The sequence below is a fragment of the Pseudorca crassidens genome, chromosome 9 (genome assembly GCF_039906515.1).
Source record: "Pseudorca crassidens isolate mPseCra1 chromosome 9, mPseCra1.hap1, whole genome shotgun sequence".
NCBI classification, from domain to species: Eukaryota; Metazoa; Chordata; class Mammalia; order Artiodactyla; family Delphinidae; genus Pseudorca; species Pseudorca crassidens.
The window spans coordinates 1527345-1596674 of record NC_090304.1 but is presented as its reverse complement, the minus strand read 5'-3'; the positions used below and the strand labels follow the sequence as shown (position 1 = coordinate 1596674).

General features: G+C 54.9%; 2 protein-coding genes and 3 long non-coding RNA genes across 6 annotated transcripts; 3 read left to right on the top strand and 2 right to left on the bottom strand.

Moving 5' to 3' along the window:
- Window positions 1-12757: 12757 nt before the first annotated feature.
- On the bottom strand, window positions 12758-17643 carry LOC137229827 (uncharacterized). Of its 2 annotated transcripts, none has more exons than XR_010945874.1 (2): window positions 14835-17643; window positions 12758-14291 (listed from the first exon to the last, which is right to left on the bottom strand). It is a non-coding gene; the product is annotated as an uncharacterized lncRNA (long non-coding RNA). The 2 variants fall into 2 exon arrangements; XR_010945873.1 differs by having other exon boundaries at window positions 16564-17643.
- Window positions 17644-17686: 43 nt separating this feature from the next.
- Window positions 17687-27963, top strand: CTSD (cathepsin D). The gene is made up of 9 exons (XM_067747891.1): window positions 17687-17848; window positions 19909-20068; window positions 22203-22326; window positions 22792-22910; window positions 24297-24523; window positions 26165-26287; window positions 26659-26803; window positions 26898-26996; window positions 27076-27963. The coding sequence occupies exons 1-9, from the start codon at window positions 17778-17780 to the stop codon at window positions 27241-27243; spliced, it is 1236 nt and encodes a 411-aa protein (XP_067603992.1). The 5' UTR covers window positions 17687-17777; the 3' UTR covers window positions 27244-27963.
- Window positions 27443-32540, bottom strand: LOC137229828 (uncharacterized). Its single transcript, XR_010945875.1, has 2 exons — window positions 32194-32540; window positions 27443-29476 (listed from the first exon to the last, which is right to left on the bottom strand). It is a non-coding gene; the product is annotated as an uncharacterized lncRNA (long non-coding RNA).
- IFITM10 (interferon induced transmembrane protein 10) lies at window positions 31900-45960 on the top strand. Its single transcript, XM_067747892.1, has 3 exons — window positions 31900-32165; window positions 32669-33121; window positions 45350-45960. Exons 1-3 carry the CDS (start codon window positions 32088-32090, stop codon window positions 45497-45499), a joined length of 681 nt encoding a protein of 226 aa, XP_067603993.1. The 5' UTR covers window positions 31900-32087; the 3' UTR covers window positions 45500-45960.
- LOC137229829 (uncharacterized) lies at window positions 34390-45015 on the top strand. The gene is made up of 2 exons (XR_010945876.1): window positions 34390-34506; window positions 34539-45015. It is a non-coding gene; the product is annotated as an uncharacterized lncRNA (long non-coding RNA).
- Window positions 45961-69330: the final 23370 nt, after the last annotated feature.

The following is a 69330-nucleotide window of genomic DNA, read 5'->3' as shown; positions in this document are numbered from 1 at the left end:
TGGAAACCAAAGTTTTTAAAACACCATTTACAAGGGAATAAAAATGGGAATTATTTAGATATAATTTGACAAAAGATGCCTAAGACTTGAACTCTGAAACTGTAAAATATTACTAAGAGAAAGTACAAAATGAACAAATGGAGAGATATACAGTGTTCATGGATAGAAAAAAAAATCTATGTTGTTCCCCAAGTGGCCTATAGATTCAACACAATCTGAGTCAAAACTCCAGGAGAATTTTTTTGTAGAAAATGACAAGCCGATTCCAAAATTTAGATGAAAATGCAAAGGACCAAAGATAACTAAAATAACTCTGAAAAAGAAGAATGTTGATGAACAGCTTACCCCACCTGACTTACTATAAAGCTGCAGTAAAGACCAAGCTTGTGTGGTATTGGTGTAAAAATAGACAGATAGATGGATCAGAATAATGTCCAGAACCAAACCCAAACACACATGGCCAACAAGGCAATTCGATGGAGAATGGATTCTCTTGTAAACAAAAGGTATTGGAACAACTGAATAACCCTAAAGATGGACATCGACCTTACCTCACATCGTAAACAAAAATTAATCCAAAAGGGGTCACAGACCTAAAATAAGAGAGAAAATGGTAAAACTTGTAGGAAAAAAGCATAGGTGAAAACCTTACTGACCTTGAGGTTAGCAAAGGTTTATTAAATAGAGCTTTTAAAAAACAGAAAACCAATAAATTTGACTTCATCAATGTTTTTTAAACTTCTCTTTGAAAGACATTGTCCAAAAATGAAAAGACAAGCCACAGGCAGGGAAAAAATATTTGCAAAGCATGTGTTTTTTGCAAAAACACAAAGGACTTGTATCTAGAATATATAAAGAAGTCTTTCCACTCAGTAATAAGACAACCTAATAGAGAAAAGGGGAAAAGATTTTTTTTTTTTTTTTTTTTTGCGTTATGTGGGCCTCTCACTGTCGTGGCCTCTCTCGTTGCGGAGCACAGGCTCCGGACGTGCTGGCTCAGCGGCCATGGCTTATGGGCCTAGCCGCTCCGCGGCATGTGGGATCTTCCCGGACTGGGGCACGAACCCGTGTCCCCTGCATCGGCAGGTGGACTCTCAACCACTGCGCCACCAGGGAAGCCCGTAGGGAAAAGATTTGAATGAATACCTCACAGAGAAGAAATGGTCAATGAGCACATGAAAAGATGCCCTAGTTCCTAAGTCATCAGGGAAATGCAAATTAGAACCACGTGAGAAAACACAAACACCTATTTGAATGGCTAAAATGAAGACTGCCAACCATAGTAAGTGCTGGTGAGGGCATGGAGCCATGGGACTCCTCAGGCACTGCCAGTGGGAGTGGAAAATGAAACAAGCACTTTGCAAACACCGTTTGGATACATCCTTAAAACATACCCACCCCTCTACCATATGACCCAGCAATCCCACTCCTAGATATTTACACAGGAGGATCAAAAGTGCACATCCCCACAAAGACTTGCACACGAACATTCCAGCCGGCTGTAGGCGGAATGGCTCAAAGCTGGAGCCCACCCAAATGTCCATCAACATGCAAATGAATAGACAAGTAGTGGCACACGTGCATTATGGGACAGTACACGTCAATAAAAACTAGGAACCCTCCTACACGGTTGGTGGGAATGTAACTTTGTGCAGCCACTGTGGAGAACAGTATGGAGGTTCCTTTAAAAACTATAAATAGAGTTACCATATGATCCAGCAATCCCACTCCTGGGCATATATCTGGACAAAACTCTAATTTGAAAAGATATATGCACCCCAATTTTAATAGCAGCACTATTTACAACAGTCAAGACATGGAAGCAAACTAAGTGTCCATCGGGAGATGAGTGGATAAAGAAGATGTGGTACATATACACAATGGAATACTACTCAGCCATAAAAAAGAGTGAAATAATGCCATTTGCAGCAACATGGATGGACCTAGAGATTATTATACTAAGTGAAGTAAGTCAGACAAAGACAAATATACGATATCTCTTATATGTGGAATCTAAAAAAATGAAACAAGTGAACTTATTTACCAAACAGAAACAGACTCACAGTCATGGAAAACAAACTTATGGTTACCAAAGGGGAAAGGATGGGGGAGAGATTAATTAGGGTTTGGTATTAAAATATAGACACTGGGCTTCCCTGGTGGTGCAGTGGTTAAGAATCCACCTGCCAATGCAGGGGATATGGGTTCCCGCCCTGGTCTGGGAAGATCCCACATGCTGCGGAGCAACTAAGCCCGTGCGCCACAACTACTGAAGCCTGCGCTCTAGAGCCCGTGAGCCACAACTACTGAGCCCGTGTGCCACAACCACTGAAGCCCGCGCGACTAGAGCCCGTGCTCCGCGACAAGAGAAGACACGGCAATGAGAAGCCCGCGCACCGCAACGAAGAGTAGCCCCTGCTCGCCACAACTAGAGAAAGCCCGCGCGCAGCAGTGAAGACCCAACACAGCCAAAAATAAATGTTTATTAATTAATTTAAAAAAATATTCACACCACTATATATAAAATAGATAACCAACAAAGACCTGCTGTACAGCACAAGGAACTATTCTCAATATCTTGTAATAACCTATAATGGAAAAGGATTTGTATAACGGAATCACTTTGCTGTACACTTGAAACTAACACAACACTGTAAGTCAACTATGTTTCAATAAACATTAATAAAATCAATAAAAATTTAAAAATAATCAATAAAAATTCAATAAAAATCAATAAAAAATTTTTAAAAACTAATGAGATCAATTGTGGGGGGCAGAACAATGCTCCCTAAAGACGCACACGTGCTACCCCCGGAACCCGTGATTAGGTTCGGTTACAAAGGGGAATTAGGTTCACTGGGCAGCTGACCTTAAAACGGGGGGATTATCTGGATTACCCGAGGGAGCAAGGTCATCACGAGGTGTTTCAAAGGGGGAGAGGGAGGGAAGAGGAGAGTCTGGGGGGCGTGTGATGCCCCTGAAGGGCGGGGGACTGACCACCGCTGTCGGTGGCTTTGGCTCTGCAGGTGGGCCACGAGCCAAGGAATGGGGGTCTCTGGCAGCCGCTAAGTGTCAGGACCCGGGTGTTCCCCGGGAGTCCCCGGAGGGAGCGAGGTCCCTCGACACCTGGATTCGGGCCCAGTGAAAGCCGTTTCAGGCCTCTGACCTCCAGAATTATAAAATGCTAGATCTGGGTTGTTTCAAGCCACTAAGCGTGCGGGACTCTTACAGCAGCAGCAGGAACGTCACGCCTTGATTAAGGCAGGAGCGTGGCTAACTCTCCAAGTGACGATGCCGTGTGACAGAGACCCGACGAAGACAGGCACCTGCTGATTCCAGCCCTGCCAGCCTCTAGGGACGTGAGCTCGGCTGCAGGGCCAGGAAGCCGGTCCAGGGATGCCTGGCACTGGCGGGGGTGGAGGAACAGGGGGACACTGGGCAATGGAACCTTTGCGCTGGGTAAGCTTGCCTGTGACCCCGAGATGTGTCCACGGGGCAGCCATGGATAGAAACATTCAGGTGTGCACTTTAAAGACGTGTGGTTCATTGCAGGTCACGTGTGCACCAAATAAAATGGTGAAAAAATGGTGCAGCCTGTTGAAAGGTCACGGAGCAGGGGCAGTGGAGGTGTGTCCGATGGTTCCAAAGAAATGAGGGCGGTAGATTTGGGCTGAGGGTAAACCAACCTCATTAAGGGTTAGGAGAGCAGCACACTGGAGGTAGGACCTGAGGACAGGAGACCGGGGCGGGAGGCAGGGTGTCAGCACCCACAGGGCCCAAGGGGAAGGCACAGGGGCTTCTTGGGGAAGGGTCCCTGGGGTGGGCGGGGTCAGCAGGGATGGGCCGCGTGGGGCCTTAAGGCCTGGGGAGAACGAAGTGGAACTTGGTCCTGTTTCCAAGTGCACCGGGAGTCATTGGGGAGTCTCCGGCGGAGACCAAAGGGGTTAGATGCACCCTTGACAAGCCCCTGGGTCTGGGGGCTCCAGGGAGCAAAGGAGACGGCACCGGCCGCCCAGGGTGGGCCTCGGAGAAGGGGTTTGGGAGAAAGGGGGCTGGGAAGGGATGAACGCTGGGCTGAGGAAGCACGTGCCGTCTCCGTCTTCCGTACTGGGAAGTCAGCAGATGTCAGAGACAGGAATAGCACGGAGCAGCGCGCTACTTAGAAAGAGCTGCTATGAGAAATAAGGCATTTATTTAGAAATAGGGAGGTGAGCGTAGGAAGAAGCTGCGGAAAGACAGAAGGGGGTGTCGAGGGATGGGAAAACGGAGGGAGAGCAGAGGGGTGCTGCCTACAACCGGCTGAACTGTGTCCCCCAAATTCACACTTTGAAGTCCTGACCCCCAGCACCTCAGAATGTGGCTGTATGAGAGCTGGGCCTTTAACGAGGTGATGACGGTAAAATGAGGTCACTGGGGTGGGTCCTAACCCCACAGGACTGGGGTCCTTATAAGAAGAGGAGGTCACGACACAGACACACACGGAGGGACGACCCCGTGAGGACACAAGGAGGAGACGGCCGTCTACACGCCGAGGAGAGAGGCCTCAGGAGGACCAGCCCTGCCCACACCTGGGTCTCAGATTCCAGCCTCCGGGACGGGGGACATACACGTCTGCTGTTTAAGCCGCCCGGGCTGTGGTTTTGTTACAGTGACCTCGGCTGACCCACACTCTGCTTTTCTGAACAAACCTCTGAGTGTTCTTGGCCTCCATCACCGAGGGGTGTAAGGCTGATAGAACAAAAACGTGGGTCTGTCCAGTAAGGCGTGGGAAGGGCCCGCCGACCCTGGGAGGCTGCTTCTGATGCGGGACGGTGGCAGGAGGGGGATGGTGCCCCCCCTTTGTCCCTGGCCTGCAGCGGGAGGGGAGGGCGGGGAGGCCAGGCAGACTGCTGGGGCCATCCTGCCTGTACCCCTCGGGTGGTGGGTGGAAGCTCAGTCTTGGGAGCCAGACCCTGGCGTTAAAAGCCTGACTCCACTTCTTAATAGCTGCTCGCTCGACCTGTCCAAGCCGCTGTCTTGTCTCCTGGAGTGCGGTCAGGCCACCCAAGGTGGCTGCTCTCTGTACATCCCTGCTGGACCGGTCCCCGCCTCACCTGCACCCCACTCAGCTGACTCACCTTCCCTCTTAGTCATAGAGCCTAATCTATGCCTACATACTTGCCCCCTGGCCCCAGCTAGTGATGACTGTTACAATCTTCAGGTCAGAGGTATCTCCACTATGACAGTTTATCTGAGGGGCAGTGAGGGGCACGCCCCTCTGTTGGTTTCCCTGTAATCCATGAGCCAAACAGACGTCAGTCTCCCCCACAGCCAGTAACCTCCCCACCACGTCCTGCCCGCCGTCTGCCACGCACGGTGGGGTGTCGCTCCAGGACCCCGCTTCGGATGTGGAAGATCCCCCGTCCATTAAACCGTCGCTGTCTCTGTCGCTGACTCCGGGCTCTTTCTTGGGTCTCGAGGCCGTGCAAGTACAGGGCTTGCAGGCCTGCGGGGTGAAATTTCTAACACCTGTGAAATGGAATCGCAGCTCCGCCTCTCGGAGCGAGGTGAGAGGATGCCCCTCTTCAGAGGTGGCAGCGTCGAGCCTTCCAGACTCTCTCGGACTCTGGCCGTCTTGCCTGCCTCTTGTCAGGACCCTCGTGACCACATTTGGGGGCCACCTCAAAAATCCAGGGGAATCGTCCCAGCTTGAGATCCTTCCCTTAATTATATCCGCAAAGTCCCTTTGCCACGTGAAGTCACATATCCACACGTTCTGGGAGCTCTCCAGAGAAACAGGACGAACAGGATGTCTAGCTACCTTACCCCACCTTCCTGTCTTATGAGGTGTTGATCCCGTGATTATGGAGGCTAAGTCCCAGTCCCCTTGATTAAGGCAGGAGCGTGGCTAACTCTCCAAGTGATGATGATGTCCGAGTCCGCCAATTCGGACGTTCATCTCATCCAGAAACACCCTCCCAGACACACCCAGACTCGTGTTTGACCGAACATCTGGGACCCCCATGGCCCAGTCAGGTTGACACATGAAATTAACCCTCACAGACGTGGATCTCCCTGGGGGATACTATTCAACCTAGCACGAGGATAAAGGGGTTCAGTGGCAGGAGGGGGTGGAGGAAGGTGGGAGAGAGGTGGGGCAGAGCCCCCAGAGCCGGGACGGGGCACAGCGGCCGTCTCGCTGGAGCTCGAGGCCTGGGCTCTGCTCACCACCTGGCAGGTCTGTCCGGGGCTTGGGGTAACGCTTCCTCTCCTGGGGGGCGGCGGGAGGGTCAGTAGTGTGTAGCTGGGGGCTCCATGGTGTGCTCGGGTTTCTGCTGCCTCAGACCTGGAAGCCGAGGGAGGGGTCTTCGCCGGCCCAGATGTGAGCCATTGGCCGGTTGAGAGTGGGGGTGAAGGGGGTGGAGGGTGGGCTGGAAGAGTATCCTGCCATCGAGAAGCTCGGAGTGGGCACCCAAGCCCTCTGCCCGTCAGGGACTCTGTCCAGGCCACAGAGGAGGGGGCTCTTTCCCCGTGGACACGGGAAGGAGGGGCTACAGTTTCTGGGGGGCGACCCAGACTGTCACCCCGACGGGGTGAGGAAGGCCTTGTGGGTGAAGCCAGGTGCAGCGATGTGCGGGCTGCTGGTGCTGGACACCAGTCTGCAGGCAGATGCTTCTGGGACCCCCGCACCTCCCCCCCATGTGCTGGGACCCCATTCTCAGCTTGGTCTCCTGACGGCCCTCCCTCGTGCCCCCAGGCTTCCCGTGTTGTCAGCAGGAGTCCCACCCCCTGGAAACCACCGGCCTGCTGCCCCCCCCCGCCCCCCAGGGTAATAACAGCTCCCGTGTCTGGGCGCCCACGTGTTGTCTGCACCCCAGGAGAGGGACGCCCCAGGCCGAGGTGCTGCCCCTGACGTGGTCTAAGCCGGGGGAGGAGGGGCACCACATGCAGGGCAGGGGTCCTGGCAGGAGCTGCAGGACCCGCGGGAAGTGGCCGCTTTGGAAGGGCCTCCGAGAGCCTCTGTCCACCCGAGAGACCGGGCCTGTGTGCTGGGTGGGCAGCTGCACTGAGAAGCGGGGCGGCCTCCCCTGGGGATGGAGTGGACGGAACCTGAGGCCAAGGCAGCTTCCCGCGGCTCCTGACACAGACAGCAAGAACCCCAGCCAGAAAGGGAAGGAAGCTGCCGGCGGGGCCGATCCTCGTGCAAAAAGCCTCCCGCCACTGTCATGTGCCCTGGGTTAGCAGGCCTGGGGCCCCGAGGGCACTCGGTGCAGGCTCTGGGGGGGAGTGGCCTCCAGCTGCCTGTGGCCAAGCCGGTAGAGAGGCCGTCGTCCCTGAAAGGCTCTCCCAGAGGACACTTCCTGGCCATTGCCCCCTCCCCTCCCTTGTAGCCACTCTCCCCGGGATGGACCACAACCTCAGCATCTCCTCTCCCCACCGGACCACTCAAGCTGCCCCCGGCAAGTCCCCAGGGCCACAAGGGCTGCCTCTGGTGGAGGGTCCCAGCCTCACCCTCTGGAGGCATCAGAGCATCGCTCAGGCCACCGGCCGGCTCCATGGTGGCCACCTCCTGCTCTCGGCTTCCAGACCCTGTACCTGCTGCCCTTCAGCCCCCGCTGGGGTCCCAGCAGCGTCTCAGCCTGCCCCTCGGACGTGCTCCTCTTGTGGCCGCGTCTTCTTGGAGGTGTCCTTGGCCCCTTCTTTCTTCCCCTCGGCCAGCCCATCCACTGCCTCCCAGCCCCATGCCAGCCTCTGCCCTCCTCTCCCCCCTGACCCCACCGGGCTGCACCCAGTCCCCTCTGCTTCTCGGCCCTGCGGAGTCCCCACGACACTGGAGCCCTGCCTCGGAGGCCCTGAGCACTCCAGCCCAGGCCCCACGCCCCTCCCGCCTCTGCGGTCCTTCCTTCAGCCTGGGGGTCTGTGACCAGAGAAGGCAAAGCCCCTGGGGCTTCTGCAGCGGGGACAGAGAGGGGGCGGGCTGCACCTGAGCACTGGCTGCCCTGCCCCACACACCTGCCCCTGTGCTCTCTCCCTGCAGGAGAGATCCCACAGCACGACCCCATCTTACAGACAAGAGACTGAGGCATGGGGCAGCTGAAGAACCCACCCCAGAGGGCTGAGGGCTCGCCACTGGGGAGAAGTCTGCTCCAGGGCTATGCTCCCTGCTGGCAGGGAATGGGGGAAGTGCAGGGGACAGCCCTGGGTCACTCACAGAGTCGGGGGGGGGAGGGGCGGGGGGTGTCTGAGTCCGTGGCTCCCGATCCCTCCAGGATTGAAAGTCGAGGCCTCAGTATTTGCCTCCAGGTGGGCCGAGGCCCATCCCTCCCGCCCCTCAGCTCGTGCACTGGCTACGACAGAATCCAAGCTGGGTCTCAGAAGAATCAGGGCATTGTTCACGGGACACAGGCCTCCCCCCACCCCACCTCCCCTGCTCTGCTGAGTCACTGCTCCAAAGACAGTGGGTGTTGCAGCCCCAGACGCGTCTGTCAGGCTGCCTGGGAGGGGCTGGGTGCCGCAGAGAAGCTGGTGTCCCGAGAGCAGGCGGGCGTTGACCGCCAGCCACCTGCCCACCCCTGGGAACCGGCCCTGCACTGCCGGCTGTGGGCGGAGGGTGGGTGGGAGCTGCGGGAAGAGCGATCAGTCTGTTCCGGAAGAAGGACCGGCCCTGGGACTGGCTGGTGAGCCGATGCCTGGGCTCCACTGCAATGGGCTCCCACCCACCTGTGCACCCACACCTGGGAGGTCATGACGGGGTCACCGTGGCCCTGCCCTCAGGAGGACAGCCATGTGGGCACGCCCCTTGCTCTGCTCTAAGGACATCTTGGGGTGGATTGGGGCGCATCGAGGCAAGACAGCCTGGGCCCCCTTCTTGTCGGGAAGTGCGCCTTCCCTGGGAGCAGCTGGCCCAGCACGTGGCTGTAGATGGAGGTCAGCTGCCTGGCGCGGGTCCCTGGCCACATCTGGGGGTGGATGTGAACGCAGCTTTGGGTGGCGCGCCTCTGCTCCATCGGCCTCCAGCCGCCAAGGCACAAGTCACACCTTCGTTCTGCAGGCACGTGGAGGACCCGAGACTGCTCCGGGGAAGCCGCAGACAGTTCTTCCCGACACTCACAAAGCCGGCGCCGAAAAACAAGCAAGCCGGCCGGCCCAGCCCAGCCCAGCAGACCTGGGCAGAGCAGCGCGACCACCACCCCAGCTGCACCAACCCGCCCCACAGTCCTGCAAGCCTCCCAGGTCCAGCCACCCGCCCATCCCACTTAGCCTCTCCGGGGCATCCGTCCCGCACCCCCTCACCTGCCCGCTTACTCTCACTATCCTGCTCCACCAGCCCCCCCGCCGGCTGACCGCCGCAGCTCCACGCCTCTCCTGGCCTTGCTCTGAACTTGCCCCACATGTCCACGAGCCTTGGGGACGCCTGTCCTTGCAGGACCAGCCCACCGGCACCGCACACCCTCTGGGCCCCAAACTGAACTCCTCGTCACCACTTTAACGTTCCCGTTTTCTTTCTTTCTTCCTTCCTTCCTTCCTCTCTTCCTTTCTTTCTTTTTTTTTTTTTTTCGGCCACCACGTGGCATGTGGAATCTTGGTTCACAGACCAGGGATCAAACCCTCACCCCCTGCATTGGGAGTGCAGAGTCTTAACCACTGGACCACCAGGGAAGCCCGATGTTCCTCTTTTCAACAAATGACAGTGTGGGGGGTAGAATAACGCCCCCTCCCAGTCCCCCAAACCCGTGAATGCGTGACCTTCCACGGCAAAGGGGACTCCGCAGGTTGTGAGCGAGCGGAAGATCTTGAGATGCGACATGGTCCTGGGGTCTCCAGGTGGGCCCAATGTCATCACGGGGGTCTTTATAAGAGAGAGAAGGGAGAGGCTGCACCAGTGTCTCTGAGGATGGAGGAAGGACCACGAGTCCAGGATGCGGCGTCTCCAGAAGCTGGAAGAGGCAGGAACAGATTCTCCCCTGGATTCTCCAGAAGGAACCAGCCCTGCAACACTCTGACTTTCACCCATCGTGGCTGAGTTCAGACGTCAGGTCTTGCGAGCGGTGGGGAATGACTGTGCTGTCTGTGCGGCTGTCACGGCAGCCACCGGACACTGACAGGGAACACTTCCCCAGGGCCTCTCGCCAGAACCAGGGGTGCCCTTATTTTCAGGAGGAGCAGACAGGGCAACAGTCCGTGCAGCCTGCCCCCTCTTCCTCACCCTCCTGCGTCCACCACTCCCGGTATCTGTTGTCAGTCCCTTTGTCCCATTCCTAAGGCCACCATCCTAGTCAGGTCCATCCCCTCCGCCTGGAGAACCCCCAGGCCACTGTCACATGCAGGAGCTGGTGGTCAGGTCACTCCCGGGCCCTCTGCTCTTTGCACGTCCTCACTGCTCTCACGGCTTCAGGCCCGTCCCGGGAGCCGGCCTCATGGGGTCTGCACGGCAGATTCCCACTGTTCCATGGGTGCTCGTTGCCCCGTGAGTGAAGGCAAGGCTCTTGCTCCGGGGCCTCCCACAGTCTGGCCGAGCTCCCACTGGGAACACCGCCTGACCAGACAGCCCATCATCCCTCTGCCCACACCCCCACTCTCCCCGCCTCCCATCGGGGGCTTCTCTGCATCCCTGGAGCTCACTGCTCTCCATCCCACCCAGGCTTCCCCCCCCCCCCCCCGCTATGTTGGGTCTTTGCTGCTGCGTGCGGGCTTTTCTCTAGTTGTGGCGAGCGGGGGCTACTCTTAGTTGCGGTGCGTGGGCTTCTCACTGTGGAGGCTTCTCTTGTTGTGGAGCACGGGCTCTAGGCACACGGGCTTCAGTAGTTGTGGCTCACGGGCTCAGTAGCTGTGGCTCGTGGGCTCAGTAGTTGTGGCTCGTGGGCTTAGTTGCTCCGCGGCATGTGGGATCCTCCTGGACCAGGGCTCGAGCCCATGTCCCGTGCACTGGCAGGTGGATTCTTAACCACTGCGCCACCAGGGAAGCCCCCCACCCAGGCTCCTTGCACATGCTGCTCCCCAAGCTCCAAAGGCCCTCTTCCCCCCCAACCCGCGGCCCACATCGTCCCGGTCCAGCTCCCATTCACCGTTCAGGAGGGCATATGGTGGTCGCCACCTTACCGCAGCCATCCCCTCAGTATCAGCCATAGCCTGTGACCAGGCCATGCACTGCTTGAGGACTTGGTTTGGGTCTAGCTGCCCCAGGAAGGCAGGTCTGCTTCTGTCTTGTTTGTCCCCAGCGTGCAGCTCAGAGGCTGGCACCTCGGAGTGAGGTGGGTTCTGTTAGAGAACGAGGGGAGGGGTCCCTGACCAAACGGGGTCGGGGGGCCACGGGGGAGGTGAGTCAGCATGCCGCCACTCCAGACGCCGGCCACAGCAGGCTCTGCACTCTGCCCAGGCAGGTCCCTAACATGTTGGCTCCTGGGGTCCCAAGGGCCCCATGTGGCTACCAGCCCCCGCCCCATCCCCCCTCCCCAGAGAAACCATGATGGAGGAAGGCCATGGCTCAGGGCTCAACCCTTGGGGCTGGGATGCCTGCTCCAGAGGGCTTGTGAGCCACTGGGACCCCGGTCTCCTTTTCACCAGTGCCTGGACTGAGGCCCTGAGAGACCACTGGGTACTGTCTCCATCTCAGAATCTGGGACTTCGCAAAGCTCAGCACAGTCAACCAGCTAGCGTTCATGCACACACGATCCTTGGTAGCACGGGCCCATCTGGACACCCCAAGACACCTGCCCATGCAGCCAGGCCTCACCCACAGCTCCTTGCTGGTCTAGAACCAGGCCCCGTGCTGGGCTCAGAACTGGGGGATGCTCATGGCTGGGGTGCGGGCCGTAGCAGGAGCCCACTGGGAGGGGACTCCCAGGGTAACGTTTAGCCACTGTGGGCCCTGGAAGCTGTTTCTCTCCATCGTGCGGAGAACTGGACTAAGGTGCAGGGGGCAGAGGCCAGGGAAGGAGGCACTGAATGACCCTGTCCGGGCATCAGGGTGGACGAGAGCACTTCAGCCATGCCAGGTCCCTGCCCTTCAGGGCACCCAGGGTTCCTAGGCCCTGGACCAGGGGTAAATGTGAGTACCTGTGCCCAAGCCTGTACCCCCCCATCCTCCACCTGTGCCTGGGCCCCCCCACATCCTCCACCTGTGCCTCCGGGCCTGTAGCTGTGCCTGGCCTCCGGGCCTGTAGCTGTGCCATGGAGTGCCCACCCCCTCCAGTCTCAGGGACGAAGCTTCCACGGGCCGTGGGGCTTTCCTCGTGGGGCTATGGTGTCACGTTCCCCACCTGCCTCGATAGCCAGGATGTGCACCGCTGACCAGGACAGCTGGGGACCAGCTCCAGTGGACGGGACTACATGGCCCTCCAAGGGCCAGTCCCCGTTCCCTGGCACGTCCGTCTGCCCCATGTCTCAGCCACGCTTAGCTAATCCGGTGTTTCCACTGGAGCCACTCTGGGGGGTGTGTAAGGTCCCTACCTGGGATCTGACTGGCACCTTCCTGATGACAAAGGAAGATAAGCACTTTTCCCGTCTCTTGGGCACCTGGTTCCCTGTGCCTGTGTGCAAAGCGTCTAGCAAATCATTCTCCTGGTTTGCTTTGCTCTGTTAGGTTTTGCCTTTTTATGGGTTTGCTGCTCCTTTTATATTTCAGATGCTAGTTGCTCGTCAGATTTGTGTAATGAAAACGGTTTTTCCCTCTCTGTGGCTTTGCCTCTTCACTCTCTTAACACGGTGTTTTTTGAGAAACAGAAGTTATCAATCTTGATATAGACTAATTTATCACTTTTCCCCTGAGAGAGATTGATGCCCTTTTTTCTATTAATACTTTATTTTTTAGAACAGTTTTACATACACAGAAAAATTGCAGAGAGTACAGAGTTCCCATAAACTCACCTCCCCCACACACACGCACACACACACACACACACACGTGTCCACTATTATTAACATCTTGCATTAGTGATACATTTGCTAAAATCAATGAGCCAATATTGATACATTATTATTATACATTATTGATACTGATACATTGTTATTAACATTAATGTCACAAGGAGTCACAAGGAGTGACGTTAACATTAATGTCACAAGGAGTCACAAGGAGTAACATTAACATTAATGTCACAAGGAGTCACAAGGAGTGACGTTAACATTAATGTCACAAGGAGGGACATTAAGGTTCACTCCTTGCGTTGTACATTCTATGGGTTTTGAGAAACCCATAATGTCCTGTATCTACACTTGAAGCATCGTACGCAGAGTCTCTTAACTGCTGTAATAATGGCTCTACTGAGTCTGCCCGTTGACCCTCCTCCCCTCCTCCCCTCCTCCAACCCCCGGTTCTTTTACTACTGATTCTTTTACTGTCTCCATGATTTTGCCTTTTCCAGAATGTCATACAGCTGGAATCCCAGAGCGTGTGGCCTTTTCAGATTACCTCCTTTCACTTACAGATATGCCTCTATGTTTCCTCTGCGTCTTTTCATGGCTTGATAGCTCATTTCTCTTTAGCACTGAACAATATTCCATTGTCTGGATGGACCACAGTGTATCGATCCATCCACCTACTGAAGGGCATTTTGGTTGTTTCCAGATTTGGCAATTACGCAAAAAGCTGCTATAAACATCTGTGTGCGGGGTTTTGTGTGGACAGAAGTTTTTAGCTCCTCTGTGTAAATACCAAGGAGCGCAGCTGCTGGATCATATAGTAAGAGCAGGTTTAGTTTTTTAAGAAACCACCAAACCGTCTTCCTTTAAAATGACGGCACCATCTGCGTTCCCACCAGTGATGGGTGCGGGTTCCCGCTGTTTCACACCCTCACCGGTACCTGGTGCCGTCAGTGTCCAGGTTTTGGCCGCTCTGATGGTGTGTAGAGGTATCTGGTTGACGGCTTTCTGTTCGGTTTTTTTAAATTAATTAATTTATTTGGCTGCATCGGGTCTTAGCGGCAGCGCATGGGTTTCTCTCTAGTTGTGGCGCGTGGGCTCTAGCGCACATGGGCTTAGTCGCAGCGTGTGAGATCTTAGTTCCCGGACCAGAGATTGAACCTGACCCCTGCATCTGAAGGCGGATTCTTAACCACTGGACCACCAGGGAAGCCCCTCCGGTTGCCATTTTAACGTGCGTTTCCCGCTGACGTGAATGTCTCTCCACGGGCTTCTCTGTCCTCTGGACGGACGCCTCCTTTGCTGGGGCGTCTGATCCTGCGCACTTGCCGACTGTTGGGTTTCAAGAGTTTCCACGTATTTTGGATGCCTTCTGTCCTCATTCTCCTTCTCTTCTCATTCGCCTAATCCTGTCTGTCTTTTTCACAGATTTGATGGGTTTTGTGCATTTCCTATTTAAAACACAAATCTTTGTTGGTTTCAAGATCATGAAGGCGGCCTCCTTTGTCGTTTTCCCCCTGATGCATTTACCGTGGATCTAACTGACCTAAGGAATTGACCATCTTCCTAACCCACCTGGGATTCTGACAGCTGTGTGTGGTGTGAGGGAGGGATCGAGGCCCTCCCATCCCGCTGCACGTCCATTGAGAAGAGAGCCTTCCCCGCTGCAGGAGTGCAGGGCTCTCCTTCGTTCAGCTCCCCCATCTATTTGCCTGTCTTTGCATCAACACCACACTGTCTCGATCACCGGGTCTACAAGAGCTGCTCTCTCTTAAACATCACTGCTGCCACTTCAGTGAAACTGCTCTCCTCCAGGCCAAGTCACTAAGTCCCGTGGTCGGTGCAGAGTCCCATCCTGCCCCCGGCCCATAGGCGGGCCACAACCCTCCTTGGGCACTCCTCCTGTCCCCAGCGGCTCCTGCTGTCTCCTTTGCTGGTTCCCCCTCAATTCTCTAACCACATAAAGCTGGGAGCCCTCAGGCATCTGATCTCACCCTTTAGAAAGTGCTGAGTACTGATGACGCTCAAGTTTCTGTCTCAGCTTGGATCTCTCGCCTCAACTCCCAAGCCCAGTAGCTGCAGCCACTCAGCAGTGCCACTGCATGTCCCCCGGGCATCTTGCCAATGTCACAAACATCTGAAACGGAGCTCCCCGTCTCCCTCCCCGTCCCTCCTCCCGCCTCCGTCCCCACCTTGGCCGCTAACATGCCATCCTTCTGGCCATTGTGCACACACCTGCGTCAGTGTTAATCCCTCCACTGCACACCATTTTCCCGATCCATCAGCATAGCCCACAGGCTCTGCCTCAAAAGTGCATCCCTGTGAGAATCTAGCTGCTTCTCACAGCCTCCTTGGCCACCGCCCCAGTACAGGCCACCTCAGCCCCCACGTGGATGGTGGCCCCAGCCTGCAAGCTCGTCTACGGTCGCCCTTCCTCCCTCGCCTTGCTCTGCAGGGCGGCCAGCGTGTGGTGCTCAGAACCCTCAGCTCATCCCACCCGGGGTCCTCTAGGTGACTGGACATCCGAGTGACCTGGCAGGGAAGCTCCGCTCTGACCCCTGATCTCATCTCTTCCGCCCGCTCTGCCTGGGCTCAGCTGACTTAACGTGCTTGCACGAGGCTTCTCCCATTGCAACACCCGCTTCCTGTCACTTGCCGTCCCTCCCCTGCCCCGACTTTCCCTTCATCATCTCCTTACAGTGGCCTGTGTAAGCAGCCTTTTTATCTTCTGTCTCCCCTGCCTGGAGTATAAACTCCACAAAGGCAGGGATCCTGTTTTGTTCCCATGATTTCCACGGCGCCCAGAGCTCGCCTGGCATGCGGCTGGTGCCCCACAGTCACATGTTGGGAGGGGAAAACGGATGCACAGGGTCCCAGAGGGCCTGACCCACGAGATGCCAAGCGGAGGTCAAAGGGAGGTGGAGGTCAAAGGGAGGAGCCCCCAGAAGGGGCTACTCTTCTCGACTCACCTGGGCAGGACACCCCCCCACACACACACACATCTGGGCCTGGGCTCTCCCTCCTGGAGCATCAAGGGTTGGGCTGGGGACCAGCGCAGAGAGCATCTCTGCTCTGTAATAAATGGACAGACGGCCTCCGCAGTGGGTGAGGGCCTCTCCACCCTTTGGGCCAGCAGAGGGTCCCTTCTCGGCAGCCCCCTGCCGCCTTCAGGGAAAACCAAGGATGTCAGCTTGGCTCCCACCAGCTCGGGCCAGACACAACTGGCTGCCGTGTCAAGCTTCTGGCCCCTCCGATCACCCACGCTGCCTCCTGCCCAGACCCCCCAGGGGCCTCAGAAATGCCTCTGAAGAAGAAGCAGGTAGGACACTCTGAACGTGTGTTTTCTCAGACGTCTGTCTCTGAGCACCACAGGTACACGCTATCATGTCCCCACCAGACATCAGGACCAGCACGGTGACCCAGGAGACACCAGCTGGGACCCCTTCCACTGTATGGCAGACTCCAGCCCACCCAGGACTTCGCTGACCTCTCCAAGATACTGGCCTGCCGGGAGGGAGGGGATAACGCCTGGTGCAAGGGCCCCACTTCTGGGCCTGCACGGAGGACAGCCTTGGACCCGAGGGCGCGGGGCCAGATTCCGAGGGCAAGGATGTGTGCCTGCTTTGCTCCCGGCTTCAGTCCTCACATCTAGAACCACAGCAGGGAACCCAGTATTTATGTGATGGCTGGGTACGGAGGTAGGGCGAGGCGGGGGTCACTCACCTGTAGCCATCAGGCTGACCAGCGTGGAGGCGGTGATGGTGGCCGAGGTCAGGGTTCTGGTTTATTCAGTGGTTACAGAAAAGACGGGAATTCTAACCCTGCCTCTGTGAGCCACAGAACCTGTTTGCCCCCCTTTAAGTGGGGGAGCTGGGAGGACCACTCACGAAAAAGTGCCCTGGGCAAGTCCCCTTGTGAAGGTTCCTCACTGTTCACATCCTGCACAAATGTCACCTCCTCAGGGAGGCCCGCCCTCCACAGCGGTCACTTCCTAGCACATTCTCCTGCTTAATTTCCTTCTTGACATGACGTTCTCTGAAATGACCTGTCCAAATTCTTTCCTCCTCTGGCTGGGACTGAGGATGGAGGGATGGAGTGGCCCTCTCCTTGGGGAGCAGGCTGGGCAGGAAGGAATGGTTGCTGACCGGGTCACTGTGGCTTCAGTCAGGGCTGAGCACTGGCCAGAGCAAGGGGCTCTCCTACCCCTGAGGCCCGTAAAAACTGATCGGGAGTACCTGCGGCCGAGACCTCCCTCCCTTCCCGCCCCCTCCCCCCGCCACAGCATCCTTTGAGATTTGGGGCCTGGTGGGGACGGTGCGGTGCCGGGTTACACAGGAAGGAGGGCCCAGGGTGACCCGGGCAGGGCCAGGCCAGGTGCTGCTCTGGGGAGGGGTACTGGGGGGTGGGAGGGCTGTGGACACCTGGAGAGGGAGGATGAGGGTGGCTGGAGCTTCCAGAGGGGGTACCTGGGAGATTCCCAGGGTGAAGGAAGAGTGGGAGGGACAGGGGCGCCCCTGGAGGGAGCAGGGGGAGGGGGAGGATGGAGCAGGGCGCCCTGCACAACCGCGCGCCTGGGGCGGGGAAGGAGCCGCGGCTCCGGGGACGTCGCCCGGCTAAGGTGTCCAGGGGGTGGTCCCAGGCCCCGTCCCCTTCTGCCCCGGCCGGGTCTCGGTAATTCTCGGGGGGTCAGGGCAGGGCCCGACTGGGACGGGCGGCGAGCGCATCCCCGCCCGCCGTGCGCGGGCCCGAGCCGGAGAGTCTGTTCCGGGCCCGGGGTCGCCCCGCCCCGGCCCCGCCCCCGCGCCGCCGCCGGCGGCCCACGTGATCAGCCGGGGTGCAAACAAGCCGGTCAGCTGACCCGTCCCGACTTGCGCCGTCATCCTGGCTATAAGCGCGCGACCTCTCGGACTGTCCGCTCCGACCGGGTCGCCGCCGCCATGCAGACCCCCTGCCTGCTGCTGCTGCTCGCCCTCGGCCTGCTGGCCGCGCCTGCCGCCGCGCTCGTCAGGTGAGCCCCGCAGCTCGCGCGCCCCGGTGACTCCCGGGCACCGCCTGAGCGCCCCGCGCGGCATGCGGCTCTGCCGCCCCCGCGGACTACTGCAGGGTCCACCCTCGGGCGGGGCGGGGGGACCTCTGCAGGTGCGGGGCTCGCCCAGAGCCCCCGTCAGCCCCGCGACCCTTCCTCTACCACCATGGGGTCGGCCTTGGGGGGACCGGAGGAAGCAGGAGGGAGGGCGGCTGTGACTGGGAGCCGACCCAGCGTCCCCAGGACAGGTAGGGTGGGAGCCTGTACTCAGGGCCCGCTCTCGGGTGGAAGTCGGGAAACCGAGGGGTAGGCCCAGGAGCCCGCTGAGCCTGGGCAAGTCATTTTCCTGCCTGGGGTCCCCTTTACTAGATGTGAACTGGTTGTGGTCCCACCTGGTGTGTCCCATGAGATCTTACCATAGGTCCTGGGCCGGCTGGGAGACCCTCTGGACACCAGAAGACCCACACGTCCCGGAGTCCAGAGGGAGTCGGCCTAAGGAGTGGGTCTGGGAGAACGGCCCAGCCGGCACCAGGCTGTGGGCGGCTCCCCCCACCCTGGGGCTGGGGCTTTGTCGCAGCAACACCAGCCGCCCCCAGTGAGGACCATGCCCTCCTCAGGCCTGGGGGCTCCACTGGGCCCAGTGACTCCACGGACTATCAGGCCTGGGCCAGGCTGTGCCGTGCTGTGTGAGCTAGGCGGAGGGTCCCCCACCCTCCCGGCCTCGCAAGGCAGCCTGCTCGCCCAGCAGGGGAGGGGTGCGGTGCGCCCACCCCTTCCTGCCCCCACCCTTGCCCCCCCCACCCCCCGCGGGGCCTTTGTGCTCGGCTGGGGCAGGCATGCTTCCACCTCTGTTGTGGGCCTTTGCCTGTGGGCAGGTGGGTGAGGTCTCAGGGCTGCAGGAGCTGGCTGGGGCCAGAGCCGACCGAGCCTTGCTGAAGGGCTGGCTTGTGTGGGCGCCTGTGTGCGCTGTGGCCTGGGGGCGAGTAGTCCCAGCTGGAGCAGTTGTGGCGGAGCTCCTGCAGGCTTGAGCCTGCTCTGGCCTCAGCCCCAGGCCCTACCCTGGGGGTGGACGGCAGTGGGGAAGGAAGCCTGGGGCCTCTTGGGGCAGCTGAACCCCAGCCCTTCACATCTCGCAATCCTATGGGACCGCAGGCACCTGTTTCCTTAGTTGCTGGAGGGCGTGTCCCTCCCTCCCCCCAGGCAAGAACCTCAGGCTTTTCCAGCCTCTCTGGTCTTGGGCAAGAGGTGAAAGGCCCATCTTCCTGGAGCACGCCCTTGGCCTGCGAGGAAGAGCCAGCTGTGACCTTGAACTCGAAGGTCCCCAGAGCTGGGAAGACATTTCATCCAGTAGCTCTGTTTGGTCTGGTGGCTCTCCTCTCCCACCTCCTGGGGTGGGTTCAGACCCCTGGGGAGCTGGGGATGGAGAAGGGCCCCTCACTGTGCTCCCTCCTGCTGGGTGGGCCACCCAGGCTGGCGTGTGTGCTGGGAAGGGTGCTCCAGGCGGGGCACTGGGGCTTGCGTGGAGGAAGGCAGGCCTGGAAGCCCCCGCCTCCAGGGTCCAGGCGCCAACCTTGCCCCTCTTCGGCCTGTGTGGGGAGAGAGCCGCTGGGCTCAGTGTGGCCTGGGGTGAGGACTGCAAGGAAACGGGGTCATGTGAGGGGGACTGGGGGGTGGGCAAGGAGGGCTTCTCGGAGGGGGTGACCTGGAAGTCCCATCTGACAGGCAGGAGGTGGCCACCCCATAACTCAGATGGGTAAACTGGGACCATCTCAACGTGGGGTCTGCGTGGAGAGTGGCGGGTTTGGCCAGAGGGCCAGGCAAATGGGACTCCACGGAGGGCTTTGGGCAGACGTGACAGGTGACCACCGACACCCTCATAGCCCGCACTGGTCAGAAGAGACCAGAACGGGCCCAGAGTAGGGACAGTGGGGTGCAGGTGTCTGGGGGGGCGGTTGGGCCTCCAGCTTGGATGTGGGTGTGGGAGCCTCCAGGTGGGGTGGCAGCCAGCCAGCCCTGACGAGCCCGGACCCCTGTCTTGACAGGATTCCACTGCACAAGTTCACATCCATCCGCCGGACCATGTCGGAAATGGGGGGCCCCATGGAAGACCTGATCGCCAAGGGCCCCATTTCAAAATACTCCCAGGGGGTGCCCACTGTGACCCAGGGGCCCATTCCTGAGATTCTCAAGAACTACATGGATGTGAGTTTTGGTGGGGGCGGGGGGTTGCGGCCAGGGGCTGGGGGAGCGGGTTGACTACGGACACAGTGGTAGACAGGGGCTGGCTCTTAAGACAAGTTCTGTGAGCCAGCGCGGATTTGGGTGAAATACTCGTGTTCTCAGCCCCAGTGGTTTTGGGGGCTCAGCTGCATGGTATGGGGGAGGGGCTTCTGAGCCACGCCCTTCGCCATGGCCGTTGCCCGCAATCCCCTCCAGACTGAGGGCTCTGACCTCCCGCATCCTCCCCAGCTCCCCTGCCCGCCCTGGTCCTCGTCCCGGGGGGCTGAGAGGGTTGACTTGCGCGGCCCTGGCACCTCCCTGGCGTCTCCCCCACGTACCGCCCCCGTCAGCTCAGAGCTGGGCCGGCGTCTTCATCCTGGCGGTCAGCCTGGGGGGAGCTGTGTCAGCCCCTACGGATGAGGGCGCTGGGCACGGCACGGAGGAGCCCAGGATCGGGCCCAGGCCTGCCCGAGAGTCTGTGGGTGGGGGCCTGGGGGTCCCTGAGCTTGGATCGCCTGTGTGCCCAGGCGGCACTGACTGCCCTGGAGCTTCTGTGCTCTTGCCCATTCTGCTGGAAGGCCTGGGGCAACCTGTGGCCCAGTCCCTGGGCCCTACCTTCCTCTTCGGTCAGCGGCCAGCCCTTATGCCCACTGCCCGTTGAGGGGGAAACAGGCTCAGACGTGGAACATTCTGGAAGCCAAACAGCAAGCTGGGGCCAGGTCCTGGGCCCCAGCCTGGTACCTCTGGGGCTGCCCAGGTGACATCCTCTTTGCACCCCCCGCCCCCGGGGTCTTGGGGAGCCAGCTCCTTGCTGCCATCCATCCTCTGGTCCACTTAAGGTTGGGACGGGTGGCCTTGCCCTCTGTCCTGCCTGGTTGGAGCCCCAGCCGTGCCAGGAAGCTGTGGCCTCACAGGCATGTGATCAGGCTGGTCAGAGGGGCCGTCTGCCTGGGGCCTGACGGACCAGTTCCTGGTTCCTGTCCCCCCAGCGCGCATGCACGCGCATATGCACGCGCACATGCACACACACACATACTCACATTCACACACATACATACACGCGTGCACACACATACGCGCACACACACACACATACATTCACACACACGTGCACATATATGCACACGCGCACACACGCATACACATACACACACATACACATACTCACATTCTCTCACACACACACACACACACAGACACACACACACACACACACACACACACACACACACACACACACGACGGAGATTTGCTGAGTCATTCTCTGACCCCCGTCCCCCCCCTCCCCCAAGTCTGGCCACTTCTGTCGGGTCATGAGTCAGCGGCTGCCGAAGTGGCTGGCAAGAGGTGACTGGAGGGGTTGGAGCCAGAATCCTGCAGCAACTGGTGGCCCAGCCTCCCTCCTCCCTGGGGAAGGGAGTGCCGGGGAGGCAAGGCCCAGATGACTCCAGACAAAAACGCCCACATCCTCTGACCTGCGAGAGGGCCAAAGACGGGGTTTCCCTGGCAGGCTCCAAGGGCCACGTGCCCCCTTCATGCTCACCTGAGCCCTTGGTCAGCACCTGGGCCTCCCCCGGGGCAGCCTCTGCTGCCCTGTGTGCAGGTGGGAACGCTGAGGCCCAGAGCAGTGAAGGCAGCATGGCTGGCAGTGAGGGATTCAGCCTGCGGCCTCGGCCACCTAGATCCCTCTGCCTGGGGGCCCTCTAGGCTTGGCCCCGTGGAACCTGAGGCCCCAGAGTCAGGCCCTGACTTGACCCCCACGCTGGGAGGAGGTCTTCCCTCCTGGGGCCCTGGACCTGTGAATCACAGAGGGTCTTCAGGCAGGCGTTTCAACCCTCTCGCGACACTGACTCCACTGCTGGCTTTGGGGCTTTCACATGGGGTGGTCGTCCCCCAGCTCACATGCAGGCAGGGGCGGGGTGGTCCCCAGGGGCCCTGGAACCCGAAGTGCCCATGGGTACCAGGACCGAGGGCTCGGGAGGGGCAGGTGGGGGTGGGCAGCCAAGGCAGCAGATCTGACCCTGGGGCCCTCCCCTGGCCCGGGCCTTCTCTGGGCCCCGTGGGGAGGTGAGGGTGCCCCTTGCCCTAGCCCTGACAGACCCTACCTCCCACCCAGGCCCAGTACTATGGGGAGATCGGCATCGGGACGCCCCCGCAGTGCTTCACGGTGGTCTTCGACACCGGCTCTTCCAATCTGTGGGTCCCGTCTATCCACTGCAAACTGCTGGACATCGCCTGCTGTAAGTCAGCCTGTCCCACGCCTCTCCCTGGTGGCCAGAGGGAGACCGAGGGCCGGGCCCAGCCCCTGCCTGCCATGGACGCAGGAGGGTAGCGGCCCTGGGGAGGGGCATGCAGCCCTCCATCCCTCTCCCGCATGCGCTTTCGCCGCGGGCGCTAGGGCTCAGCTGTCCAGCCTCAGCCCACCTCCTCCAGTCCTGGGGCGTAACGGTGGGCAGGCACAGACCTCTGGTGGCCCTGTCCTGGCACCTTGTGGGCAGCTCGCAGCTCCCACCTCTCAGCCACACCAGACAGGCTTCCCTCCCTGGGGTCTCCACCCTTGCTCGCATCTGGGCTGGGACCGTGGGAGCCAAGGATGGAGCGAGTTGGGAGGGTGGTTGGTGGACGGGCTGCAGCAGGCGGCGGGGGTGCCCAGCGGGTCTGGTCGTGGCCCGGCGGGCAGCCTGACGGGCTCCCGGCCGGTGCAGGGACCCACCACAAGTACAACAGTGGCAAGTCCAGCACGTACGTGAAGAACGGCACATCCTTCGACATCCACTACGGCTCAGGCAGCCTGTCCGGGTACCTGAGCCAGGACACCGTGTCGGTGAGTCCGTCTCTGGGCCACTCCCCATGGAGGGGGTTTGCCCTCTGAACCCCAGGGCAGGGGTCTGTGCTAGCTCCCCAGAGGGGCTCTTTAGTTCGGGAGGCGAGCAGTGGTCAGCTGAGCGAGGGGCCTGGGGGTTCAGCTTGAGCAAAGACCCAGAGGTGGGGAGCTCAGTGTGCTTGGTGGCGAGGAAGTGGTAATGGGACGGGGACGGGGACGGGGTGGACGACTGCTGGGAGATCGGAAGGGGAAGTGGGCAGAGAGCCATTGAGGCACAGGTGTAAGAGTGCCGGGCAGGGCTCTGGGACCAGGACCCCCGTGGGTGGTTAGTGGTGAGGCCCCTGGCCACAGAGCCGGGTGGAAGAGCCAGTGGGAAGATGGGGTCCCGTGCTGACGTGTTGGCTTTGAGATGCCGTTGGGTGATGGGGTCAGGCATGGCCGGGGTTCCTGCAGCTGGAGCTGCTGGCAGAGGGGCACCTGCAGAGGATGCTGGGCGGGAGTGGGCAGCAGCCGGGGTGGCTGGGGGGCAGGGGGCGCCTGCAGGATGTGCCCACCTGCCCCGGGGAGGGCTGAGGGGCCCTTGTGGGCTCTGCCCGTGCCCCTGCGCCTCTCACGAGCTCTGGGGTGGAGCTGCTGGGGCCAGGCCGCAGGAGGGACCCGGGTTGGGACTTGTAGAGGAAGAGGAGCAAAGCAGAAGATGGTCCCCTCGCAGCCCCCAGCCCCGGGAAGGCCGCGTACTGCAGTACTTGGATGGGGGAATGGCAGAGGCGTGGGGGGAGGGGCAGGGGCACTGTGGTTCCCTGTGGGCCACCCCTCCCCCTCCTCATCTGCCTGCCCAGGTTTATCTGCAGGGGCCCCTCCGCCACGTTCTCTCTGGGCCTGAGATGGGATGTCACCCAGCACGTTCCCCTCCTAGGTTCAGCCCCAAACAGCCATTTCTTCCCACATCCTGTGCTGTCTTTATCTGCAGCTCCTGGTGGCGGGGGGGGGGGGGGCTGTGTGGCCTTGAGTCCTGGGTCGGGTCACGGGTTCCCCAAGGGCAGGAACAGGCCAGAAGGGAGAGCTGTGGGTGGGAAAGCCTGAGCTCACAACCCCACCCTCCCTCCTCCCTCCGTTTGCATCTGTCCTTGAAATATTCCTGGCAGAGTGTGGGCCCCGCACCCCTGTTGTCCCCACCTGTGTCCGGCCGGGGTTGCCAGCCCTTTTTTCTGGGTCCTCTGCCCTTCTTGAGTCTCCTGTGGGCTACCTGACAGGCACCGACTGAGCTGGGCTTTGTAGCCGTGGCTGCCCTCGCAGGGACGGGAGGTGATGGGCTGCCCAGGGTCCAGCGTTGGGCTTGGCGGGCCACGTGGCCCACTGACTCCTCCCCGCCGCCGTGGCCCTCAGGTGCCCTGCAAATCAGGGCTGTCGAGCCTGGGCAGCATCAAGGTGGAGAGGCAGACCTTCGGGGAGGCCACCAAGCAGCCGGGCATCACCTTCATCGCAGCCAAGTTTGACGGCATCCTGGGCATGGCCTACCCCCGCATCTCCGTGAACAGCGTGGTGCCTGTCTTTGACAACCTGATGCAGCAGAAGCTGGTGGACAAGAACATCTTCTCCTTCTACCTGAACAGGTGGGTTAGGGCGAGTCTCTGTCATGCTGGCCCTTCCCGTGGCCCCCGGCCAGGCGCTGGGTCACAGCTCCTGACCTCCGACTGCAGGATGGGTTGGCGCCCTCTCACAGACGGACAGGCAGCCCCTCCAGAAGGCTGTGTCTCACCGGGGTCTGGGATCTTGGAGAGCCAGAGCTGGGCCGGGGTCTTGGCAGGGTTCCCCCCCACGTCAGTCTGCCCACCATTCCCGGGCCTGGTGATGGGCAGATGTGGTCTTAGCCCCCGGGTCATTTTCGGCCCACAGGGGACCAGGCCACGAGCCTCAATCTGTGACAGGAGTTCTGGAGGCAAGAGGGCCAGGGTTTTCCTGCGGGGGTGGCCTCGGGGAGGGCTTGGGGCGATGTCATGTGGGAGGCCTCCCCGGGGGTGCTGCTGGGGAGGGGGTCCTTGGGGAGAGGTCTCACTCTTCCAGTTCCCGGCCTCTTCCCAGGACGACAGTGCTGCGGGCCTCGAGAGGGAGCCCAGACGGGAGGGGGATGCAGCTGTGTTGAGGGTGAGGCTGCGGCAGGGCGTGGGCCGGGTGGCCGCTGCCCTGAGCTCTGCTCATGGTCACCGAGCCCTACGTGCCCCCCCCCGGGGTCTGAACCCGGGCATTACTGGCGGAATTCCAGCCCAGAGCCCTCGGCCTGGCCTCTGTGGGAACTGCCTTCTGTCCTTTGCTAGGTCAGTGGCAAATACTCAGCAGCTACTTGGGGCCAGGCCACCTGCTAGATGCTGGGGTGCAGGTGAACAGTAGGGCCGTTCCCCCTGAGTTCTTGGGTCCAGGGGAGGCAGACGAGGTGCAGTGGACCCGGGAGATTGGCCAGGCCTGGGACTGGGGACGGGTGGCCCAGCGCTATGACTCCCCGGGTGATGGGCTGAGGCAGGAAGTGGGCTTGCAAGGGCAGGGCTGAGGGTGCGGAGGGGCACTGGAGGTGAGATCTGCTTTCCACACAATGGGTTTTGGAGGTGACGGAGGTGGAGGCCACAGTGGTGGCGGAAGGACAAGCTCAGCAAGGCGTTTCTGAGTGCTGGGGACAGCCGGGCAGACGTGCTGAGCTCAGAGTATTAATATAAGCGTAAATGAGAGGTGGGGAGAGTCAAAAGCTGAGATCCGAAGGGGGAGCGAGTCATGGAAGGATCTGGATGGAGGTCATCCTCGGGAGCAGCAGGTGCAAAGGGCCTGGGGCAGGAACAGCTGGCTCAGCTTCTCTCAGGGTTGCCGGCACCTACTGGAAGCCCTTGGTTTTTCTTCCAGGCAGGTAAGGTCCCTGCTCCTGGAGCTGTTAGCATTCATGTTCTCGTCTGCCTGCTGGCCTGACCCTGGCCGTCCTCAGCTGGCAGACCAGGAGCCCAGAGGCCCAAGCAGGATCTCTTCTGCTCAGGATGGGGCTTGGCCTGCGGTCCACACTGGTTGTAGGATCAGAGCCCCTCCCCCCTTCTGGATACTTCCACCCCTGCCCGCCCAGGAAGAGTCCTGCTCTGGGGCACCTGCTGAGATCGCTCCTCCCATTCCTGATTTCTGACCTGGTCCCAGCCTGTGCCTGTCCACCCAGTCCTCGGGCTGGACGCCTGGTGCAGGGGTGGGCAGGGCAGCAGACTCCCTCCCTCCTTCCCCCCCAGGGACCCAAATGCACAGCCCGGGGGTGAGCTGATGCTGGGCGGCACCGACCCCAAGTACTACAAGGGCTCGCTGATCTACCACAACGTCACACGCATGGCCTACTGGCAGGTCCACATGGACCAGTGAGTACTAGGTCGGGCCCCTCCCTTGGCTCCCCAGGGGGCGTGGTTTGTGGGGACCCCGCCCCCGGCCTCGCACTCAGCAGGGCCTTGTTGCGGTGGAGGGTGGCCGGGCAGGGTGGGCCTGGACCCTGTGTCCCGCCAGCCCTAGGTGCTCTGGCCACCTTCTGGTGCCCAGCCGAGCTCTCGTACCCAGGCTCCAGCCAGTGTCCCCTCGTCCACAGGCTGCCTAGGGGACTGTTAACCCTGCTCTTGACTTCTCCAGCCGCCTCCCCTCCCCTCCCCTCCCACCCAACTCTGCTTGGGCTGAGTCCTGCAGTGGGGGCGGGGTCTCCAGGTGGCCCTGGGAGGGGACTCACACCACCTCGCTGCAGGGTAGACGTGGGCAGCAGCCTGACCTTGTGTAAGGGGGGCTGTGAGGCCATCGTGGACACGGGCACCTCCCTCATCGTGGGCCCCGTGGAGGAGGTGCGGGAGCTGCAGAAAGCCATCGGGGCCGTGCCGCTGATCCAGGGCGAGGTGAGCAGGCGGCGGGGCCGGGTGGGGAGGACGGGCACCCCGGGCCGCCGTGCCCCTCCCCCTGCACATGCAGCGTCTCCTCGTCCCCCCTTAGTACATGATCCCCTGCGAGAAGGTGTCCAGCCTGCCCAAGGTCACCGTGAAGCTGGGGGCTAAAGACTACACGCTGTCCCCAGAGGACTACACGCTCAAGGTGAGCTGGGGGCTGGGGGCGTGGGGCGGAGCACACCCAAGGGCGCGGCCTGGGTGCTGACCTCCGTTGGCCGTCACAGGTGTCGCAGGCTGGGAGGACCATGTGCCTAAGCGGCTTCATGGGCATGGACATCCCCCCGCCCGGCGGGCCGCTCTGGATCCTGGGCGACGTGTTCATCGGCCGCTACTATGCCGTGTTCGACCGCGACCAGAACCGGGTGGGCCTGGCCGAGGCTGCCAGGCCATAGCTGGCTCCCCGCCCGCTGGCAGAGTCCGGAGGAGGGTCGAGGAGGAGAAGGCCTCACCCCTGCCCTCCCGGCCACCCCACCCCGCCACACACTCACACTCACACTCGCACTCACAGCACAGCTCTCTGGAGGCTGCCCGGGTTCCCTTCTGTGGTTTCCCCCTCCCTGGTTTCGGAAAAGCTGCCTGCTTGTCTGTCTGTCTGCTGGAGGGGCGGGTGGGGGGCGGAGCCGGTGGGTGGCTGTGGTGCACAGTCTCCGTTCTCTAACCTGGAAGACCCAGCTCACTGGGCGCTGTGCATCCTAGGACCCCCAGCCCCGGGGTAGTTCCCTCCCCAGCCTGCACCTCGGGGGCCTGGCCACCCGGTACCGCCCAGCGCCAGGCTGCACTCTCAGTCGCGCCTCCGTGCAGCTGGGGCCCGGCGCCCTGCACTGCGGCCCCCACCCGTCTGCCCTAGACCCGGCAAGGAAGGGGCCAGCTGAGGCCTGAGGATGAGCTGGAAGGAGCTGGCAGGGGTGGCAGGGGACAAAAGCTAGTCCTGTGAGGCCTCGGTGGGGTCATCCTGGGCCTTGACTCCGTTGTGGAGGACATTGAGGGTGTTCTCTGGCCTGGGGATGGGGTAGGAGGGGAGGGGGCTGGTACCGGCCTTGCCTGCGGCTGCCCCCTTCTTGAGTTGCCGGGAGCAAAGTTGGCATGAAAATAAAATCCGTCTAGGCCTCTTACTGTGTGTCGGCGTGTTTTGTGCTTGGTGGGGAGGGTGGTGGGGAAGGAGCTGGTGTGGCAGATGCCCTGCTGTCACTTCAGAGGGAGGGCTGACCCAGCTACCCTGGGGTGCACCTCTGGGGTTGCCCCGGGCCTGGCTCACAGACCCAGACCCCAAGACTTTCGCCTCCTGCCCAGCCTCGTGGCCAAGACGCCACTGGTGGGGGACTGGCTTGTATGGGGGCCTGGAGCAGTGATCAGCAGGGTGGGGCACAGCACAGGGCTTCTTATGTGAGTACCTTCATGAAGGCATGGTTTTCAGGTCCAGGTGAGTGTCCTCCATGTTTCCTTGGAAAATGTTCCACCAGCAGTGGGGCCCGGCAGTGTTCCCTGATCCCCCTGCACACATGATTCCGGCCTAGGAAAGAGGCCTGATGGGGCTGGTGCCACCTGGGCAGCCCACCTCTCATCTGGGCCTCCTCACCAGCCCCTGGAAGCCGTATCTGTGTGTGAACCATGCCGATGCTGGAGCAGGCCAGCCTGGAGTCCTGGGGTTGCAGGGATTGAAGTTAGGAATCCCCTCAGGCCACAGTGACTTCCTGGCTGGTCTGGCCTGTTTGGTGGGGGTAGGCGGGAGTGGTCAGAAGCAGCTGCACAGCCAGGGGGGTTTGAGGGATGAATAGGAGTTTGTGAACACTTGGTGGTGGGCAGATTCTTCAGGAATGGGTAACTCTGGACGACTCCTTGGAACCCACCCCCTGCAGGTGTAGGGGTCTGGCTGATGTGACATTTGTCGCTATCCTGGTGCCTTCTCAGCCAGCAGGGCTGTGGCTGTCACTGACCTGGCCCCAGGGGGCCCGGGGGCCGCACCCCAGAGCTGAGCCCTTAGCAAGCGCCTTCCAGAATTACGAGAGTCGTGAACACGTGCCCGGTGTTCTCTGCACCTGAAACTCGCTCTGCAGGGCTGTAGGACAGGGCTGCCAGGGAGGACGCACCCCTCCCCTCACCCCCTGCCCGTTGACCATCCCGGGCCTGCTCTCCACTCTGTCCCCCTCAGCCTCCCACCACCCGAGGCCAGCAGGGGCTCACCGACTCACGGGCCCCTGCTCCACCCGCCCTGCTCACCGCGACCCTCGGCTGGAGGGTCCTCCCTTCTGGAACACGGGGACGAGCGTGGCGGGACGCCCCAGACCCCTGGACGCTGTGTGGGTTAGTGCAGGCCGAGCCCCCAGCCCCTAGCCCAGACCATCAGGGCGTTGATGTCCTGCCCAGAGTCGGGCCAGTGCAGCCGCCCTGCGCTGCCCCCCGAGGACCCATTCAGCCGGCCGGGATTCTCCGGACCCAGCAGTTTGACTCTGGGCTCAGACCCAGCTTCTGTGACCCGATCCTGAGCCTGGAGTCTCTGTCTAGGGAAGGAGGGTGACAACAGGGACCTCTTCGCGCTGGGCCTGATGGACACGATGAGGACCCCAGCACAGGGCCTGGCGTTCGGACGCTCCAAACACTGGCTCTCGTCCGGTGGGCGCTTCCCGCCTGGAGGACACCCAGCCTCGGGCTGAGCTCTCCGGAGCCCACCTGAGTCCGGCCCCTTCCCAGCGGCCTGCAGCAGGCTCCTGTGGGCCAGGCGCCCTCTCCTGCTGCCTGAGGGCCAGCTGGACGCGGGGGCAGACCAGCCCGTGGGCCGCTTACAGCAGCCTGTACAGCCCTGGGCAGCGCCTGGCCCAGGGGACACCAGGTGGCCTAGTTCACAGGCCACTCACAAGCCTGGGAGGGCCCCTTAGGTCAGACTCAGCCCGACCGAGGTCTGGTGCCCGCAGGCCAGGCCCTTGGGAAAGGGGCAGTGGGGTTTGGATGAGGGAGACTGAGCCCCGGTTCCCCGCAGTCCCCATCTGCCCTGAGAGACCTGTGGGCCCTGGGCCTGGGCCCCGCTGCGGGTGTGGTCAGGGCGGGGCCGGCTTTGCTTGGGAACACCGCCTGCTTGAAGACGGTTTTATCCACATCCTTAAAGCCAGCTCTTGCGCTGCGGGGTTCCTGACCAGCCCCGAAAGAGGCTGTACCAGGGTCAGCCAGGGGGTGGGGGCGGGGCAGGGGAGGGGCCTGGAGCGGGGGTGGGACGTGTCCAGGGACCGGGGTGCAGAGAAGGGCTCAGGCTCAGAGCGCACAGAGACTGGTGAGAGAAGTGTTCAGAGAGGGCCCGGCACAGGCAGGCGAGCACTCCGAGGAGAAGGGGTCCCTGAGAAGGACCCAGGCTGGGAGGAGAGAGGGTCGTGGAGGGAAGGGAGGCCGGTTGAGAGGGTCAGAGCAGAGCCGGGCTTCACGGGAGGAAGGGCTCAGAGCACAGCCTGGGGGGAGGACAGGGGTTCAAGGGAGGAGAGGGAGGGAACAGGCTGCCACACAGAAGGGCAGCTTCAGGGGTGGCGGGGTTGGAGGTTCTGGGCTCCATGGGGGCCGGCAGATGGGTGAAGAGGACCCAACTCAGAGAGGGCCACTGCGCAGTGAGGTGGGGACTCAGGGCGCAGCAGGGGAGCTGGGGTTTCTACTTCGCAGAGGGTATCCTTGGGACTCTTGCAGGAAGGGGAAGCCACTTGGGGGCAAGTGTCAAAGAGATAATGAAAGCAAGGTGGGGTAGACAGGGGCTAGCAGGCTGAGGCCGGGGGTGGGGGAGGGACTTGGGGGACAGATCCACAGGGTGAGACGGGCCGGGCTTGCAGAGAGGCGTGGGCAGGTGAGCGGCCTGGACTCCAAGGAGACCGGTGTCACAGGGGCTTGGAGAGGGACACCTGGTCCCAGGGGCAAAGGGTTCCAACAGGTGACGGGTCACAGTCTTCAAGACTGGCCTTTGGCGGGCAGTCACGTTATCGAGCGTGGAGCTCAGGGGCTCTGAGCTGGGCGCCCGTGAGTCCGATCTGGGGAAAATATGGGGGCAGGAACTCCAACGGGGGTGGGCTCAGGAAGGACAGGGCTGTGAGGGCGGCCTGGGGGCGGGGCCTCAGCCAGGGATGGGATTGCGCAGAGCTGGGCACTCCGGTGGGGGCCTGGGGAGGTGCGCCCTGCTCAGGGAGAGACTGCAGCTGGGGGCTGGGGGCTGGGAGGGGCCAGAGACTCAAGGACGACAGAGGCCCTGGAGGGGGCTTGGATAGGGTCTAGGGTCGTGCGGGGACAGGAGAGCAGACAGGGGCCGGGCTAGGCATGAGGACCCGCTTGGTGAGGACAGGCTGGAGGCACCTGGGCTCTGTGGGTGGAGGGGCTTGGGGAGGCCCAGACACCCACCGGGCCTGGCACTGCGGAGTGGGTGGAGGGCCAGGACTGAGGTGCGGACAGAGCCGGGGGGAGCAGGAAACCCAACAGGCGGAGAAGGGGCAGCACCCAAGGGGGAAGGGGCTCTGACACGGTCCTGGGAGCTGCGGGGGGAGCGGAGGGGGAGCACAGAAGGAGGAAGGGGCTCTCCCCTGGGGAGACAGATGCGAAGACTCAGCGAGGGGCTGGGGGCTCAGCAAGAGGGAGGGCGCAGGGGGCGGTGTCCAGGAGACGCGGGTGGCGCGGGCACCGGGGTCTGGCGCTGCAGCGGAACCCGTGCCTGGTCGGCTCTGCCACCCCGAGGGTCGCCGCTTCCGGCCGGCGCCCGCTGCCCCCACCCAGCCGGCGGGAGGGGGCGGGGAGGTGGCTGCGCCCGCCGCCGCCGCCGCCAACGTGAGTCAGGCTTGGGCTGCAGCCGGCGGCCGGCCTGGCGCTGCGGAGGCAGCGCCGCCACCCCGCGCCCCTCCCCACCGCCACCCCGCGCGCTTCCCGCGCCGAGGTCGGGCCGCTGGGACGCGGAGCGGCGGGACAGCCAGACACCCGCGGGACGGCGGAAGGACGCGCGGAGCGCGGCGCTGGGTCAGGCCAGGCCGCCGAGGATTCGCCAGTAGGTGAGGGCGCGCCGTCCGGGAGGCTGCGGCAGACCCGGGTCAGGCTGGGGGCCTGCGGGGCCGCGGGGCCTCGGCTGCGGACCCTCGGGGCGGCGCGGGGCGCAGGTGCCTCGTCGGAGAGTGTTCGTTTCGCAGAGTGTCATTGTGCGTCCGTTCCCGGCACGGGGCGAGTGGCCCGCGGCGAGTGCGCGCTCTTGGGGTCCGGGCGCCGCTCGGGGCCGGGGTGTGAGGGGGCGATGCGCGCGGGTTCGGAGACCCAGCGGCCGCCGTGTTCATCCTCGGGGGATCGTGTCGGGGCCTGTGTCGCGGTGTGTGTGAGTGTCACAGTGCGGGGTTGTTTACCTGGCGGCGTCTCTGAGCGCTCGGCGTGTGCCGGGGTCTGGGGAGCCGGGTGGTGGTGTTGGCGTTTGTGTCCGGTGAGACAGCGGGAGCCAGCGCGCAGGTGCTCCGGGGAGCTCTCCTCCTTCCGCCAAAGAGTGACTGAGGCTGTGTCATTGTGGGTCTGCGTGCCCTGTGTGTGCCGGGCTGTCTGGGGGTGCTGGTTGCTCTGTTTACCGCAAGAGTGTGCCAGTCGGGATGCTGGGGGGAGCGCTGCTGTTGTGTGTCAGTGGGTGACTGTTTGTGCGCAGATGGCGAAGTGACGAAAAGCCCCCGACGTCCCTGCCAAGGCTGCTGTGAGGGCTCCGGCATCTGCGGCGGGTGGGGATTGTCCTGGGGGGCTGTTTATGGGGCCAAAGGGGAGACACCGCAGGGTGCCAGGGTGGGCCCAATAGGGTGGTCCGGACCCGGCTCATCCTTCCTCTCCCCCTCCCTGCAGGCCCAGGGCTCCAGCCAGTGCCCAGCCCCGCTGGGAGCCCCGGCCAGCACCACGGACGGCACCCAGGAAGCCCGAGTTCCCCTGGACGGGGCCTTCTGGATCCCGAGGCCCCCGGCGGGTTCGCCCAAGGGCTGCTTCGCCTGCGTGTCCAAGCCCCCCGCCCTGCAGGCTCCAGTGGCCCCCGGGCCTGAGCCCTCAGCCTCACCCCCCATGGCACCCACCCTGTTCCCCATGGAGTCTAAGAGCAGCAGGACAGACAGTGTGCGGGCCACCAGCGCCCCCCAGGCCTGCAAGCACCTCGCAGAGAAGAAGACCATGACGAACCCCACGGCGGTCATCGAGGTCTATCCCGACACCGCGGAGGTGAACGACTACTACCTGTGGTCCATCTTCAACTTCGTCTACCTCAACTTCTGCTGCCTGGGTTTCATCGCCCTGGCCTACTCCCTCAAAGTGAGCGGGGGGCGGGGATGGAGGAGGGGGGCAGGGGGAGCAGGAGACGTGGGTGCCGGCTGCATCGCTCTGCCCCCTCCCTCGCAGAGAAGCCCATGGGTGCAGCAGGTGCAGCGGAGCGGCTGAGGGATAGAAGGATGGTGGGGGACCCAGCGAGACACGGATGGCAGCCAGCTCGGGGCTGGCAGGGAGAGCCAGCCCATCCTGACCTGAGCTGGGGAACCTTCCAGGGTGTCTTGTCGGGGCTCGGGGTCCTCAGGGCCAGGGTCTGTGCACAGCGAGTTTGGTCTGTGGGGTGGGGACCTGGGACTCGGTGTCCTGTCCCCTGGGCGGGGGACGTGGGAATTAGGCCTGGGTGAAGCTGTCCCTAGGCATAGGGATGGAGCCAGCAGGGAGATGAAGAGGCCTTGGAATCCTTCCCCTGTTGACAGGAGGAGGGGTGACGTCACTGCTGGAGACCTTCTTGTCCAAGCCCCTTGCAGGGAACCTGATGCCAGGCAGGCGCTCCGAGGGAGGCCGTGACAGACAGACGGGGGTGCTGACCCCCAGCCACTGCTCTGTCTCCCCTCACACACGGTTTCTAGATGGTCCGTCCCGGGGGAGGCTCTGTGGGAGCCAGGAGCCCGGGGGAGGGAGGTGTGAGGGTGTCCCATACACCCTGACTCCACGCCCTGAGTGTATACAGCTTCCAGAAGCCCCTTGCTGCTGTGAGAGGAGCTGGCTGGGCGCACAGCAGTGTCCCAGGCAGACAGGACCCCATCCCCCCCGGGGTGGGGGCAAAGTGGAGAGAAGTGGACTGAGATGACAGGAGGGGAGCTGTGATTGACTCGCACTTGGGGTCTTGGGGTCGGGAGATCCACACGGATGTGTAAGGACCCAAGAGCCTGGGGCTGCTGGAGCCCAACCAGGAGGAAGGGAGGGGTAGACTCAGGGCCTCGCTCCCTTCCCGCCACCCCGGAAGGGCCTGGCTCACGTCTCGCCAGATCATCACTTTTCCCGAGCCCTGATCTGAGTGTCCAAGGCCAGGCGCATTTCACTGATTGCAGCTGCCCGGCGGGGCGGGGGCAGAACACGGGGCGGGGTGGGGGGGTTGCTGGAGGCCGAGGAGGGGCTGGGCCCGAGAGGCTAGCCTGGGGGAAGGTGCTGGGACTGCTCTGCCTCTGTGCGTCTCTGAGCACGGAGCCCCCTGCCCTGGCCTCACAAGCTCTGGCCACCTGGTCGTCTTGTCCTCCTGACTCATCATTGGCATCACGGTCACCCACCGCCTTCAAATCCAGGTCTGTGTACCCAGCCCTGAGCTCCACCACATGGACACCGTGTCCGTTGAGTGTGCGTGAGTGTGGGCACATGTGTGAGTGTGCACGAGTGTGTGCCTGCATATAGGTGTGAGCGTGTGTGCGTGTGTGCCTGCATATAGGTGTGAGTGTGTGTGTGTGTGTGTGCATGAGTTGTGTAGGCATGAGAGTGCATTTGTAAGTGTATGAGTGTGTCGGTGTGAGTGTGCACGTGTGTGTAATTATGTGTGTGAGCATGCATGTAGGGGTGTGGGTGTGCCTGTGTATAATTGTGCATATTGTGTGCGCACGCATATAGGTGTCAGCATGCACGTGTGTAATTGTGTGGAGTGTGAATGCATGGGTGTGCATATGAGTGTGTGGCACGTGTGTGCACGAGTGTGTGCCTGCATATAGGTGTGAGCATTTGTGTGTGTGTGCATGAACTGTGTAGGCATAAGAGTGCACTTGTAACTGTGTGAGTGTGTGTGGGTGAGTGTGCATGTGTGTATAATTGTGTGTGTGGGAGTAGGAATGCATGAGTGTGCATATGTGTGTTGCATGTGTGTGCACGAGCATATGCCTGCATATGGGTGTGAGAATGCATTGTGGATGTGTGTGCATGTGTGTAATTGTGTGTATTGTGTGTGCGTGCAGGGGTCCCTGGGAATTGGGGGTGAAGCCCCCGGGCAAGCCTCAGCTCTGCCTCCCTGGGCCCTCTTGCCTGGCCCCACGAGTAGCCTGTGGACCTGGGGCCGGCTGCGTGTGCTCCTGTGGGCAGCTGGCTGGCACAGGGCAGGCCCATCTGCTGCGGGTTGTAGGTAGGTCACAGATTTCTGAATGGTTCAGGATCCGCTCTGCAGTGCGGGGTGGGAGTTGCTGCTTCTAGTGGCAGAAGGGGATTCACTGCGCCTGCACCCGGCTGCTCCCTCACATCCTTCCTGGGCGTTAGCGAGGGCAGAAAGGCTTGGGGCTTCCCTGGGAGGGGTGAGCAAGGCGAGCTGCCTCTGTCCCGGGCAGAGGGGAGGACAGACCTGGCTGGCACAGGCTCCCACGCCTGGGAATTCGTCCATCTGTCCGTCCAGCTGTCCGTCTCCTGGGCTGCTGCATCCTACATCGTTTGCAGCCGTCCCAGGCACTTCCAAGGGCACCTGATGGCCTTGGGGTCAGGAGGCCTTGGCTAACTCCCCGCGTGGCCTCTTAAAAGCAGTGATCTCGCTTCACTGAGCCTATTTCCTCATATGTTCACAAAACACAGCAAAACAAAACAACATTCAAATAAGCACAGAAGCAGGGCGGAGGCTGGCCTTCGGTGGGTGAGAAAGAAGCGCTGTGTCCCTAGCTGTCCCCGTCTGTCCCCGCACGCCCCGCCCCCAGGGGCACCCTCGTGGGCTCGGCCTGGTGTCTGGGGATGGCTCAGACGCAGAAGGCCAGGTCTCCGTCCGTGCAGTCTGTACGGGTGCTCACCATGGCCCCCGGCTCCCCTTTCTCGGCCTGGAGAAGTCCAGCCTCCTCATCTTGGCATTCAAGGCCCCGCATGACCCACTTTTAACCGCTTCCCTAAGCGAGCTCCCCGGGTGCGCCTGGCTGCCCCCAGCCTGGGGCCTTTGTGAGGCCCGGGTTGCCCCCACCCCCAAAGGCTCTGCTGCCTCCCTCTGGCCGAACCTTCCTCCCCATCAGAGAGCCCCACACTGACCACAGCTGCCCACCCCTGACCCAAGGCAGGGCTGACCAAGTTGGGGGGCAAAGGATGCTGGAGGGATGGGTGGATGGACAGAGGGTGCGTGGGAAGATGCATACGCACCAAACGGTTCAGGAGAAGAACACTTCACTCCCAGCTTGGGCGTGAGGTTGGGGTCAGCCCCGGACACTTCTGGGGGAGGCAGCATTTACCCGGGCCTTGAAGCGTGGGTGAGGGGACAGGAGTTCATAAACTAAGACACGAGGGTTGGGCAGTCGGGAGCAGCAGGGCCCCATCCTCTGTGGGGAGCAGAAGGTGGTCCAGGAAAGGCAGACTGAGGCTGTGCAGTGAAAGACTTGGAGTTCCATGGGAAGGGTATGGGGGACACGGAAGGGAAAGGTGATCAGAGCTGTGAACTCTGCAGCCAGGGTGGAGGGAGGGGATGAGACAAGCCCAGAGGCAGGGAGGAGTGAGGGTCCGGTGTGGTGGTCCAGGCGAGAGGGCACATGGCTTGAACCAGGGCGGGGATGGTGGCGGAGAGGAGCAGCAGATTGCAATGAGGACACAGGCTGTGAGACTTCTCGGTGACAGGGCAGTCAGAAAGAATAGATTAGGGGGAAGGATACTGTGTTTCTGTTTATACATACTTGCCCACTCCCTCCTTTCTGAATATCACCCATCCATCCATCCATACATATGTACCTACGTGCATCCATCCATCCATCCATCCATCCATCATCCATCCATCCACCCACCCACCCATCCACTCATCCTCACATCCATCCATCCACCCATCCTTTCATCTATCTGTGCTCACTAAATCCGTTGATTTCATTCATCCATCCACCTACGTGCTAACACACCCATTTCCTCACCATGAATCTATTCATACTTTCACCTATCTTTCCATTCATTTATTCACTTAACTTTTCTCCCACCCTCACTCCTGATCCCCTTTACTTTCTCAGTTCATCCCAGAATACTGTCCAACACACAAAGTCATTCATCCGTACCCAACACGTCCACCTACTCATTCGTCTTTCCACCCTCCCACGGGTCTTTTTATATATATCTTCTTCCTCCCTTCTTCCCTTCTCCCCTCTCCTTCCAATTATTTCCTCTCCAATGGTTCATCCATCTAACTGCCCACCTGCTCTGTTTATCCATTCTTCTATCTTCTCTCCCTCCTACCCACCTCTTCCACCTTCTGTGTGTACCGCATAGCCATACGCCCAGTGTTCATGGTGGCTCTGGTGTACAGCATAGGTTTGAGTCCTGGGACCTTAAGTTGGTATTACATCTATCCGCGCCTTATTTTCCTCCTCGTAAAAATGGTGTTGTACCTACCTCAGAATGTTGTTGAGAGGATTAACTGAGTTAATGCCGTGTAACGCTGTTAGCATAGCGCCGTACCCATAGTCGTTTCTTTTATTATTTTTATTGTTCTTTCCTACATCCATCCTCCATGTCCATCCTTACCTCCCATTACTTCTACGCATCCACCTGCCCTGTGTATGACTTTACCCAGTCATCTGTCCATCAATACACATATCCACCAACTTTATTTAAACATCCATCCTTTTCCCGTTGTACATCTCTCTAACCATCTTCCCACCTTCTATTTCCTGTTCCGTCCTTTCTTCCCTTACTCACTTTAATTACCCATCCATCAATTAATCTAGTGATTCATGAAGATAATTCATCTCCTCTCTCTTCTTCTCAACTTTCTCATTCTTTTTCTCATTTACCCAACTGTCTATCTCCTACTCCATGTACCCCATATACCCTGTTTCCTCCTTGTATCCACTCATTCCTTCTTCCATCACTTTTACCCGTCAATGTACATTACTAATTAGTTCATCCAAGCTTCCATCCATTCATCCATACAGACACATCCTCACCTTTCCTTTTCCCTTTTTTCTTTTCTTCTACCCATTTGCTCACCCCACACATACTTCTAGCCTCCTATCAATTCCTCTATCCACACTGTAACCCAATTCCTTCAGCTATCCCCTCCCACACACCTATTCACTGAATCCATCCATCCATCTCTTTCTATCTAGTTTACCCACACACCTTTGTGGATTTGTTTAATCTCCTCTTTTCTTCCCTCCTGTCTTTCCTCCCCTACATCCATCCATCAGTTTCCCCTCCATCTGTATATTCATTGTCTTCCCTCACTTTGATTATCATGCCTGTCGCCTCTTCCTCTCCTTCCCTCCCTTCCTTGTATGTAACCATCATATCTATTCATTAAACTCTCTAGTCAATGACCTAGTCTTCAGTTCATTCAAACTTCCCAACATCCTTCCACTCTTCACACATTTGTCTCACACGCAATTCTAATGCCTAGTCAGTGACAAGGAACACACGGCCCCTGCCCATGAGGTGCTTACATTCTGGTGGGGTGTCAGACAATAATAAAAGTAACACTTATGCATGTCAGATGGTGACGTCAGCTCTGAAGAGCACATGAAGCATGGTGAGGGAGATGTGCGCTGCTCTTTTATGTAGAGGCAAGGAAGCCCTCTTTGTTGAGATGCTATTTGAGTGTAAACCTGGATTAATTCACGCAGTAGCCATAAGTGCATCTTTTTGAGAAAGCATATTCCAGGAAAAGATCAGATATTGCAAAAGCCCTGCGGCAAAGTCAGGTTCAGGGACCAATGGGGCTAGAATGGGGGTGAGCATAGGAGATGGGTCCAGAGAGGTGGGGGAGGGGCCAGACCACGTACATCTTGTCTGCCACAGTTAGGATTTTGTTCTGCTTTAAGTGAAAACTTTGAGGAATGTTAAACGAAGAGTCAATATTATGTGACTTACTTTTTTTCTTCTTTTTTTTTGGCCATGCCATGTGGCATGCGGGATCTTAGTCCCCCGACCAGGGGTTGAACCCACGCCCGCTGCAGTGGAAGCATGGAGTCCTAACCACTGGACCTCCAGGGAAGTTCCCATGTGACTTACGTTTTAAAAGATTGCTCTTGCTACTAGTGAAGAATCGGCTATAAAGATGCAAGGGGTTGGGGAGTTGGGAGCCAAACCGAAAGCGGTTCACTGAGTCGAGTCTTGGGTCAGAGGGTGGGAGTGGAGAGCTAAAACTGGTCCTAGATTTTGAAAGAAAAGTCAACAGAGTATCCTGATGGATTGGACATAAGGTGAGGGAAAATAGAGAAGATCCAAAGATTACTCCAGGGATACTCATCTGCGCAGTTGAAAGAAGGGAGGTGGCATTTATAGGTGAGGAAGGAGGCTGCAGGAGGGGCGGGTTTGTGAGGAAAAGACCCTCACTCGCCTTGTCCACCCACCAGTGCATGCACTCATGGTTCCACCCTTTCAGCTACCCGCCCATCCACTTTGTCTCCAAAAATTCATCTGTTCATCTTCTTTCTTCCGGAATTTCACTTCCTTACTGTCAGCCGTCCCTTTATTCACTCTTTCACTTATTTACTAAATTCATGTTTCTACTCGTTTCATCATCTGTCTTTTTTTTTTCTTTCTTTCTTTTGCGTTACGCGGGCCTCTCACTGATGTGGCCTCTCCCATTGCGGCGCAGGCTCAGCGACCATGGCTCACGGGCCCAGCCGCTCCGAGGCATGTGGGATCTTCCCAGACCGGGACACGAACCCGTGTCCCCTGCATCGGCAGGTGGACTCTCAACCACTGCGCCACCAGGGAAACCCCTATCTGTCTTTTTTTTTTCTTCCTCTCCTTCCACGGTTTATCCACCAACCTCATCCATTACTCTGTTCATCTATCCATCCACCCAGCTCTCCATCTAGTCTTTTTTTCTCCCTGGATTCATCTGTTTCCCCCCTTTTACTCATTCATAGTAATAGCAATAGTAACAACAAGCCAGCAAATAACAATAAAACAACAATTAATTATTGAGCTCTTAATTAATTAATTATTGAGTATATTCTAGGCACCTTTCTAAGAACTTCTAATTATTTAATTAGATGTAGCATTTTATTTAATGATAACAAAACCCTATGAATAGGTGCAATTAATATCCTGGTTTTACAGATGAGGAAACGGAGGCACAGTGACACAAAGTAACTGCCTTGAGGTCAGCATCAGGTTCCTTTCTCGGACCCTTTTTGAATCACTGCACTCTTCTTCCTGTGGTCATCACCCTCTGTCCATTCATCCTCTCACCTCTTCCTCTCTCTGTCCATTTTCCTGCACTTTCTGTCCATCTCGGTTTATTCATTCATCCACCCAACCATACAGGCTTCCTTTGCACTATTCTCCATTCTTCTGCCAACTCCTATCTATATAGCTAATCAATCATTCATTAAAACTTCTATTCATCAGCCCTTCTCTCTTTCCTTTCTCCTTCTCACAACCATGTATCCACCCATCCACCATCCAGCCAGTCATCCGTCAACCATCAATACATTTCCGTCTCTCCATCTTTTCCTTTCATTTATTCCTGCTTCCCCTTCATTCACCTCTAAATTAAGTTGCCCATTCATCCATGTATATATTATCCCTCCCTTTCTTCCCTCTACCCCATTCTTCCAATTATTTATTATATCCATTCGTGTAATCAGGTGTTGAGCTGGTATCCATTCATCTATACACCCATCGACCCATCCTCCCTCCCTTTCCTTCACACACTATCAATCTATCATCCCATGAAGATACACCTTCATAAAAGAATTGTCCATCCATTGATCCGTCTGCACATCCTCCCATTTTTCTTCCTTTCCTTTCTTTGACTGACTCACCCAACTATCCAACCATCAGTCTGTTCACTCACCTGTCTTCCTCCTTTTCCTTTCTTTCCACCCAACATCACCCATCCACCTCTTCACCCACCTGCCCTGCATCCATTTATCCATTCCATTCCTCCATGTTTACTCCTCCTCCTTTCACGTCATTTCACCCCCACCTACCATCCTTTCCTTCCCTTTGCCTTCCTTCTGCTTTTTAGACTGCCCTTCTCAGCCTCCTTTCCTGGATACCTCTTGCTTCCCAGATCTTTCAACGTTGGGATGCTCTGGGGCTCAGTCCCTGGTCCTCTTCATCTCTTGCCTACACTCTCTCCCTTGGTGCTCTCACCCAGCCTCATGGCTCCAAGTAGCGTCTTTATGCTCATATGCTCATCCAATTTGTATCTCTGCCCTAGACCTCATCCCTGAACTCTAGACTCGCAGAAAACCTACCTGCTCAAAATGTCCAGCTCTACGTCTAGAAGACATTTCTAGCTAAACATGTCAGAAACCCAACTACTGAGCCATGCACAAACTTACTCCCCCTGAAGTCTCCTACAGCTCCCTGATTTCAGTAGATCAAATGAAAAAGCCTTGAAGTCATCTCAAATTCCTTTCTTTTTTTCTCACACTCCACATCTGATCCCAGTAAATACTGTCAGCTCTATCTTCAAAATAGATCCAGAAAAAGGTCAGTTCCTACCACCTTCACGCCCACTGCCCTGATGCAACCCACCCTGACCACTCACCTGGACTGTCAGCCTCTTCTTTACTTTGTCCAGCCTCTGCCCCTTCCACCTATTCTCTACACAGCATCCAGAATTACCAGGTTAAAACACGCCGGAGCCTCTGCCCTTGTATTTTCTGCTAAAAAGCGCCTACAAAGTCCCACGCAACCTGCTTCTTGCCTATTTCCTCTCTGACCGTAAGTCGCACTCCCCTTCCCCTCTGGGTTCTGCTCTCCCCACACTGGCCTCTGGTTATTCCTCAGAACACAGATTCATCCCCACCTCAGAGCTTCGTGCTCTGAGACGTGCTCTCCCTGCAGATAAACACATGACCGAGTCTGTCACACTCTTCCGGGCTTTACTCAAATGTCCGTGCTCCATGTGTTCCTTCCTGAGCACCCAGCTAGAGCCATACCTCCCACCATGCTCTCCGCTCTGTGTCCTCCTCAGCTTTCTTTTTAGCTCATTTAACACCCTATACATTTTACTTACGTATTGCGTTTACTTTCCATGTCCTCTCCCTTAAACGTGTCCTTAAATGTAAGCTCCATGAGGACAGGGGACTTTGTTTTTTTCCCTGCTGTATACTTGGGACCTAGAAGAGCAACTACTCAGAGCAGGCACTGATATTGCTCGACTGGGTTAATGAACCTATTCACCTGCCCTGCATTGGTCTATACTATAATCTACCCAACAACCCTCCCTCCTCCCCAGCTATCTACCCATCCCATTCACCCAGCACACATTCGTATATCCATCTATCCTCCATTCCATCCATTTGACACACTTTTATGCGTCCCTACACGCACCTTTCCCACCGCCTCGGTGCACATTCACGCGTCCATCTTACCCGCCTATCCCAGCGATTCAGCATTTATCTCTAAACCCATCGAGCCACCTGTCCTACCCATCCAACACATACTCATGTATCCATCTAGCCACCTGTCCAGGTTATCCAGCGTGTATTCATAAATTCAGCTACCAGCCTGCCCCGCCCATCCAGTATACCTTCCTGTGACCACCTAGGTACCTGTTCCCATCATGCAATGTAATTTCGTATATCCATCTGTCCACCTGCCCTGCCCGCCTGGCATACCTTCATGTGTCCATCTAGCCTGCTCCATCCACCCGTTCTCAGATATTGACCTACTTGCCTGGCCTGCCTGTGGAGCACGTTTCACGTATCCATCTGTGTACCAGTCCTTCGCTTCTGGCAAACACCCGTGTATCCATCCAACCATCCCTTCCATCCAACATCCACTCCTATGTCCGTATCTCTGTGTGTCCCATGCATCCAGCACGGGACGTTCATATCTCCCTCCTTCTCATCACCCACCTGCCTTCCCATCATCAAATCACCTGTCCAGTTCTCCTCTTCCCTGATCTCCTTTACAACTGAATGGATGGGTTACTCAGCCATCCACTTCCAACATCCATCTCTATCCTTCCTTTCCTCATTCCAATATCCAACAAGGGAGTCATGACCAATTGTTTATTTTTAAATAAATCAGCCTTGTTTCAACATGAGGAAAAAAAATCAATGAATATAATTTACTAGTTAATGAATTAGAGAAAAAATATGTTTATCTCATGGGGATTTTTAAAAATACAGCAACCTACCTCTAATAATACAATGAACATCATTCTCAGTTGTGAGCTTTACAATTAAGACTGAGAGTAGGCTGCCTGTTACATCATCGCTAGTCAGCATCGTTCCGAAGCCTTCGCTTCCATTATATAAGAGCTTGCTTTGGACCAGACACTATGCTAATGCTTTGTGTCCACCAACTCGTTAATTCCTTTCAACAGCCCTATGCCGTAGGTGCTATTGTTATCTCCCTGTTACAGATGAGAATACCTGCTAAGGTTATGCAGTGATGGGCAAAACTGGGATTCAAATCCAGGCATCTGTACTCTTAACCACTGTGCTACAGAGGCTAAGAATAAAGACCTGAAGGAAGAACTAGAACTGTTATTTACAGGAGATGTGGTTCATTACATAGAAAACTTGGTCTGTTATCATAATTAATACGATAGTTTAGCTGGGTACAAAATCAATCTATAGAAGTTGAACTTTTATACACCAGCAAAAATCAGTTAGCAATGCAATCTGAGACGTCACTTACAATATGACAACCAAAATAAACAGACTAAGTCTAATAAAAGATGCAATAGCTCTTTCTTCTGGAGAGAATTATGAAATTTTATTTTAATGACGACGTCCAATAAGACCTAAATAAGTGGGTGATACATCATGTTCTCACAACGGAAGATAAAACTCAGTGAAGATGTGGGCTCTCTCCAAAATCACTAGAATAAAAGTTCCACAAGGGCATAGACTTTTCTTCTTTTCTCCTTCCCTTCCCTAGTTCCTCAAGGCCAGCTTCTTTTCCTCCCTCTACCTCTCCATTCTGTACAATCTGCCTTAAGTCACCCAATCTTCCACCCCTTCCCCAGTCCCTCCAACTTGTCCCCCAGCTCCACTCCACTCCATCTCCTCCTTCCCTTCCTCAGCCCCTCCATCCACTGCCAGACAGTCACTTCTGTCTTCTTTCTTCTCTCCTCTCCCTCTGTTCCTTCCACCATTCGCCTCATCCATCCATCCACCCAGCCACACTCCCGCACCATCTGTGTCCCCACCACGTTAACTACCCATCTATTCTCCCGTCCATCTGCGTAACCCACCCTCCGGGCAGCCAGACATCAGTGTCCTCTATCTGCCCAACCCAGCCCCCTGCCTTTTGTCCACACATCCATCCGTACATCCATTTACCCACCAATCTGCTGATGCAGAGACTTTCTCTCCCCGCCTCTTTCATCTCTCGGCTTCCTCTTTCTCCTCCTCCTCCCAGGCTTTGCTCTCTGCTTGCAGCATGCTCAGACCTGCTCTTCTCTGGACTCTGTGGAGGGAGAGGGGACTCCTCAGACCTAGCCTGGGTGAGGGGACATGCTCCCCAGGGACACCTCTTCACAGCCAGAGGATCTTGGAAATGGGTCCACCGCTGTCCACCATCTCCCCAGGACTTACTGGGCTCCAACCGCTCCCTTCACTTTAATATCCCGTTGCAGGGACCCCAGGGCTGCCTCCCGTCCAAGCACAGTGTGTATTCTCAGGGAATCCCAGGCAATTTTACATGAGGTGGGACCAATCAGATTAGGACACACGTGTATTGCCCCATCGTCCAATCACGTAACTCTCTGAGACCGGCTTCCTCTTTTATTTTATTTATTTATTTTCCCAGCGTTATTGAGATATAATCAACCTACAACATTGTATATGCTTAAGGTGTACCAGAAATGATTTCCACAGTGGGGTTAGTTAATACTCATCATCTTATATAGTTATCTTTTTTTTTTTTTTTTTTGGGTGGTAAGAACACCGAAGATGCACTATCTTAGCAACTTTCAAGTACATAATACAGTATTAACGATCCATTTTACTTTATATAGTTTTAGATTTATAGAAAGTTTGCAAAAAAAAAAAAGATACAAAGAATTCCTATATACCCTTCACCCAGACATCCCCATGTTAACAGTGTGCCATATTCACTCTTCTTCTCTCTCTCTCTAAATACATATTATTTATTTTGTAAACTGTTTGAAAGTACGTTTCCGACCCGATGCCCCATAATCCGGGGCACGTTTCCACCCAGCAGGACATCGTTGTGCAGCAGCCCCGCACGGTTGTCAGGACTCAGGAATCGGCCACTGACACTGGCTTGGGGCTACAGTCTCAGGGGCCCTCTGCCCTCATGCCCTCGCGCCTGGCCCCTGCCTGTGTCCACCCCTCGGCGCCGGCTGCCGGTCTCACCTCCTCCTTCTGGCTTCAGGTTCGGGACAAGAAACTTCTCAACGACCTGAATGGGGCAGTGGAGGACGCCAAGACCGCTCGGCTGTTCAACATCACCAGCTCTGCCCTGGCTGCCTCCTGCATCATCCTCGTCTTCATCTTCCTGCGGTACCCGCTCACCGACTACTGAGGCCCCGACAGGCACCGCCAGCCTGGAGATGAAGCTCTGAGATGGGTTCATTTCGTGGCTGAGGAAAGCCGGATGCCCTGCGGTGGGGGCGGAGCCGGAGCCCCCCTGCAGCTGGGAACCCGGCAGCGAGGCAGGGGGACAGTGAGTTACGTGCCAGCCCATGCTCTCTGCCTCCCGGCCCTCCTCCTGTTTCAGGGGGGCCCATGGGTTTCTTCCTGTGCTGCTGCACCTTGGCTTCCAGTGGCTGCCCTCCCTGCCTGCCTGTGCCCCCGCCCAGGCTCCTGGGGCCCCTCAGACCTGACACCCAGCAAGAAGGGCTTTTGTGGGAGCTTCCCAGGATCCGGTGGCCGCCAGCATCTGGGGACTGACTCTCTCCTCCCTGATGCCACCTCCTCCAAGCCGTGACCCTGCTCAGAGCTCTTGTATCTGTGAACTTCCAATAAAATACCTGCCCAGCTCTGGCCCAGCCTCCTGTCCCCCACTTGGGCAGGGCTCGGGGTGGAGGGCGTGCGGGGGGCGGGACTTGGAGGCTTTGGGAAGCCCACTCAAACCCTGCCTGGGGATCCTGGGCCCCGAGTGCTGCATCCAGCTGGCTTTTCCAGGGGAAGTTCGCCCCATAATCCAGGTGGTCTCCTCTGTTCACTGTGCATTACGGGACCGAGGGGGCTTTTGGTGAAGAGTGCCCCTAACACGAGTCCCCACGAGGATCAGGCAGCCTCCTTGGAGAGGAGGGAAGGGGGGCGGGCACCAGGAGGGCGCCCCAGGCGGCTGTGGCAGTGCCCTGGCCAATCCCAGTCTACCTTGGGGACCTGGGACCTGGGCAGCTTCCTCCGTTTCCTCATCCGCGAAGTAGGGGATGTGGCTTTCCCATGTCTCAGAGGCGCCATGAGGTTCACCAGAGGGGAAAACGAGGCATCCGCTGGAGGTTGCTGTTTCAGTATCAAGATGGGTGCAGGCGGCACGTGCGGGGAGCCAGGGCAGCGATGCTCCCACAGAGATGGGCTCTGCTCACAGCCCGGCAGGGTGCGTCAGCCTCTGAGAGCAAGTCTGAAGAGTCCTAGGACAGGAGAAGTGCAGGCCCTGTGGGACCTGACGGAGGAGGCCCGATTCAGCCCAGGAGCTGCAGGGAGGGCAGCAGGTGGAGGAACCCCAGAGCCAGCCGAGGCCTCACCATGAGGGATGCAGCCGGTCTAGGAAGCAGAGGAGGTTGTGTGCAGATAGACCTCTTCCATCGCTACGGCGATGGTTGTGGTCGTGTGGATGTGGGGGCAGGAGTTGGGGGCTCCCCCTCGGACCTCCTGGGAGAGAGGGGCCCTCCCCTGGAGTCCTCTGGGAAGGCAAATCTTCGGGATGGGCCGTGGGTCTCTGGAGAGCTGTGGGCCAGCTGGGTTGGGTGGCTGCCCATCTAATGGCACAAGTGGTGGGCTCAGTGGCCTTCTCACGTGGCACCCAGCTGCACAGACTAGAGAGAGGGAGCCCCGTGCAGGGGGCTGGGAGAGGTGTCCAGGAGGTGGGTGTTGGAACAGGACACAGGCTGGTGTTTGGTTGGGGAGGAAGGAGCAGGCTGAGGGGCTCAGGGACTAGAATCCTGGGGGGTCCACTGCCGGGAGGGATGGGGACTCAAGGCGGGGGGCGGGTCACAGGAGCAGCGGTTCTGGGTGTTATGACCACTGGGTCTGGAGAAGTGTTTCCCAGGTGAGAATATCAAGAGCCTGGGTGTTGCCTGCACGCCCGTGGATATGGCCCAGGGCTCGGAGTGGAGACTCGAGCTGGGTCAGGAAGCTTCAAGCAAAGCGGGTGCAGCCTGGGTGGATGGGGGCAGAGATGGGGTGAGTGAGTGGGACTCACGAACTCCCCCCAAGATAGGGGAGAAGGCAGGGACCCGGTGCTGCTGACCCCTGACCCCGGGCAGTGGTGGATTGGGGTAGAAGGGGCAGTCAGGGGCCCTGCAAGGTCGTAGGGAGTTGAATCGCGGCCACCCCGTGGGAGGGAGCAGCCAGCCTTCCAGGTGGCCTCCATGGAGGGCTGGAGCCGGGAGGGCAGTTGGCGGTGGGACTGAGCAACCGGACGCCGTGACAGACCACTGCCTCTCAGTCATGGGCGCTCTCAACACTCCCGCAGTCAGGCCCAGGTAGGCGCCCACCACAGCCCGTGGGTCCCTGGAGGAGCCGGGAATGGAGCGAGGAGTGATGGGAGGGGCTGCGGCCAGTCGCGGGAGAGAGTCCCCGCCCCGCACCCCGACGGGCTCCCCAGGCACCTGGGGTTCAGCCTGGGCCACCCTGGCGTCCTAGCGCTTTATGGTGCCTGGCGGGGGTGCTGAAAGTGGAGGGGAAATGTTTCCTTTGCTCATCCTCCCTCCACCTTCGATGCCCGCGGCTGGCTGGCTGCGGGGGACGGCTCCCCCGAGGAAGGGCACCCACATTGTCTGCCTCCGCCAGCTTCTCCCTGGCGGTGCCCTTGCAGCGGAGGCGTCGGGCTCCTGTTGGAGAAACGGCACAGTCGCCCTGCAGCCAGCAAAGGCGCCCTCGGCTCACGGATGCTCGTATCCGGTCCTGGGCAGCGTGGGGCACGCAGCCCCCAGAGGTGCCGGCCTCGCACCATCAGGCTCCGGAGGGGGCGGGCATCCCCGGCACCACGACCGTGGTGGGTCACGTGGACCCCTCGCCCTCACAGGCAACAGGCCGCACGGGCTGTGCCTTGGTCTCTGGCTTCCAGGCCTGTGTCTCTGCCTCTCTGGTCTCTTCCCTGACCTTCCTTCCGGCCCCGTGCCCCCTGCGCTCTCCCCTCCCCATTTTTATTTGATTTTCAGTTTGCAGTAAATAATAAATACGTATGAATGAATCGTCCTCGCTCACTCTCTTCCCGTCCCTCCTGGACGTGCCCCCTAGTTTTCTGCATCTTTGGGGGCATCAGGTGACATTCCCTGCCCTCCCCTCTCCCTCGTGCTGCCCTGGCTGGTCTGGCCACTGTCCTTGTGACCCCCCCAGCCCAGAGTCCAATCTAAAAGGATCGGGACCAAGTAGCTGGATGGGGAGCAGGTCTAAAGGGCGAGACTGGCCGAGTGTGCGTGCATCTGAGTGTGCACATGTGGGCACATTTGCATGTGTGCGTGTGTGTTTGTGCCTCTGCCTGCAGGCATGTGTGTGCTGGGGTGGGGGGTGCCGCTGTGCAGCCAGCACAGCCCCTTGCCTTGACCACAGCCCCCCCAGAATTCCCCAGGGCCCATCCACTTGCAAAGCCACTGCCCACTCCAGCCTGACTCTGCAGACTTTGGAAACCCACAGAATATTCTTTCTCAGTCGTGTGCTCTCATCTCCCCCGCAGGGGTGCAGAGCTCAGGGTGTCACCCGACTGCTCCCCCTCCCACAGAATAGTGACCACCGGCTCAGATGGGGGCACGAGGGGAGGAGCAGGTCCCTGACTGCCCACGAGACTTGGTCCTCTGCACGTGACCTGTGGGTGGGAGGACAGCGGGGACAGGTATGGGGGGCTTTTCTGAGTCAGAAGAGGCACAGCATCCCCTCCCCCACCCCCTGCCACCTAATGCCACCTGATGAGGCTGGGACCCCTAAAGGGAGTCTCAAGGCTGATTTCCAGGACAGAAAGACATGCTCCTGAGAGGGCTGCCAGAGGGGCGTGGAGAAAAGAAGATGGAATCAATTAGGCCACAGATTCAAGACCATTGAAGCCCAAATACTGACAAATCCCCACACATCACAGTAGGGGTAGCAAATCAATAAAATAAGAAATGAAAAAGGAAAAGTTATAACCGACACCACAGAAATACAAAACATCATAAGAGACAGCTAAGAGGAAGTATATGCCAGTCAAATGGACAACCTGGAAGAAATGGACAAATTCTTAGGTACAATCTCCCAAGACTGAACCAGGAAGAAACAGAAAATATGAACAGACCAATCACAAGTACTGAATGGAATCTGTGATTTCAAAACTCCCAACAACAAAAGTCCAGGACCTGATAGCTTCACAGGCAAATTCTATCAAATATTTAGAGAAGAGTTAACACCTCTCCTTCTGAAACTACTCCAAAAAATTGCAAAGGAAGTAACATTCCCAAACTCATTCTACAAGGCCACCATCACGCTGATACCAAAACCAGACAAAGAGATCACACAAAAAAAGAGAAAATTACAGGCCAATATCACTGATTAACACAGAAACAAAAAAATCCTCAACAAAATATTAGCAAACTGAATTCAACAATAAGTAAAAGGATCATACACAGTAATCAAGTGGGATTTATCCCAGGGATGCAAGGATTTTTCAATATCCTCAAATCAATCAATGTGATACACCACATTAACAGAATGAAGGATAAAATCATATGATCACCTCAGTAGATGCAGGAAAGGCTTTTGACAAAATTCAACATTCATTTATAATAAAAACTCTCCACAGAGTAGGTATAGAGGGACCATACCTCCACATAATAAAAGTCATATATGACAAGACCATAGCTAACATCATATCCAATGGCGAAAAGCTGAAAGCTTTCCCTCTAAGATCAGGAACAAGACAAGGATGCCCACTCTCACCACTTTTATTCAACATAGTATTGGAAGACTTAGACACAGCAATCAGACAAGAAAAAGAAATTAAAGGAGTCCAAGTTGGAAAGGAAGAGGTAAAACTGTCATTGTCTGCAGATGACATGATGCTATACAGAGAAAATCCTAAAGATGCTGCCAGAAAACTGCTAGAGCTCATCAGTGAATTCAGTAAAGTTGAAGGGTACAAAATTAATATACAGAAATCTGTGGCATTTCTATACACTAACAATGAAAGATCAGAAAGAGAAATTAAGGAAATAATTTGCTTTTGTTTCCCTTGCCTAAGGAGACAGATCCAAAAAAATATTGCTATGATTTATGTCAAAGAATGTTCTGCCTTGTAATTTACTATCATGTCAAAAAGAATAAAATACTTAGGAATAAACCTACCTAAGGAGGTAAAAGACCTGTAATCAGAAAACTGTAAGACACTGAAGACAGAAATTGAAGATGACACAAGTAGATGGAAAGATATACCATGCTCATAAATTGTAAGAATTAATACAGTTAAAATGACCATACTACCCAAGGCAGTCTACAGATTCAATACACTGGCATTTTTCACAGAACTAGAACAAATAATTTTAAAATTTGTATGGAAACACAAAAGACTCTGAATAGCCAAAACAATCTTGAGAAAGAACAGAGCTGGAGGAATCACACGCCCTGACTTCAGACTATAGTACAAAGCTATACTCATCAAAACAATGTGGTACTGACACAAAAACAGACACATAAATCAATGGCACAAAATAAAGAGCCCCCCAATAAACCTACGCTTGCATAGTCAATTAATCTACGACAAAGGAGGCAAGAATATACAATGGAGAAAAGATAGTCTCTTCAATAAGTGGTGTTGGGAAAACTGGACAGCTTCATGTAAAAGAATGAAATTAGAACATTTTCTCACACCATATACAAAAGTACATTTAAAATGGATTAAGGACCTAAATGTAAGACCAGAAACCATAAAACACCTAGAAGAAAACATCGGCAGAACACGCTTTGATATAAATTGTAGCAATATGTTTTTGGATCTGTCTCCTCAGACAAGGGAAACAAAAGCAAAAATAAACAAATGGAACCTAATTAAACACAAGGGCTTTTGTACAATAAAGGAAACCATTGACAAAACAAAAAGAAAACCTACAGACTGGGAAAAAAATATTCCAGTTGGTCACAAATGATGCTCCGCAATGGGAGAGGCCACAACAGTGAGAGGCCTGCGTACCACAAAAACAAAAACAACAAAAAAAAGATAATGAACACTGCTGTACTTCATATACAAAAGCTAAGAAGTAAATCCTAAGAGTTCTCATCACAAGGAAAAATCTCTTTTTCTATTTCTTTAATGCTGCATCTACATGAGATGATGGATGTTGACTAAACTTTTGTGGTCATCATTTCATGATGTATGTAAGTCAAATTGTTGCAGTGTCCGTCTTAAAATTATAGAGTGCTGTATGCAATTATGTGTCAATAAAACTTGAAAGAAAACCACTGTGATACATTTGACAAGTCAAGGCACACATGGGTGACATCTGCATGCTGAGAAGGTTCTATTGCTTTTGTTTTGTTTTTTTGCGGTACGCGGGCCTCTCACTGTTGCGGGCTCTCCCGTTGCGGAGCGCAGGCTCCGGACGCGCAGGCTCAGCGGCCATGGCTCACGGGCCCAGCCGCTCCGCGGCACGTGGGATCCTCCCATACCAGGGCACGAACCCGCGTCCCCTGCATCGGCAGGCGGACTCTCAACCACTGCGCCACCAGGGAAGCCCCTAAGGTTCTATTTCTTGATGCTGGTGGTGGGTACACAAGTATATGCTTTATAAAAGATTGTACAGCTATGCCTTATGAAGTTTTCTGTGTGATATATATATTTATTTATAAGTATAGATAACTTTTTTCTGTATAAATATTTATACGTATATATGTGTTTATACAAATGTACATTTACAGCAGTATCATTCATAAATGTCATCAGTGGGAAATAAATGTCTATTAACATATACTTTCATATACATATGAAAATAGAAAGGACGAATGTGCACCGTCTTGTCTGGACTCAAGTAACTCCCCCGGGGAGTTTATCCTTGTATTTATTCGTAAGTAACCACAATGCATAGACTAGAGCGTCTCTGGAAGGAGAATGACAGTGGGAAGGGAGACAGGCGAGCAGGAGATTGTCCATTTTTACTGTGAATGAAAACACACAGAGAGAAGTAGGAGGGGCACCCAGCTGGGGGGTGTTGGGGAGGAGGGGGGCCAGCTCCAAGGTGGGTGAGGAAGGGACCACGTGGGGGGTTGAGAAGGGCATCTTCAGGCGGAGGGACAGTAGTGATGACGGGAGGTTGGTGACAGACAAGGGAACCGGTCAGATTAGCAAAGATATCACAGCTGACCGGAGTCAGGTGTTGGTGAGGAGGGTGGGAAATGTGGAAAGGGATAAAATGGGGGTGCACCCGGGGTGCTCGCTGGCATTGGAGGAGGATGTGTGTCCTCTGGCTCTCTCTGCTGACAGGGTCTGCAACATCCCAGTAGCAAAGGCTCGTCCAGTGCCCAGTGACACTTCACCACCTACAACAGGGGTCCCCAGCCCCCGGGCCACAGACCGGTACCAGTCCGTGGCCTGTTAGGAGCCAGGCCGCAGGGCAGACGAGCGAGCGAAGCTCCACCTGTATTTACGGCCGCTCCCCGTCGCTCGCATTACCGCCTGAGCTCCACCTCCTGTCAGATCAGCGGTGGCATTGGATTCTCACAGGAGCGCGAGCCCTGCTGTGAACTGCGCACGCGAGGGATCTAGGCTGCGCGCTCCTTGTGAGAACCTAATGCCCGATGATCTGAGGTGGAGCTGAGGCGCTGATGCTGGCGCTGGGGAGCGGCTGCAAATACAGGTTGTCATTAGCAGAGAGGTTTGGCTGCACAGAGACCTAATAAATCAATCGCTTGCAGACTCACATCAAAACCCTACCAGTGAGTGGCAGTGAAAACAAGCTCAGGGCCCCCGCTGATTCTGCATTACGGTGAGCAGTATAATTATTTCATTTATATATTACAATGTAACAATAACAGAAATAAAGTGCACAGTAAATGTAATGTGCTTGAAGCATCCCGAAAACACCTCCACCCCCAGCCTGTGGAAAAACTGTCTGCCGCGAAACCAGTCCCTGGTGCCAAAAAGGTTGGGGACCGCTGACCTACAAGACCCAGGGCTCCCTGGGAAACGGCTGATTCCAGGGAACGCCCAGGGCTGACCTGGGCCAGCTTGCACCAGGAAGCAAGAAGGGCTGAAGGTTCGAGGAGGATGTGTCCAAAACGTGCAGGACCCCCTCCCAAATCCAGGACCATCTGAGGATCAAAGTAGACAATATTAGTAACAATTATAATCCTTTGAATAAAATAGGAAACCATGAGTCCATACTGAGATTAGTAAATAAACCAGCTGGAGGTTTAACGGACACTGGGATCTTTGATTTCAAAGAACCACCCTGAAGAATAATTATAATTACAGAGGGAAAACTGAGTAATGTCACGGGTGGAGAACTGCAGGTCCTACTCGATCTAAAGACCCGGTGAACATCATTGGGAAGGGGACATATCAGAATTGTCTACCACCCGAGAGGATGCACTGGGAACAGCCTAACTCGGCCTCACTCGTGTGTATCCCTCCTGCTGTGGCCTGTCTGAGCCTGTGCCTCCCAAACTGAAATGCCCCAACGTGATGAGAGTCAGATGAGGTCCCGAGGGTGGGACCCCGTGGGGGACTAGGGCCCTTGTGAGAAAAGGAAGAGAGCAGGGCCCCCTCTCCTCCATGTGAGGACACAATGGGACAGGTCTTATCAGGAACCAAACTGGCGGCACCTTGATCCCAGAGCACCAGCCTCCAGAACCGTGAGCGTAATTGTCCGCTGTTTAAGCTGCCCGGTCTGCAGTGTTCCTCTACTGCAGCCTGGAAGGAAAACCTGCACTTGTCCTGTGAGTCCCCTTTGCTTCCATACGATTCCCACACTCACAACACTCCTGACATGGGACGTGTGGGCGTTTTTCCCACATGAAGCAATTGCGCGGCACCGGCTGGGGGTCCGACACTTTAACTCACTTCTGACACTGTCTACACAGAGACAGCACCGATCCCACGGAGGAAGGGCTCAGTCCCACAAGACTGTCCCACTTCAGACACCTGTGGCAAACTCCAGTTGTCGTCTCTGCCTCTGACCGACTGGCTACAAATCAGAGGTTCCCATGAACCCCCTCCTTGGGTTCGGTTAGTTTGCTAGAGCGGCTCATGTCGTAACCCAAGAAACCAGTTTTCCGCTTACCAGTTTATTATGAAAGGGTGTGATAAAGGATACAGGCGAACCTCCTCATGGAGGGCTGCGCGAGGCAAGGTGTGGGGAAGAGGCGTGGCGCTCCCATGCCCTCTATCCGTGCACCACCCAACGAGCACCTACACCTGTTCACCAACCCAGCAGCTCTCCAAACCTCATCCTTCTGGGATTTTAGGGAGGCTTCACCACATGGCATGATCAATCATTAACTCAGTCCCCAGACTGCTCCCCTCTTAAAACTCCAAGCTTCTAATCACTGCTTGGTCTTTTGGTGACCAGCGCCACCCAGAAGCCCACCCAGAGTCACCTGTTACAACAAAGGACACTCCTGTCGCCCCCAGGAAATCCCAAGGGATTTAGAAGCTTGGTAATGGGGTCAAAACCACATGTTAGAACAAAAGAAGCTCCTGGGCTTGTATCTCTTAGGAAATCACAAGGGTTTCAGAAGCTCTGGGCCAGCCCGAGCTGACTGAAACACCGCCAGAAACACATAACCAAGCACCAGGCAGACCCAGATTGAGGGGCATTAAAAATGTAGCTGTCCTGTGACCTTCAGAAGTATCAAGGTCATGGGAGTAACAGAAGACTGAGGAGCCGGGAGAACGAAGGAACAGATACAGATATTCGCACTTTGCAGCTTGCCTTGTCAACCTCTGAACATCATCTTTGATAAACCTAAGTTATTATTTTTCAAGTCCCATTTATAATTTTTTTCTTGGAGGATTAATGTTTTTGTCACTGTGATGAACGTCCTGCCGATTTTTAACTTTTTCTTCACTCCAAAGTCCTGAAGTTTTTCTCTCTGTTTTGCTGTAAGAGCTTCTTGTTCTTCTTTTGCTTGTGGGTCTAGGATCCGTCTTGAATTAATCTCTGTGGACAGTGTGAGGCTGGGGTCATGGGACTCCCTGGAGGTCCTCCCCTGACGCCCTTGCATCGGGGGCAAAGGGAGCGTTTCTTCCCATACAGAAAGAATGTCCTTTTTTCTGGCTACATTTAAGGTTCTGGTTTTCAGCAGTTTGACCCTAAGGCTCTGGCTGTCAGAGGTGCTGCCCCTGTGGCTCTAAATTCGTGGTGCCGGGTTCCCTCTTGGGTCTCGACACCGTGGTTTGAGGTCTTTCATCCGTTTTGGAAAAGACCCACCACCTCCTCTCCATCTCGCCTTGCCCCAGTCTCACTCCCCTCTGTTCTGGGACTTCAATCTCGTGCATGTTAAACCTCGGATTTCTTCCCAATTCTACAGTCTGCTCTTTTCTGACTTTTACATTTTTCTCGCGGTGCCTTGTTTTTCTATATTCTATTCACCTTTTTGGAATTCACGAACTCTGTCTTCCGTTGTGTCCAGGCTGGGATTCAAGCACATATGATGCATTTTTTTGGTTTCAGTTATAGTATTTTCAGTTCAAGAAGGTTTATTGGATTTTTTGTAGATTCCAGTTTTCTGGGGAGATTCTTTGTCTTCTCGTCCATTCCGTCATCTCCTCCTCTGTTCTCTCTCACGTGTTTACAGCAGTTGTTTCAACACGTGTCTGCGACCCCACCTAGTTCATTCCCAGTGCCCTGGCTTCAGTGCCTGGCCCATCATCGCTTGATTTTGGGGCGCATTTGCTCTTTGTTTTTTTTTTAAATATATTTATTTATATTTGGCTGTGTTGGGTCTTCGTTGCTGCACATGGGCTTTCTTTCTCTAGTTGCAGAGAGCAGGGGCTACTCTTCGTTGCAGTGTGAGGGCTTCTCATTGCGGTGGCTTCTCTTGCTGTGGAGCACGGGCTCTAGGCACGCGAGCTTCAGTAGTTGTGGTACGCAGACTCAGTAGTTGTGGCTCGCGGGCTCTAGAGCACAGGCTCAGTAGCTGTGGCACACGGGCCTAGCTGCTCTGTGGCATGTGGGATCTTCCCGGACCAGGGCTCGAACCTGTGTCCCCTGCATTGGCAGGCAGACTCTTAACCACTGCGCCACCAGGGAAGCCTCCAACTCCACAGTTTTCTGTGTAGAGGTCTTACACAGAATTTGTTAGATTTATTTCCAGATAATTGATTTTTGTTGTATATGTTACAGTTTGAAATCGTTTCTTTTCTAAGTGTTTATTGCTGATGTAAAGAAAGGCCGTTGACTTTTGTTTTTTGTGGTTTTGTTTTTGCAATTAACTTTTAAAGACGGATGGGCGTCCTTTTACCATAAGTGTTTTTATTTTCGTGATATTTTTGTTAAGTTCTGGATTTTCCACATACACAATCATAGCATGTGGTCATTTGAATAATTACAGTTTTAATCCCTCCTTTCTAATCCGCATGCATTTTATTTGTTTTTCTTGACTTAACTACATTTTTCTGGGACTTCAATTACAATGGGAAGTAGAGGCTCTGAGGGCAGGATTTCCTTCTGTAATCCTCATCTCAAAGATGAATCTTCCCGGCTGTATAATTTTGGATGACATTTGCTCTCAGTATTTGTAGAAATCTTTCATTAGTTTAAGGAGCTTCCCTGTGAGTCATAATATGCTAATATTGACATTTTGGCCATAATGCCGTAAATATGAACAGCTTTGCCCTCTGCAAAAGCATATTTTTTAGAATAACCGAGCCAACAGGAAAGTGGATTCTGGGGGCAGACAACTCAAAACCTACGCGGCCTTGTGACCCGGCAAAGACTGAACAACACGAAGCCCGGTGCCCACCGTCACTGTCACCCAGCACCTCAGCTGCTTATCCGCTGGAAGCCGTCAGCTCTGGCCCAGTATACTTAGTTCAACAACTGGGTCCTTAAAGGCATTCAGTCCAGATCTCACCAAATTCTAACACCTGGTCCAAAGCACAGGCATTTTCAGCCTTTTTTCAACACAGGGGAAAGCGTCTTCCCAGATTTTTCATTTGTGCTTTGGCTTCTCCGGACAGTTTAACACTGTGGACGCTGCCCTGGCTCTCGGCAGTCAGCTCCTGTGTTAGGGGAATCTCCTCCAGGGCTGTCAGCTTTTCCTTCAGGCCTTCATATTCCCCAGGACTTCCTCTATGATTGTGAAAATGAGACGAGCTGGGATCTGGGACCATTTACTGCAGTGCTTGCACCTGAACAAATGTCTCCTTGAGCAACAGAATACAAAGAAACTACAAGAGACTAAAAATAACTGCGTGCATGCCCAGCTGGGGCGTATTCTGGACAAGAAGACACAAAAAGACCAGAGGCCCCAACTGCCACTTCTGAAGAGCCCGGAGCGAAAGCGGGGTACTGCGCATGCCCCCCGCGCACAACACCACCAAAAGACTGGGCGAACCCCCTAAGCCACCCCTCCAGCCCGACCCCAGGACACACCCCTACCCGCCTCCCATATGAGGAGCCAGCTTGCCCGACCTAGGGGAGTGAGCCAGCAAGGGAAGCTGTTACTTGTTTGCTCTCCCGCCTGCTGCAGCAGGGACCCCAATAAAGCCTTGCCTGAATTTCTTGTCCGGCCTCTGATCCATTTCTATGGATTAAGGAGGCCAAGAACCTTGGTCAGTAACAAAAATGCCCACCTCAATCATTTACAGTCGTTACTATGCTGGGGAAAATGGGTCTAAATAAGCATTCTTCTTTTTTTTTTTAACATCTTTATTGGGGTATAATTGCTTTACAATGGTGTGCTAGTTTCTGCTTTATAACAAAGTGAATCAGCTATACATATACATACGTTCCCATATCTCTTCCCTCTTGCGTCTCCTTCCCTCCCACCCTCCCTACCCCACCCCTCCAGGCGGTCACAAAGCACCGAGCTGACCTCCCTGTGCTATGCGGCTTTTCAATAAGCATTATTCTTGTGCCACGCTGACATTTCTTTATTTACTAATTGCTTTTGAGCTAATTTGCATTTTATGAACCCACATTGTAACAGAAATGGCTCAAATTTATTACATTGATGTTGAATGTTATTGAGTAATATTTCTCCTTTGATTTTTTTTGGCTGCGTTGGGTCTTCATTGCTGTGCACGGGTTTTCTCTAGTTGTGGTGAGCGGGGTCTACTCTTCGTTGCAGTGCGTGGGTTTCTCATTGCGGTGGCTTCTCTTGTCGCGGAGCACAGGCTCTAGGAGCGCAGGCTCCAATAGTTGCGGCACGTGGGCTCAATAGTTGCGGCTCGCGGGCTCTAGAGCACAGGCTCAGTAGTTGTGGCGGACGGGCTTAGTTGCTCCGCAGCATGTGGGATCTTCCCGGACCAGGGTTCGAACCCGTGTCCCCTGCATCGGCAGGCGGATTCTTAACCACTGCACCACCAGAGAAGCCCTCTCCTTTGACTTGATTATGTGATTTTCCTCCTTTAATACCTTAATGTTGCAAAAGTAAAGTAAAGTAATGTTGCAAATTACTTTATTTGGTGTTTCCCCCCAATAGTAAAGCAGCCTTGCCTGCCTGGAATAAATAAAATAAATCTAAGATGTCCATTCCGTGTTATTGCTTTAAAACGCTGCTTTGCTTGTGGTGATTTTTTTCTTTGCCTTTATGTTCAGGAGGGTGACAGACTTGCAAGTTCTCCTTCTCCACTATCCTTATTAGGTTTGGGTGGCAAAGCTCTGTTAGTCTTGAATTCTTTCAAGGGTTTTTTTCTTTGTGTCGTCTTTGTGGCATGGCAGCTGGGGAAGCCACATGGCCCTAGAGTTTTTTAAGCAGGAAGGCTTCCTTTCAATTCCTTTAATAGTTACTATTTTATTTGTTGTCTTATGTATTTGTTCCTATCTCCAATATCTCACACTAAATGCTTAACTTGTTAATTTTAGTTTAAATTTTTTTTATTGAAGTATAGTTGATTTGCAATGTTGTGCTAGTTTCAGATGCACAGCAAAGTGATTCACTTACATATATACTTTTTCAAATTCTTTTCCATTATAGGCTATTGTAAGTACTGAATATAGTCCCCTGTGCTGTACAGTAGGTCCTCCTTATCTATTTTACATACAGTAATGTGTGTCTGTTAATCTCAAACTCCTAATTAATCCCTCTCCCCCTTTCCCCTTTGGTAACCGTAAGTTTGTTTCTGTGTCTGTGTTAACTTGTTAATTTTGATCTTTCCTCGTTTCTTTTTTTCATTATTATTATTTTATCTTTTCTCGCTTTCAAATACAGATGTAACCACTGTTCAGTTTATGACGCTTTGCCATAAAGGCTGTGGAGAGTTTGTACGGCCTTTAGAACAACCTTTTCTTTTCATTCAGTGTAGTGACCTTCTTCTTCCCCAAATATGTTAAATAAATAAATATAAGAAGTGATATTTCGTCATTACGGTTTCAGATGAAGACACTTTTGTTTAACTCTCACACACAGTGTTGATCAGAGAATATCACCGTACAGTCTGGAGTGTGCACCACATGTGGGTGAACCCACGATGTTTTGTGTTGGGCACAAATCACCAGGCAGGAGGAGGCACAGGGTAGGGTGCAGGCTCTATACCTCTCGCGTCTATTATATACGTGTTCAAAGATGCTCTCATGTTTACCTCCTATTTTGCCCTTCAGCTGTCTTCCTGGGCTATCATTTTATTTATTTATTTATTTATTTATTTATTTATTATTTATTTATTTTTGCAATACGCTTCCCTCTCGCTGTTGTGGCCTCTCCCGCTGCGGAGCACAGGCTCCGGACGCGCAGGCTCAGCGGCCACGGCTCACGGGCCCAGCCGCTCCGCGGCATGTGGGATCTTCCCGGACCGGGGCACGAACCCGCGTCCCCTGCATCGGCAGGCGGACTCCCAACCACTGCGCCACCAGGGAAGCCCCCTCATTTTATTTTTAATAGCAGTTTGAGTGCAGGATAACTGTGACTAATTGGTTGAAACATTGCTGAAGAAAACGGTGCAGAAGAAATACAGGGAAACATGAACCTTCGTCACCTTTCATGCACAAACTGAATTCATTTCCAGTTGCCTGCATTGTTCAGTTAAACCAAGCTTCCTAAAGTGGTTTGGTGTCTCGGATGATGATGCCACAGCCAAACGCATCATAGTTCTTCACGTTAAAGTTGATGGAAGTATCTTGTCTACTGATTTTGCACGAGTGGCAGAATTTTCAGGAAAAAATGCCTTGGGTCAGGTACCCTTGCATTTAAATCATACTTGTTTTTCTTTCGTTGCTTTACTGATCTCCTTGTCTTGTTTTCATTTTATTTCATTGAACCATTTGAAATTGCTGCTTTCATGGTGAAAACAGCTAAATATTAGCGATTTCCTTTCAGCCTACGAATGGATTAGTAACATCATTAGCTTCAGATAAAAATACTTCCCCTATAACGTTGTATTTTTATCCACCATAGTATGTTTACAATACGTTTCTCAATATCCTGTCAGTGAATATTCTAATTAAATTTCTTCCATGGAGTTCTAGCATAATTGAACTGTGGGCAGAGAATATTCTGTATATGATTTCAACCTTTGGAAGTGTTTACATATGTACTTTATGGTCAACCTTTTGTTAATGTATCGTATGTCCTTGAAAAAATATTTATTTTACAGTCGGTGTCGGGCTCTTTATATGACTTGTAGGTAAAATTTCTTCATTGGGATGTCAAATCCTGTGTGTACTTGCTGGCTTCGTTTGGGGGGCTGTAATTGATCAAAGGCCCCAGCAGCTGTGCTCTGAAATCCAACACCCCATTTGCCCTGAAGCTACAGGCTGCCTTCGGCCATGACTGGGATTCCCAGGCAGGCTAGGTCCTGGGAGGCCTCGCTGTCCTTCCACGGAAGAAGGCGGCAGAAGGGTTCCCCCGAGGCCTTGCCCAACCTAGTCCAGATGGGACACAGGGGGCCCAAGGCAGGAAAGACACTGCACACCTACAGAATCGCAAGAACTAGCTGGCAGGTCCTGGCAGGAGCCAGGGGAGTGCCCTTGGGATTGGACTTTTTTTTCCCCATTAACAAAAACTTGAGGTATAAGTAAGATGCAGTAAAATTCAGTTTTTTGAATTTTGACAAATGGATCGTCATATAACCTCCACCAAGATCAAGATATAGAACAGTTCCACCATCACAATAAAATTCCCCCGTGCGGTTTTGCAGTCAAACTCTCTCTTCACCCCCCGAGCCCTGGCAACCCCTGATCTTTTTTCTGTTCCCATGATATTGCTATTTCCAGAACGCCACACACACGGAATCACATAACATGCATGCTTTCAAGTCTGCCTTCTTTCAGTGGTAATGGTGCATCTGAGAGTCAGTACACTGTTCCATGTATGGGAGTTCGCTTCTTTGTATTGTTAAGCAGTGTTCCAATACGGAGATATACCCATTTGCCCATTCCCAAGATGAGGGTCAGTTTAGGCTCTTTCTGGCTTTTCATGGTTACAAAAAAACATTTAGGGAGTTCCCTGGTGGCCCAGTGGTTAGCGCTCGGCGCTTCCATTGCTGGGGCCCAGGTTCAATCCCTGGTTGGGGAACTAAGATCCCACGAGCCGCGCGGCCGGGAAACCAGAAAGCAAAAGCATTTACCTGCAGGTTTCCGTGTGAACACAGGTTTTTTATTTCACTTGAGTAGATGACTTTGAGTAGAATTGCTGAGTCGTACGGTAAGTTCATGCTTAATTTATAAGAAATCACCAGGGGCTTCCCTGGTGGCGCAGTGGTTAAGAATCCGCCTGCCGATGCAGGGACACAGGTTCGAGCCCCGGTCCGGGAAGATCCCACATGCCGTGGAGCAACTAAGCCCGTACGCCGCAACTACTGAGCCTGCGCTCTAGAGCCCGCGAGCCACAACTACTGAGCCCACGTGCCACAACTACTGAAGCCCGCACACCTAGAGCCCGTGCTCCACAACAAGAGAAGCCACGGCAATGAGAAGCCCGCGCACCGCAAGGAAGAGTAGTCCCCACTCGCTGCAACTAGAGAAAGCCTGTGCGTAGCAACAAAGACCCAACACAGCCAAAAATAAATAAATTAAAAAAAAAAAAGAAATCACCAGACTCACTCCCCAAGGGCCTGCCCCATTGTGCATTGCAACCAGTAGTGCATAAGCTTCCGTTGCTACCATCTTTGTCAGCACCTGAGATGGTCCGTTATTGTTTTTTTTATTCTAGCCACTCTGAAAAGTGCGTAGTGTTATCTCACTGAGGTTTTAATTTGCATTTCCCTGATGACGTGTGATGTGGAGCATCTTTTCATGTGCTTACTTGCTGTCTGTATATATCCTTCGGTGAAGTGTCTGTTTCAATCTTTTGTCCATTTTTGATATTTAATTCTTTTCTCAGCTTTGAGAATTCTTGATACATTCGGGATACTAGTCATTGATCAGACATGTGCATTCAAATATTTTCTTCCTGGGGCTTCCCTGGTGGCGCAGTGGTTGAGAGTCCGCCTGCCGATGCAGGGGACGCGGGTTCGTGCCCCGGTCCGGGAAGATCCCACATGCCGCGGAGCGGCTGGGCCCGTGAGCCATGGCCACTGAGCCTGCGCGTCCGGAGCCTGTGCTCCGCAACGGGAGAGGCCACAGCAGTGAGAGGCCCGCGTACTTCTTCCCATCCTTAGATTATCTTCTCATCTATTCTCTTAACAATGACTCTCTGAATACAGAATCTCTTAATTTTGAGGAAATCCAACTTATCAATTTTTTTTTCTTTTACTGATGTCATATCTAAGACATTTTTGCCCAACCCAAAGTCACAAATATTTTCGCTTATATCTTACATTTAGATCTAAGATTGATTTGGAAGTAACTGCTGTGTATGGAAGTATGAATCAAGTCCCCTGTTTCGGTGAGGGCCTCCGGTCGTTCCACCTGCTGAGAAGGTGTGATTAGCTGTCCACTTGTATGTGGGTCTATTTCTAGACTCTCTACTTCGTTTCCCTGATTTATTTATCAATCTCACGGTTTCTCAGCCTTGACACCATTATCATTTTGGGCCAGACAATTCTATGTCATGGGGGCTTCCTGTGCATTGTAAAGTGTTAGCAGCATCCCTGCTTCAGACCACTGGGTGCCAGAGACCCGTATCCCCACCCACACCCCCGTGTAACAACCAAACACATCTTAAGACATTGCTGTCTTCATTTTCTAGGGCCGGCATAACAAGGCCCACAGACCAGGGGGCTTAAACAGCAGACAGTCACTGTCTCCAGTCCTGGAGGCTGGAATCCAAGACCCAGGTGTGGGCAGGGCTGGTTCCTCCTGAGGCCTCTCTCCTCGGCGTGTAGACGGCCGTCTCCTCCTCCCTGTGTCCTCACAGAGTCGTCCCTCTGTGTGTGTCTGTGTCCTGACCGCCTCTTCTCATAAGAACCCCAGTCCTGTGGGATTAGGACCCACCCTAGTGGCCTCATTTTACCTTCATCTCCTCTTTAAAGGCCCCACCTCCAAACGCAGCCACATTCTGGGGTCCTGGGGGTCAGGACTCTAACACAGGGATTTGGGACACAGTTCAGCCAGATGCAAATGTCCGTCCTGAACACATCGTGCCCAGCAGAGGACCACAGGTTTGTCGTGATTTCTGTAGGTTTATAATAAGCCTTGAAGTCAGGTGGTATAAGTCCTCTTCTTTTCCTAAGTTGTTCTGTTTAATCCAGGTCTTTTTCATTTCTCTGTGTATTTTAGTATTTCCTTCCTCTTCAATTTTCTGGAAGTATTTGTGTAGAATTCGTATTATTTCCTTTTTGTGTGTTTGGTAGAATTCACCCATGAAGCCATCTGGGCCTGGAGTTTTCTTTGTGGGAAGTTTTTTGTTTTGATGCGTTTTGTTTTGTTTTGAAGCCAAAATTTAACTTCTTTAATAAATACAAAGTTATTTAATTCTCTATTTCTTCTTGAGTGAGCTGTGGAAGGTTGTGGAATTCATAGATTTTGTCCATTTTATCTAAATTATCAAATGTTTTGACATAAAGCTGTTCATATTATTCCCTTCCGGTTCTTTTAACATCTGTGGAATATGTAGTGATTATGGTTTTGTCATGTGTGATCCTGGTAATTTCTGTCTTCTCTCTTTTTCTTGTCAGTCTGGCTAAGTGTTTGTCAATTCTTCTTTTTTTTTTTTTTTTTTTTTTTGCGGTACGCGGGCCTCTCACTGTTGTGGCCTCTCCCGTGGCGGAGCACAGGCTCCGGACGCGCAGGCCCAGCGGCCATGGCTCACGGGCCCAGCCGCTCCGCGGCATGTGGGATCCTCCTGGACCGGGGCACGAACCCGCGTCCCCTGCATCGGCAGGCGGACTCTCAACCACTGCGCCACCAGGGAAGCCCCCAAGTGTTTGTCAATTCTGTTCCTCTTCTCAAAGAACCATCTTTTGTTCTCACTGATTTTCCCTATTGCTTTTCTATTTTCTCTTTCATTGATTTCCACTATGACCTTTTACATTTTTCTTCTGTTTTTAACTCCTTCTTTCTCTAATTACTTAAGGTGGACCCTGAGGTCCTTCACTGAGAACTTCTTTTCTAATATGGACATTACCGTTCTAAATTGTGAAAACACAAATTCAAAAAGTGACATGCTTCACTTTCTTTCTTTGGAAATAGTTTCTAATTTACCTTCCAACTTCCCTTTTGATCTGTGGATTGTTCAGCAGTTTGGTATTTTGTTTCCAAATACACGGGTATTGTAAAGATTTCTTTCTAGTAGTAATATCTAATTTAATTCCATCTGGTCAGATAACATACTCTGTATGACTTGAAACGTTAAAAATTGGTTGACACTTGCGTTCTGGCCCAGAAAGTGGTCTTGGTTAGTCAACGGTCCATGTGTACCTGAAACGAATGTGTATCTGTCACGGGTGCCCTTGGACCCTAACTCTTCTACATCCTCGCTTAGCTTCTGTCCATGTCCTCTGAGTCACCAAGGGAAGATGCTGAGTGCAGGACTGATTATTCTCCGCTGCTGGGACAGGTGTCTGAGATTTGTTCTGACCCCAGGAAGGTTCCTAACAGCTGCCTCTCTTTCTGGATCCCTCACCCTAGGTCTCTAAAGAATGCATCAGTCTCCTCCCAGTCTCCTCCCGCGGGTCCTGAGAGCACCCTTGGGCTTGACTACACTCTGCTGCAAAAGAAGTCAGTTCCTTTGCAGAAGGATTGGGAGCCCTGGGGTCTACAGCCGGCTTCTCCCCAGGAAAGCTCTCGGAGCCACAGTTCTGATGCTGGGGGCGGGAACCAGGGCTCGCAGCGTCTCACCCCCACTTTAGAAGATGAGTGATTGGTGGGTTGGGGGACAGCAGCTCCGGGTCTCTGCATGGACCACCCCACCTGCCACAAGCCAGAGCAAGGGTAACAGGGAACAAGCATCCTCAGTGTTCCAAGCCCAACGTGCAGCCCGCTCCCACGAGGGGGTCTGAGCCAGAGCAGGGAGCCCCCACCTCTCAGCCACACTCACTCAGGATTTAGCCCCAAACACAGATCTCTGGGCAGTAGGATGAGCGACACTGACACGCTGCCCTCCCGGGAAGATAGCCCGGCAGCCGGATGCCGGGAGCGGGGGTCCCTGTGTGCGTGGCTCCCCAGCCTGGGGTGGGCTTCTGCCCTACTGAGCCAGAGCGGGGAGGGAGGACACACACCTTTGTTCAAAGGCCACGGACGCTCATAGCTCTTACCTAGTTCTGGTAGATTCTACGGAATAAATGTTTCTTCAGTGAAACGGCTCAGGGTCATTTCCAGAGAAGGGCTATTTGCAGTTTTTAAACACCCATTTTCTCCAGCCTCACATTTGAGTGGGTCTGCAGAGCTCCCTTGGCTGTCATGCTGAGAGCAGCATGTCCCTGTGGCTTTATAATGCAGCGAAATTTGAATTAAGATTATCACGAGTCCCCCAAAGGCTAAACACTTGATGAAAAATGGCGCAAGAAAAAAAACGTCCCTTCCAAAGGGATCCTCCACTTGCTTCTCCTCCACCGACCGCCACCCACTGTCAAGCTTTCCCTTCTCCCTTGGCAAGTGTAACAGGATTTTATGACCTCACCCTGCACCGCCAAACTGTAATAAATACATTATTATCTGCCTCTAATGTATACTTGTTTGTATCACTCAAGGTCACAGAGACTTTCTCCTACGCTTTACTCTAAATGCTTTGATTTGTGATTGATCCAGAGTTCATTTTGCCCAAAGTATGAGGATTAGGTGAAGGTTCTTTTTTTTTTTTAACTATGGCCATTCAATTGTTCCAACACCATTTGTTGAAAAAGAAATAAAATATTTTATTTGTGGATGTTTAAATAGTGTCTTTGAATTTTGGTGAGTTTTGAATTTTTGGTGATTTTCAAAGACTGTCCCTTGTCTAGTTACCTTTGCGCCTTCGCGGAAATCAGTTGGTCTTGGTTGCATTCACCTCTGTCCAGAGGCGCTGCTTTTCCACAGAGCTACATGTCTGCCCTCTGCTGACAACACACTGTCCAGATTTATATTGGAGACTTCCAATAAGTCTTTTTTTTTAAATTTTTTTTTATTGTGGTAAAAGTCACATAATATGCCAATAGGTCTTCAAGTCAGGGAATACCATGCCTCCAACTTTATTTCTCTTTTTCAAATTTGTTTCAGCAATTTTAATGTTTTTACCTTTCTAATTTCACAAACAGACAAAATTTCATTTTGTCTCTGTCTATCAAAAAATCCTGCTAAGATTTTTAATGGAATCCCATTAAATTTGCAACTGAGTTTGGGGAGAGTTGATGTCTTTGCTGTTTTACTCTTCAATCCATGAGCGCCGTCTCTGTGTTTACTGAGTCTTCCTTGGTTTTCTTCATCAACGCTTTGGCACACAAGTTCCGTATGCGTTTTATTCAACTTATTCCTAAACATTTCATTTTCTGAGGCTATTTTTTTTTAAATAGCCTTGATTTATTTATTTGTTTTAAAATAGACTTTATTTTTTTTCAATTTATTTATTTATTTATTATTTTTGGCTGTGTTGGGTCTTCGTTTCTGTGCGAGGGCTTTCTTTAGTTGTGGCAAGCGGGGGCCACTCTTCATCGCGGTGCGCGGGCCTCTCACTATCGCGGCCTCTCTTGTTGTGGAGCACAGGCTCCAGACGCGCAGGCTCAGTAGTTGTGGCTCACGGGCCTAGTTGCTCTGTGGCATGTGGGATCTTCTTAGACCAGGGTTCGAACCTGTGCCCCCTGCATTGGCAGGCAGATTCTCAACCACTGCGTCACCAGGGAAGCCCTAAAACAGATTTTATTTTTTAGAGCAGTTTTAGGTTCACAGCAAAACTGGGTGGAAAGTGCAGAGATTCCCCATAGACCCTCTGCCCCCATGTGTACAGGCTCCCACTACTGACACCCTCACCGAACGGTGTGTTTGTTACAGCTGATGGACCTTCATGCACGTGGCATCGTGACCTGAGGTCCGCAGTGTACATTAGGGTTCACTCTTGGTGGTGTATGCTTTGTTTTTGTTTTCTGAAAAAAAAAAAAAAAAAAAAGTAGCTTTTAATCGTAACTGACAAAACCACATCCAAGAATGTCTCCAAACAACCGACCAAAAGAAACAGGATAAAATTCTCCTGTTGAAGGAACTAGGTTTTCACCAGCCCCGGCACTTCTGAGGGTCGAGCCAGGAGCAGCTCATTCCCAAGGATGGTTCTGTCCCCCATGCCAGCTTCTCATCCCAGGAGGAAGATTGAGGGTGGGCGGGGGCCTGTCCCCTCCTTCCAGCATGCAGGGAGCTCTTAGGAAGTCACTGGTGGGGTGCGCCCCCCCGCCCCCCGCACTCCTGTCCTGAGGGACGTGAGTACCCTCGGGGCACCATCCCCAAAGCCAGGGAACAGAGCGAGGCAGCCCCGGTGCCTCTTGGATTTTCCCCCAAAGCTTCACTCCAGTCTGATTGCTGGTGTTCCCAGTGCCCGGCGTGGGCATGAAACAAAATGTGCATTAGAGAAAAACCTCAGATGCCCCACAATCTCCACAAGGTGAGTCGCATAGCAGAAGGAAAAGTGGAACCGTGGCCCTAAGGAAGAGGGACGGTGGCCGGCCCTCAGTCGCCACCTGGTGGCAGTGGTGGGACTGCGGCTCTGGTTGGTGGGCTGTGGGGTGGACGGGCTGCCCTGGTGCGGGGGCACCGGGAGGCGGATGCGGGTGGCCGGCGGGAGGTAGATGACTGACAGGTAGATAGACAGATGTAGCTGGAGGACGGACCGACAGATAGATACGCAGGTACACAGATATAGATGGATGAGAGATATGAAGTGTATGCTTTACACATCAATATATTTATATGTTAGATTTTAAATATTATACATAACATATATTTTATATATATATTTGAAGGGGATTCCCTGTATTTAATCTTAAAGTATATGTTTTATACATAAATATATTTATATATTTAAAATATTATACATAATATGTATTTTTATATATATGTATGTGTGTGTATATATATATGAAGGGGATTCCCTGTATTTAATCTTTAACTCAGTTTCTCTGAAAATCTCTACTTCCCTCTCTCTGTTCTACCACAAAACACACACACCAACTTACATATATTTATATTTACAATATATATAATTATATATAGTGTCTAAAATTATATAAAGCATACGCTTACATATATATTTATATATATAAAACAGCTGGATTTGATGCACTAATACTTGGTTGAGTTTGAGGTGATGAACACAGGTCTGTGGTTTTCTTCTTGAGATGTGTTTTGGTATCAGTAGAACGCTGGTCCCTCAAAAGAGTTGGGAAGCGCCCCGTCCTCTTATATTTTTGGAAGCTAGTGTATGGCATTTGCACGATTTCTCCCTTAAAGCTTTTGTCTCATTCACCAGTGATGCCATCTGGAGTGGAGCATTTTCGCGTGTGAGGGCAGGTTTTCTTTCACTACGATTTCAATTTCTTTGATAAATGTAAGACTCTTCAGATGATCTATTTCTTCCCCAGTGAGCTTGGTGGGTCACCCATCCAGAAACTGGTCCACTTCATCTTAGCTGTTGAAGGTACGTGTGGGCAGAGAGGCAGCTGTGTTGCCAGGTCTACCTGAAACCCTCAGGGAAGGAAGCGCGCCCCCGGCAGGAAGACCTGTG

What these genes read in the sequence shown, in the direction of transcription:
- CTSD (XM_067747891.1), top strand. Translation starts at nt 17,778, where the DNA reads ATGCAGACCCCCTGCCTGCTGCTGCTGCTCGCCCTCGGCCTGCTGGCC. An exon ending in TGAGCCAGGACACCGTGTCG is followed by an intron (nt 22,911 to 24,296) that starts GTGAGTCCGTCT and finishes CGTGGCCCTCAG; the next exon opens with GTGCCCTGCAAATCAGGGCT. An exon ending in TTCTCCTTCTACCTGAACAG is followed by an intron (nt 24,524 to 26,164) that starts GTGGGTTAGGGC and finishes CTTCCCCCCCAG; the next exon opens with GGACCCAAATGCACAGCCCG.
- IFITM10 (XM_067747892.1), top strand. Translation starts at nt 32,088, where the DNA reads ATGCGCGCGGGTTCGGAGACCCAGCGGCCGCCGTGTTCATCCTCGGGG. An exon ending in GGGCCTGTGTCGCGGTGTGT is followed by an intron (nt 32,166 to 32,668) that starts GTGAGTGTCACA and finishes CCCTCCCTGCAG; the next exon opens with GCCCAGGGCTCCAGCCAGTG. An exon ending in CCCTGGCCTACTCCCTCAAA is followed by an intron (nt 33,122 to 45,349) that starts GTGAGCGGGGGG and finishes TTCTGGCTTCAG; the next exon opens with GTTCGGGACAAGAAACTTCT.